General features: G+C 30.7%; 4 protein-coding genes across 4 annotated transcripts; 2 read left to right on the top strand and 2 right to left on the bottom strand.

Annotated features, from left to right (window-relative positions):
* Window positions 1-1,328: 1,328 nt before the first annotated feature.
* LOC108320082 (probable mannitol dehydrogenase) lies at window positions 1,329-5,083 on the bottom strand. The gene is made up of 5 exons (XM_017551422.1): window positions 4,952-5,083; window positions 3,901-4,014; window positions 2,349-2,862; window positions 1,983-2,136; window positions 1,329-1,727 (listed from the first exon to the last, which is right to left on the bottom strand). Exons 1-5 carry the CDS (start codon window positions 5,047-5,049, stop codon window positions 1,522-1,524), a joined length of 1,086 nt encoding a protein of 361 aa, XP_017406911.1. The 5' UTR covers window positions 5,050-5,083; the 3' UTR covers window positions 1,329-1,521.
* Window positions 5,084-10,746: 5,663 nt separating this feature from the next.
* On the top strand, window positions 10,747-12,574 carry LOC108320083 (probable mannitol dehydrogenase). Its single transcript, XM_017551423.2, has 5 exons — window positions 10,747-10,920; window positions 11,014-11,127; window positions 11,259-11,772; window positions 11,887-12,040; window positions 12,136-12,574. The coding sequence occupies exons 1-5, from the start codon at window positions 10,817-10,819 to the stop codon at window positions 12,327-12,329; spliced, it is 1,080 nt and encodes a 359-aa protein (XP_017406912.1). The 5' UTR covers window positions 10,747-10,816; the 3' UTR covers window positions 12,330-12,574.
* Window positions 12,575-32,056: 19,482 nt separating this feature from the next.
* LOC108320064 (probable mannitol dehydrogenase) lies at window positions 32,057-33,420 on the bottom strand. The gene is made up of 3 exons (XM_017551403.2): window positions 33,262-33,420; window positions 33,054-33,167; window positions 32,057-32,919 (listed from the first exon to the last, which is right to left on the bottom strand). The coding sequence occupies exons 1-3, from the start codon at window positions 33,357-33,359 to the stop codon at window positions 32,487-32,489; spliced, it is 645 nt and encodes a 214-aa protein (XP_017406892.1). The 5' UTR covers window positions 33,360-33,420; the 3' UTR covers window positions 32,057-32,486.
* Window positions 33,421-51,400: 17,980 nt separating this feature from the next.
* On the top strand, window positions 51,401-54,391 carry LOC108320068 (dof zinc finger protein DOF5.7). Its single transcript, XM_017551408.2, has 2 exons — window positions 51,401-52,829; window positions 53,800-54,391. Exon 1 carries the CDS (start codon window positions 51,759-51,761, stop codon window positions 52,782-52,784), a length of 1,026 nt encoding a protein of 341 aa, XP_017406897.1. The 5' UTR covers window positions 51,401-51,758; the 3' UTR covers window positions 52,785-52,829; window positions 53,800-54,391.
* The last annotated feature ends 6,557 nt before the right edge of the window (window positions 54,392-60,948 follow it).

The following is a 60,948-nucleotide window of genomic DNA, read 5'->3' as shown; positions in this document are numbered from 1 at the left end:
CCAATGTAGAGACGTGCGCCTTGTAGTCCCTGGGTACTACACACTATTGAGGACATCTAGAGTTTACTGGAATTGTTTTTTCAAGTGAAACCAACTGTTCGAATACATTGTCATGTAATTTTTAAAATTTGTTATTTCCTAAAAAAATAAGAAATCATAAAGTAATAAACAAAATATTTTTGAAATTTTTATTTGAATCTGATAATTGACTTCACTCCTACGTTATTTTCGTTCTTGAAAAAATTATTTTAATTTAGTTGATTTTTTCTATACACATACTCAGCTTCCAATTTATAAATAAACTAAAGTATATAATTGTTGGACACACACTTTATATATAATGTAATGAGTTAATTGAATTGAACCACCTATCTGGTCTTTGGCCTCCACAATTGAATGAACTAAGGTATCTTTTGATGCATTAAACACCACCAAAATGAGGAAACTGACTAATCCAAGGAAAAGAAATTGAAAATATCACTCAAAAACAATGTCCAGGCATGGGAATCTACGCTCCCTAGGGTTGTCTGGATTGTGCTTTTAGGTGATTTATTCCATTTTTTGATTTGGATGAGTGACTTTTGTAGTCTTTGGTAGTCCTTAGTACGTGAAAAACATCTTATTGCTTTAAATTATTGATGTGATCGATTACAAGGGCTCGTAATTGATTACTAGTGTGTTGAATTACATCTATTGTAACAACATTACAACAAAAATACGATTATGGACCAAAATTGCAATTTTTTTAAGATCATATCCAATGAATACATTTAATCCAACATTTAAAATCATAAAATTGTGTATATAAAATCTAATGAATAACTTATGTACAACATAAATGTCAACCCCAAAATTCAGGTACAAGTCTATTACAATTTGTATAACAAGACAATCGTGCAATCATAATATATATAAACTTGAACAATAATATATACACATTGAAATTGAGACAAGAGCATCACAATGACATCCATTTATACAAACTTCAACCATAATATATACAAACTTGAACAATAATATATGTTCTCTTGAACCATCATCTCCTTTCTTCAACCCATATTATTTACAAAATTCCTTCCATCATTTTCCAAGATGAATTACCGGAAAGCAACACTTTACACTTAACCCATCTTTATGTCTAAGTATTTGAACCTAAATTGTTCACAATTTTGCTCTCTAAGTCAATTTCTTTTAAAAAAAAATTCAAACAAACCAACAACACCTGACACGTGACATTGTAAAAATTTTGTCAAAAATTATTTTGTTAACCTATCACGATCCATATCTAAACGTGTTTTCTTGCAAATTAAAATAAAAACAACTCCACGTTCACGCAAAATGTTTTCCCTTTAAAATGTAATGCAATGCGAACACAGATATAGATAAATTCTCAAACTAAAACTTCACTACTACAAACACACATGACGCTTAAGAACAAAAACATAAAAGATCCACGCTCAGTCTTTGTCTGGTACCCTACCTTCAGTCTCTGAAATCTAAAAAACTCATCATATTCTTTATTCAGGAACTTGGCTTCAACGTGTTTCCAATATCAATAACAAATCGATACTTCACATCTGCTTTAAGGAGGCGTTCCATCGCAGTGTTCACATAATCCATTTCAATAACTTCGATATCAGGTTTCACATCATGCTTCGCAGCAAAATCTATCATTTCTTGCGTCTCTTTCATCCCTCCAATTGCACTGCCACCAACCAGCTTCCTCCCTGCCAATTGTGTACAGTTATACTGAGTTTCAAAATTCAATTAAGTACTTTTTCATTCTAATACAGACTAGATCCAAGGTTGGAAAAATTGTTTATTATTACTATACTTTTAACTTAAATGTGAAGAGTTCTATATTCATCGTGGCCAGTGATATTTTCCTGCATTTTTTTCTCAATACTAAGAATAACAAACATGATCACGATTCAAAACCCGCGAGTGTGTAATTGGTAGCATTATTTTTCATGGAAGCTTACCCGTAAGTAAGGCAAATGCTGGAACCTCAAGAGGTTTCTCTGGAGCACCAACCATGATCAATTTACCATGAGCCTTCAACAGGCCAATCAAAGGCACGAGAGAATGGTTAGCAGAAACTGTGTCAATGATTCCATCAAAGGTTCCCATGACAGCCTACACACATATTTAGTGAGGAACATTAGAAGTTGGTGAATGCTTTCACTTGCAACAAAGAAGCAACTTTAAGGCACACACAACATGTAACTGGTGATAAAAACAATTTGCATGTAATTTCTTAAAAATGTCACCAAAACTTTCGTAACCCTAGCATTTCGAAGAAAAAAAACTAATTTTCGTTACTAAATTTTGTGAGTAATGATAATTACCATCATCTCATCTTGTTCACGGCTAACAACAAATGCATCAGCTCCCATGTGTTCAATGGCTTCCTTCTTTTTGTTGGGAGAGGTACTAATTACTGTGACCTTAAGTCCAAGAGCTTTGGCAAACTTGACAGCCATGTGACCAAGTCCACCAAGACCAACCACACCAATATGAAGTCCAGGCTTATCAAGTCCATAATATTTCAAAGGGCTATACACTGTGATTCCAGCACAAAGGAGAGGAGCAGCAACATCAAGAGGTATGTTATCTGGAATACGAACCACAAAGTGTTCATCTGCAACCATTGAATCGGAGTAGCCTCCGTATGTTATGGTGCCATCAACATACTTGGCACTGTATGTGAGAATCATTTTGGGGCAGTAATTCTCATGATCTTCACTACAGTTCTGACAGGAGCTACAGGATCCAACCATGCACCCCACACCAACTCTGTCTCCAACTTTTAACTTTTGCACCTTGCTTCCCACCTCTGTCACCACACCAGCAATCTCGTGTCTACACAAATTCCAATCAAATTTCACATGTTATATCATGAACTGACCTTCAGTTACATTTAGAACATCTTAGAATAATTAAAAAAAAAATTGTTTAGTGTTGTAAGACTCAATTTCAGGTGAAGAAAAGGATCTGCAAGGCGTTGGAAATTATCTTACTATTTTCAATCAGAGTAAACTTTTAAATCAGTCCTTCACATACTAAAGACACAAACTTATTATACAAGAAGAAAGAAAAAAAAATGAAAAACAGAAAGAACGTTCAAACATTTTTGAGAAAGATTTGTCTTACGTGTAACTTTTAAAATTGAAGATTTTGAGTGGAAGTCTGTATAAAATTAATTATATGCTCAATATAATTGATTATATTTTTAACTTTTTTATTAATATTTACATTTTTATTTATTATAATAAAATATATAATGAATATAATTTTTTTAAAAAGAAAGTAAGATTGTTTTTAAGTTACATTAATTATACTTATTATAAACTTTTCAATTTAAATTTATTTGTTTTATCTTAATTCAAACAACTTGTTTGGTTGAGTGAAAAAAGATAGATTAAAGTAAAAGGCTTAATATTATTAATATATGTAATTGATTTAGTTGAATTATAGATGATTGATAAGTTATCCTATTAATTTAATGTCTAAGTTATTGTTGGGTGTATTAAACCATAAATTTTTTGCTAAAAAAATTAAAATAATTTATTTCTTAAAAACATTAATCATTTAAAAATGTTATTTATGGATTTCAAATAATAATCATCAAAAAAGTAAAAAGGGTCATACAAATAGAGTTATTTTAAAAAGGTTAAATATTAATAATAAATTAATATTTTAACACAAAATTCCTAAAAATTCATTATTTTCTTCTGGATTCAGACTTTATACACTCTTTAAAAAAAATCTTACAAATAATGACAAATCACTCTAACCCAATACACAGCAGCATTTTCAAAAATTATCTAAAATGAATCCCTACAAATATCTAGGAAAAATAAAAGTCAGCAAAAGGAAAAGAAAAGGACATATACGTACCCAGGAACAATAGGATAGATTGAACAGCTCCACTCATTCTTTAACATATGTAAGTCTGAGTGACATATTCCACAGTACATTACTTTAATTGCAACATCTTTCTCTCCTGTTGCCCTGCAAAAATCATACATCTCATCATTTCTTCAAAACTCAATTAAAAATTAAATTATCACTCAAGATGCTTATTTATTTTCACACTCAAGAAATACAAAATTATTAAATATTTTTTTCCATTATCAAATTTAACTTATATTATATATTGGGTTAGACTTCCAAAAAGTCCAATCTTAAAAAAATCATATCCCTGATACCATGTTATATTTGTTATATTCCTGAAGAGAGTAGAAAAATTCATTACACATTTTCAAGGTGCAATCTAATAAAATCATGATTCCAATTTCGTTTATAACGATTAGACTAAAAATTGGACACCGGGTTTATGGTATATTGTTCTTCTTTTGTTACCGTGGGATCGTGGAATAGAACTTTAAAAATATGTGGTTAGATAAATTAGTTTTACAACATTGCTCTATTTTAGGGTTTTTTTGTTTTTTAAATTTGAAAACTTTATAACACTTCTTTATATGATTCTTTATATTTATATATGATATTAGTAAAGCTTAATTGATTTATGTCATTGTGTTTTTACTTTTCACATTGAAAAGAAATTCTAAATTAAAATTAATGGTGTCTCTTATTATTAGGATTTTTTTTTTCTTGTTGTTGTTTCTAATAAATTGTTAGAAGTTTGGGAAATCCTTTACTTTAATACTTTTGATTTGTGTTCTTATTTCCTTTATCATTATATTTAAATCCTAATTATTTTATTTTAATTTCTGGAAGAAAAAACTACTATATATATGTAAACCATTTGCATTTTAGTCCTTATTGAATATTTTGGAAAAAAAACAAATTGAAGATGAATAAAATGTAATGAGAATTAGAACAGTACAAAAACTAAAAGGAAAAAAAATAACAATAGTCAATTGATGAATTGTGGTTGAAAACAAAAGAAAAATGAATGAACAAAAGTAATTTGAGAAGATAATACCTTCTGGAGAAATTGAAAGGGGAGAGAATGCCAGAAGTGTCTCTTGCTGCCCATCCAAATGCTTTGATGGGATGCTCTGTCTCTGCTTCTGAAACCATTTCAATTGCAGAATAGAGAGAGTAATAAGAGAGTTAAAAGAGTGGCTCTGAGAGAAAAAATGAGGACAACAGCAATAGCAGAAGCCATATTTAACGAGTTATTCCAATTCTCAACATGTGGATATTCTTTCTAACTCATATTAGACTTTGTCAATCATCTCAGAAATAACTTTAATAATTAATATACAATTAATATTTCTATTTAATGTGTTTAATAATCAAGTATCTGTTTCGTTTTTTTTTTAATTTTTTAAACATATATTTAAATATAATGATACAGGAAATAAAACCACATATCAAAAGTATTAAAGTAAAGAATTTCCCATAACAATTTATTAGAAACAACAATCAAATGGAGCAGTTTTTAATTTTCTTTAGAACAGAAAGAAAGTTTAAAAAACGAAAGCTTAAAAAATTAGATATTGGGTATCTGATGTTATTTCTGTTGAGCACCTTAGTTTTATTTATTTATTTTTTTTATGACATAAAAAAACAGAAATGATAAACGATAAATGTGTTTACACATATATAAATCATTATTTATTTATATAATTTATGTCACTTACTTTTTTAAGTTTTAATATTTTAATTTGGTTTCTTAATAAATTAAAATATTAATTGTTATAACATATAGGTCTTTAATCATAATTAATTAATTAAATCCTTTTATAAAATTAATTAATAAAATATAATTATTCTAACGCATTCAATAATTTATTATATATATATATGGGTTTATTTATATACGTCACTTTTTTTAGTTGGTACATTTTAGCAGAGTGTATCATTTAGTTGGTATATTTTAGTAAAGTTTATCCGATTTTAGTAGACAAAAATATCTCATATAGTATGGATTCTCAGTTTTAAGGTCAAAGTTATTTGAATAATTTTCATTCTCAAAATTTAAAAAGAAAAACAAGAAATCTCGAATCCTTAGTCACTGCTCTCATCCCTCATTCTTCTCAACTCTTTCTCTCTCATCTCTCTCACTCTAACATTCCCTCTGTCATCCCTATAGTAGTTCCAACCGAAAAAAATCATAAACATTCACCTAATCCTAATCCATCTTGCTCACTTATCAAATTTGTTTCTCTCTCATCTCCATCCTCTCTCTCTAACTCACACAAAGTAACTCGCGACACCGCAATTGGTTACTCTTGCTCTGTTCGGTCATTTGTTTTCCACTTTAATAAAAAAAATAATTGATGATATTGATATTGATTTTTGATTGGAGGGTTGTGTTATATTTTTTCCCTTCTGATTGTTATTAAATTTCGTTTATCTCTATGGAGATTTGATACTTGAACTATTAAGTTATCTGGAAATATTTTTCAGAAGAGAAAAACCCTTATGTGGAAAGGGGATTTTGGAAGGGATAAGTGATTGTCTAGAAAATGGATTTCTAAAGTGAGCTCTTAAAAATAATTCTAAAAACACATTTTTTGTTGGAATATACTTTTCACCTTTCTTTATAGAACCAACCTTAAAACACAGCAAAAAAATGAAGCTCCTGCACATGGTACTAAATGATTTAACATGAAGAAATTATTGAAGAAAGTTTATGAACAGAGAAAACTATTGTTATTGGCTTGTCCCCTTATTCAAAAAAGAGACCACTGCTCGATCCCTTTCGAATGTTTCATATTGATAAGCATGTTTTCATTTCATTTTTGTAAAGAGAATAAAAATATTCTAACAAATTACACATCTTCTATATTTGAACAGATTAGAGAATATTGAGTAGTTTTGAAGAAGAACTACATTAATATACCAATTAACTAAAAATCAACCAGAAATTAGTAAACTAGTCATAATGAACATGTTAGCTCTCAGTTGGACCAAAAAATTACTTTTCAAAGTAAATGACATCATGTAAGTTTATTTTAAACAATTCACATCTCTAACTTGTTTATTCAATATTAACATGATGTTGTCATTCTCCTTTATCATTTGCCATAGAAGTGAAATTAAGAAAAACAAACTAATTTCAAATTGGAATTTAAACTTAATAAATTTGTTACCATCACGCTCATCGTTTAATTTCTACTCCTTTCATTTATATGATTTTATCAAAATTATAAACATGATGTTGTCATTATGATTTATCATTTGCCGCATAAGCGAGTGAAATTAAGAAAAACAAAAGGTAATGACTTTCAAATTAGAATTTAAACTTAATAATTTGTTACCATCACGTTCATAGTTTAACTTCTACTCCTTTCATTTCTATGATTTTATTATTTAAAAACTAAATTCTTTGCAACTATTATGGGTTGATGCTATCGTCTTTTCGTGGGAGATTTCTTTTTTTTTCGTTTTGAAATTGTTGTAAACTTTAGTTTTTAACAAATTTAATAACAATCAGAAGGGAAAAATATAACACAGCCCTCCAATCAAAAATCAACATCATCAATTATTTTGTTATTAAAGTGGAAAACAAATGAATTAACAGAGTAACAGTAACAAATTGCGGTGTCGCGAGTTGATGTGTGTAGTAGATATGAGATGAGAGAGAAACAAATTGGATAAGTGGGAAAAGTGAATTAATATTAGGTGACTGTTTTTGATTCTTTTAGTTGGAGCTACTATAGGGATGACAGAGAGAATGTTGAAGTGGGAGAGATGAAAGAGAAATGGTGGAGAGGTATGAGGGATGAGAGAAAGATGATAAGGGTTTGGAAGTTTCTTGTTTTTTTTTTAGTTTTAAAAATGAAAATTATTCAAATATCCTTTACCTTAAAACTTAAAATCCATATGAGAGTATTTTTGTCTACTAAAACCCGATACACTTTACTAAAATGTACCAACTAAAAAAATATCTTACTTGTTACCAAACCCATATATATATATATATATATATATATATATATATATATATATATATATATATATATATATATATATATATATATATATATATATATATATATATATATATATGATCAAGATTTTGAGTTACGTTTCGATCAAGACGTTTTACTCTTTTAAAATTAAATATTATTTTTTAAAATGTAATTAACTTTCAATTTCTTTGTAAATTTTGGTATATTTAGTTTATTTTTTAATAAAAATTTTAATATATTGAGTATTCAAAATCTTTGTACTTTTTTAATTCAATTTTTGTTGTCTAATTTCTAAGTTAACTAGATGATGAGGTTTTTGAACTGTCATTTCACTTTTTTTTAACACGTTAAAAATTATGAGATGTTATAATTAATATAAAATATAATACACTTAATATAAAATATGATAAGTTATTTTTATTATTTTAATTAAAATTATGTTAGACCAAACTATCATATTTTGATTATTCTACGTCTTTACCAACCGTGATCAAAATACTGTTATCAATCTTAATCAAAAGCGTATTGTCGTCTCTAACCATTAGAAGATGAAGTAAGATAACAATTACATTATTTAATTAATGAAAAAAATTAAACCGTAAGAATTTAATTGAGAAATATAAAATTTTAAAAATAATTAAAATATTTATTAAAATTTTAGTTAAAAATATTTAAATTTATAAGAAACTCAAAACTTAATTAATTTATTATTATTATATATAGAAATAACTATATTGAATAATAAGTTATGAATCATTTTAAATGATACGTTATGATATAATATTTATATTGATACTTAAAAAGAACTTTTAAAATTGATAAAATGAATATTATTAATTGTATACTATTTAGAAAAATATTAAATGCATATGATATTAGTAAATATATAACAATTAAAATTATTAATGGTACCTTAAATGCATTAACTGAATAAAAGGTTTAGTGATTATTACAAAAAACGTAAATATTTACTGTTATGATATGAAATCATTTATGTAATATTTTAAAAATGAAATTATAAAACTCCTAGAATGTTAGGTAGATATGTTATTGTATTCAGATGTCTGCGTCTACCTTTTAGTTAGATATGTTGTTTATTTAAAAGAATTTATCCAATAAGTATTAATTGAGTTTCATTTTTTTTAGAAATTGATTTTTATTTAATTTTTAATCTAAGTTATTATTCAATTTATTTTTTTATAAGTTTTTTAATTTAAAGTTTTTTTTTAAATTTGAATTGTATAAGAGATTTTAAAAAATTAAAAATAATATAATAATATATAAAAATAAATTAAAGATAATAAAAGCATGTATTAAATATAAGTATAATAATGGAAAAAGGGAGTAGAAATTATAAGTTAAAACTAAAATAAAACACTTTCATATTCTTCTGAAAGGCCCCTGTAAAGGTCAAATTAACTTATAAATTAGTCAAATAAATACTTCCTGACTACTTTTGTTTTTTAAACAATAAGTCTAAGTATTCTTTTAAAACAATATACACAAGTGTTATTATACAATATCAGTAAAAAGAGTTTTTGAACTATCTAAAATAAATATTGTTTATTTATCTTAAAATTAATATTAAGGAATGAACATAGTTATCAAAATTTTAAACAGATGATAATTTTATAGTGTAGAAATTTCTTGAATAGAATGAATATATTCAGATTTTGTATATTAAATTATATATATGATTGAGTTTATTAGGACTTTAGTAAGGATTTAATTTTTATTAGGTATGAAATTATCTTATATATTTTTGAGTAAAATTAATATATCGTTTGAATATAAAAAATAAATGGAGTAAGAAATGAAAAAAAAAAAGTTTTAATAGTGTACTTTTTTTTAACAATTTTTTTTTGGAGAGAAAATATTTGTAGAATATAGAATAAATTTAATATTTTAATTATTATGGGCAGACTTTTTTCATATACAATAAATTATTTATATTGTATTTTGAATTGAAAAATTAATTATTGCGGAATTTAAGAAAAAATAATTAATCATATTTTGTATTTGATTTTTTATTTGTTTTAAAAAATAAAATTATATTTAAAAAAAATATTTACTGTTTATTGTATTTAAATTTTGTTGTTGATGCTAATGTGAAATTATTGGTATATATAATGTGAAATTATTTTTTTAAACTTCCTTTCTCACCAGGAAATAAAAAGTAAATACCCGAGTTACCCTTTAATTTAAATTTAAAAAATGATTCTAGAAGATCTAGTTTTTATAAGACAATAAGATTTTAATTACAATTATAAGAAGGACGATGTCTAAATCATTACACCATTAGAGTTGGAAAATTACTATGACTAAAGAAGCCCGGCATGTCCCACCAAGATATTATAGGTATTATGATCAAAGAGAAAGTTGAATGCAGCAAATAAATTAAGAACGGCAATGATGTTTACGGAAGAATTGTGAAGTGTGATCTCACCACTCCTTATTTTTCCCATTACTGTAGCAGCAGCCGGTTGATGAGTAACCAAGTGCCTGACTGAGCGAGAAAGTTGAATTTTCTCAATGAGCGACGGCAGCCTCGTCTACCCTTCCAGGAGACCGTTTCGTCCAATAACAAAACACCAGCTTCACTAAAACATTTCTGTCACTTTCCACCTTTGAATTAGCATTTCCTAAGATATTAATTCTAGTCACCATTTTCAAAACTTGTTGCTCAGGGAATTGAAAAAAATAAATAAATTTCACGTCCGTCCTCCGCTATAGTCTACTCGGTGACTTCACTGCGTGGGTCAGTTATGGTTTCACGTTTCGGCCTAATAAATTTATATATATTCATGCGTTAAAAACCTTATTATATATATCCTCAGCTCCTCAGTTAGTTCTTCACAAAAAGTTGCCATTCTTTTCCAGTTTCATTAATTCTATCAGTCCCTTTTCTCTTGCAAAATTTGAACATGTCGAACGTGTTAGCAGGCAGTGAAAAGGGAGAAGTTTCTGCATATGGGTGGGCAGCTAGAGACGATTCGGGAATTCTCTCCCCATTCCACTTTACAAGAAGGTATAATATGTCTTAATTGAAATTGCATGCTCTTCAAAGAAAAACCCATTTGCAAAAGGACTGATTTTTTGTTTTCTTGAACAAAATTAACAGGGCAAACGGTGATAATGATATCACACTCGAAATACTCTACTGTGGGATTTGCCACACGGACCTCCACTTCGCGAGGAACGACTTTGGGATGTCGATCTATCCAATGGTTCCTGGGTATACTATTTTCTCCAGAAAGATCTCCTTTTAATCGTTAAAAACTGCGACTTTTTGCTTAGTTACTCATAAAACTTTTGTCTTACTATGTGGAATAAAGTATATACTGAAACGAGCATACGTTGTTTTAGGCATGAGATTGTGGGTAAAGTGACAAAGGTGGGTGGCAAAGTCACAAAATTCAGTGTTGGAGACATAGCTGGTGTGGGTGGCTCTGTGGGTTCGTGTGGCTCATGTTCGGAGTGCAGCGAGGGATTCTATGTGTATTGTCCAAAGATGATTTTAACCTACAGTGCACGCTGCCATGATGGAACAGTAACCCAAGGTGGATACTCTGATAATCTGGTGGTTGATCAGAACTTTGCGGTGCTAATCCCGAAGTCCATGCCACTGGCTAGTACAGCCCCCTTGTTGTGTGCTGGAATCACAGTCTACAGCCCGTTGAAGTATCACGGGCTTACTGAGCCCGGGTTGCACTTGGGTGTGGTGGGCCTGGGAGGCCTAGGTCACGTGGCTGTGAAGTTTGCTAAGGCTTTTGGCATGCGTGTCACTGTGATAAGTACATCTCCCAGCAAGAAAAAGGAAGCATTGGAGAGGTTTGGTGCAGATGCATTCTTGGTTAGTCGAGACCAACAACAGTTGCAGGTAACTCACACACACCAATTTGCTTGCTTTAATCTACTGATATAATGCCTATGCATGCATGCATGACATGATCAAAATCTGAATAATGAATTTCTGTGGTGGGGGTGATTTTAGGATGCCGTGGGAACCATGGACGCCATTATTGACACTGTTTCAGCTAATCACTCCATCCAACCACTGATTGGTTTATTGAAAACAAGAGGAAAGTTGATTTTGTTGGGTGGACCAGCCAAACCTCTTGAGGTTTTAGCTATGCCTTTGCTTTTGGGTGAGTTTTGTTATAACACTTCCACAATTGTTTTATATATGTATCATGTAGAGGAAAATGAGTAACAGTATGAAAATGTGTTGAATTATATATAGGGAGAAAGATGATTGCTGGAAGTGCAGGAGGTGGGAGAGAAGAGATTCAAGAGATGATTAATTTTGCAGCAAAACACAATATTACAGCAGATGTGGAAGTCATTTCAATGGAGTACGTGAACACTGCTATGGAGAGACTAGAAAAGAATGATGTTAAATATCGCTTTGTCATTGATGTGGCAAACACCATATAAGCTGCATGTTCAAAGAACCACAGAAGAAGCAAGCCATAGCAATATACTTCATACTGTTATAATCTCACGCGTTACTAAAATTGTAGGGAATTATTGAATGATATTTTCCAAACACAGTTCAAAATTTGATCTTGTTAATCAAACTTATTTAATGATCTAGTTTAGATGATACGATTTGATATATTCAAATATAAAATTACTTTATAATTGTACTCTTTTAGTTGAAAAATAAAATAATGTACCTGCTCACAACTCATTGTCATACGTTTTTATCATTAAAATTTTTCTCTTTTATATTAATTGTCAAGTGTTAAGGTATAATTTTTGTAATATAAACACTCTTTAGGAATCGGTTGAAAACAGGAAAAATTCATACAACCTCCTCCTGCAACTACTTTTTAATGAGAAAATCATTATTTTGATACCTAACAAATTTTTACACATATTTAATATTTGTTATTTTATCCTTTAATGTTTCTTTTTCTGTAATAATATAAAAGTCTTTTCAATGACCAAAACATTCTTAAAAAGTAAGTTGTCTAGTGCAAGTAGTTTCAAAAAAACCATTTTCCTTTTACTAATTATATATATACATATATTCTTTGTGAACAAGTACTTTTTAAGATATTAAAGAAATTTAAATAAATTATTTTCCTTTTTAATCCAAAACCAGCAAAGAAATCCTCATACTCAATTTATTACTATTAAATATAATAACTATCTGTATATTAATTACTACTAAAATAACATTATACGGATTAAAATAATTTTACTGTGTTTAGAATTGAAAGCCTCAAATACTTTACTCTTTTTTATATTTTTATGTAAATTTTAATAATAAAATGAATAATATTTTATTAACTAGCTAGTTCTTCTTTAAAACATTTAAATTCATATACTCTTCCACGTGTCCTCGATCGTGTCACACGTCTCTCTCTCTCTCTCTCTCTCTCTCTCTCTATATATATATATATATATATATATATATATATATATATATATATATATATCTATATATATAATATCTGTATCATATATGAAATATTTATTTTTAACTGAAAACATCTGGTGACTGAGATTGCTTGCACTTTCTTCTATAGATATATTAAAGAATTTTGTCGTCCATCAACCTAATAAAAGGCATAAGCTCTAAGAGATTTGATAAAGATATGAGAAATAAAAGTGGAGGCTTGTTGGATGAATAAGATTTGTATTTGTATTGTGAAAATTGTTGAAAATTATTTTTAAACGTTTTAAAATTTGATGTCCCCAATTTCAAGATGATCCAAAAGTTTAGGGTGAAAAGTTGCACTTGAATTGTTTTCTTAGCAGTAGAAGAAAAAGAAGTATACCGACACCATTGATGATAATAAATTTCTTGTTGTAATATGAGAGACATTGTCAATGCACATGGGATACTTTTGAAAAAATGGAAGGCTGAAAGCTAATATAACATTTTCCCTTTATCTTGACGAAAATGTCAAAGGTGGGAGAATTCAAAAGCTTGATATTATTATTAGTACTATGTTTCCATTATCTCTCAAATCTATATTTTACAACTCTTTGGTGGAGATATCCATATGCAATATTGACATAATCAATAGCAACAAAGTCAACTCTATTGGTTTCCTTCATGATGATTGTAAATCCATAATTGCTTTTCAACGTTGGACAAATAACGACGATTTTGTTAAAAAAAATTATCCATACTATGATAATAGTCTTATTTTCATTCAACCTTAACACAAAAAAAAAATGTAAATTCAACCTTGAACCAAATACAAATAATAAAAATTAAAAACAAAATATCAACTAACTTAAAATAAAATTTATTTAATTTATCTCTATATTATATCAATAAAAAAAATAATATTGTACTTAAATAAATAGAAAATCAAAACTACTTATCTTTGTTTTATCTCTATCAAAATCAAACTAAATATTACTAAACTCAAAACTAATAAAATAAGATTTAAACAAAATTATTAATAAATCCCGTAAAATTTAAGTTTATCCCAACAAAACTACTCCATAAACTTAAATTTATCATCCTTTATTTGGCTTTCCATGTGTATCATCTTTCTCTTTTCTGTTTTCATCTAGTTCAAGAACATTATATTCTTCCTCATTCTTGTCAACCATCGCCTTCTTCAGCTCCTCGAGTTTAACCTTCTATTTATTCATCATCTCTAGAAGTCTCTCTACTTGTTGAATCTCTTCATCTTTTTGTCTTAGTTTCTTCTTCAGGTTTTCCATCTCCACGTTTTCTGCTTCATCATTGTTGGAACCGAGCTCTCCAACTCCATACTCTCTACATTTGAGCTCTTTGCTATCAACAAAATTCCACACTCTTCTTCCACATCTTTAGTAAGGAGTTTTGTCTACCTCTTTGTCTCAGTTTGACAATACTTTGCAATGTGGTTAGCCTAACACTTCCTCAATCTACAGTCGTTTGCATAATGGTCATGCTTGCCACAGTTAAAACACTTCAATCTTGACCGATCTCCTCGACCTTTTCCTTATCCTTGGTCACGCCAACTCTGTTGACTGGTTTGTTCTTCACCATCAACCTCAAAATTACCTCGGCTATGTCCACCTCGTCCTCGACCTTCAAGACCTCGGCTCTGAGTATTTCGAGTTTCATTTGAGTCCAAATGTGCTTGTAGTGCTTGATCATTGGGTTCCCTCTTTTTCTTCTTCTTCCTCAGTTCGTGGGCCTTTAATACCCAACTAATTCCTTCACAGTGAGAGTTGACAGATCCTTTATCTCTTCAAAATCATCCGTCAAAATTTTCAAGATCTTTTTCGCGGTCGGTTAGGAGGAACATCTTCACCGTTCATTTCAATTTGGTTAGCCATCTTCTACACTCAAGCTATAAACTCAACAACTTCCTCATTTTCATCCATCTCCATATGTTCAAACTCTCTTTTGAGAACTTGTACTTGAACTTGCCTCACACAAATATCTTCTTTGTAAGCCACCTCTAGAACTTCCCAGACTTCTTTTGTTGACTTTGCATTAGGTATTTTCTCGAACTCTGATTCATCCACTACATTGTACAGAAAGTATAAAGTTGATTTGTCTTTCACCCGTGTCCTTTTCAATGCAGCAATCTGGGTCATTGTCGGATGCTTATCCTTTGTGCGTTCATTGTACCTGTCCTCCACTATATCCCATACATCTTAGGATCCAAGAAGAACTTTAATCTACAAATACCAATTGTCGTAATTGATCTTTTCTGATAATTGTGACACTCTTTTTCTGTTGACTACCTTTGTCATCTTTCTCACAGAAAACCCAAGCACTCAATTTTTCTCTCACAATGTATGATTCTTCTCTCTCTCCTTTTTTTCTCTCAGTGCTCAGAACATAAAGCTCTTATACCACTTTGTTAAAATGAGTGACCCACAATATGATAATACTCTTCAATTCACTACGGTTATTTTCATTGAACCTTAACACCCTTTAAGTAGGTGAAAATTGGACCTTGGACCAAGTACAAATAATAAAAACTAAAAATAAAATATTAATTGACTCAAAATAAAATCTACTTAATATATCTCTATCTTATATCAGCAAAATAAAATAATATTGCACCTAAATAAATGGAAATCAAAAACTATCTTTCCTTATTCTATCTCTATCAAAATCAAACTAAATATTACTAAATCCAAAACTAATAAAATAAGATTTAAACAAAGTTATTAATAAACTCCTAAAATTTAAGTTTATCCCAACATATTTGGGGTAACAATTCATCGTCTTTGGAAATAACGATGGTCTAAAATCGTCATCATATGACCATTTAATTTTCATTTTTATAAGACATTCATATTTCGTGTCCTAATTTTTCACTACTTCCTTGTAGTTGTCTGTCACTTACCCTTGTCGCTGCTCAATTTGAAGACTTCTTTTTTTGTTGTTATCGTCATTCGCAAGCCATTGTAGGTCACTTCCACCGTTAAAACAATTGTTCAAGAGTATGCTTTGTGCCTATTTTCTGTACGCCTTTTTCCTTTGTCGTTGTTTGCGACCACCTTCCTGGCCTCCAGTGCCAACGTTCGTGATCACCCTATTTATCATTATGGTTATGTTGACCAACATTATCCTCATTTCCCTCTTGTTTGTTACTCTTCTTTTTCAAATTCAATATACATTATTAATATCTTACAAAATGTGTTAGTGTAAAATTATATTGAATAAGTTTATTGTTAGGAGTTATTATAAATGTTTTTTTAATATTTTGGTAATAAGTATGAATTGTTAGATAGCTTTTCTTTAATTTAAGTACTATGGGAATTAATGAGTATGAATTGTTATTTGAAATATATGTTAAACGTGTTGGGATTAAGTCCGGATGTGCATGACCTTTAACAAACATTGAGAAAAATGTGAAATGCTATCGAAATGTGTTATTCAATTATAAGTGAATCTTCTCGAATTGGATAGGGTCATACCTTTTTATGAAAAAATGTGAGATTTGAATGCATTGATAGAAAACTAATTTCGATCATGTATTTATAGAACATATATATGAATTGGGATTGGATTAATTTGTCACGTATAAGTGATGATTACAAAAGAAGGGTTGGTGAGTTTTTACGGTTCTCTTAACGCAATGTTGGTAGTATAGAAAATAGAGTAAGGATGAAATTTCCTTGTGTGAATTGTTTAAAAGGGAGAACATCTTTTATAATATACAACATGGATGTGACATGGCGAATTAGTAGACATTCCAAGTGTGATTGAAACACATGAATCTGTTGATTGGACAATGGACGGTAAATTGAAGATCACGATCTGTGATGTTGGAGTACAAACCTTTGTTGAAGCGGTGTGTGAAAATATGACTATTAATGTAGAGAACCCATTATATCCTAGTTCAACTAACTTGACATGATTATCAATAGTATTAAGGTTAATGAATTTAAAGGCATTAAATGGGTAGACTAATGAAAGCTTCATAAAATTGATTTAGTTGTTGAAGGAAATGTTTCTTAAAAGTAATATATTACTTGATTGAATGTATGAGGTAATGAAGATCCTTTTTCTAATGGGTATGGAACACCAAAATATTCATTCATGTTCTAGTGATTGTATTTTGTATAGAAAAAAGTTTGCAGAGTCGAGAATTTGTCTCAAGTGTGGTTTGTCACATTATATAAGGTCAAAGATGGTGATAAGGAGAATAGTAATGAGATCACAAAGCACAACCCTCCTTTGAATGCAATTTGATATCCATCAATAATTCTAAGGTTTAAATGTATGTTTTTGAATCCAAGTGATGCTAGAAACCTTACATGGCATGTTGATGAGCGGAAATGTGTGGACTACTTCGTTATACTACAGATTTTATGCAATCAAAGAACATTGATAAATAATTTCCTGCACTCAAAAATGAATCAAGGAATTTTAGAGTTGGACTAGTTATAGATGGAATGAATCCTAATGAAAATTTTAGTATTAATCATAGTTCATGGCTTGTTTTGTTAGTATGGTGCAAGAAAATGTGAAAGTCCATGTACCAAGTAGAGTTGCATTCATGAAGAAACTTCACAACAATTTGTACAAACTCGAGAAAGTGAGAAATGTGAGATTAGTAACATCACATATATTCTTTTTATTACTATTTCGTTACATATAATACTAAGTAAATTTTATTTAAATGTTTATAGGGTATTCGGAAAAAAGCACAGGAGATCCAAGCATATAATGAGACTCCTCATTTTCTCGTGGTGGTTATCATAAGTAGAGTAGAAGATGATCAGAGAAAAGCTTAAAGTATTTTATGTATCTAGCAATGACGATGGTAGTGCATATTCAAATTAACCTCCATCTCACCATCTTGCCATGACAAATGAAAGTAGGTTCATCTTAAAAAGTCAGGAACATGGACTTATGAAGAATCACAACTACTAGTTGAGCGGATTGTAAGTATACATGTTTCAATAGTTTAATTTAAAACTTATTATTCAATTTAAAGTCTTCTAATTATGTATGATTCCTTCTTGTAGGATTCTTTAGTTGAGTAGTAGACCCATGGTGTTTTCAATCCCATTGGTCGAGAGGTAATGTTGTTCTTGAATGACCTTAACAATGTTCGTACTATTGGACACAGTGTGAGGATTCGAGGTTACTTTGGAGCCTCATTACAATTCTAATCTCATTCATCCTTTAGTGTTCATACGGAGGAGTACTTGTAATAAATGAAAGTTAACTTGGTAGAACAACTATGAGAGGAGATGAGAGAAGAACGAGAGCATATAAGAAAAATATTTGAAGAAATATGACAAGAGCAGCAAGCGATGATGGAAGAATTTAAAAAGTGGCTAGAAAGCTTACTACTTTCGTAAAAGCACCCCATTGTAGTACAACTTGACCTTTCTCTTAGTGTAAGAGTCAACACTAAAAGGAGTTACTCAATTGCAGCTGAAATGAGGATTGAAATTAGCTTAAGTTGTCGATGGTGAGTTTTAAACGTTGGATAATTATGTATCTCCCCCCCTCCCCCAATTGGTGGTCCGCAAGGATTGCAAACATCGATCAGTTGGCCTAAACATCTCATTAGGATTAAACCACACAATGAATCGACTTGTATCACCACTAATATTGTTACACATATTGTATATATTATCCTAACTAATGCCATGTTTGCTTTGTGTGTAGCAACATGAAACAGAGTTGCACGTGGCTAAAAGAAATTGTCTCTTGAGGATCCACTAGTCACATTGACGGAGGTTGCTGCAACCATAGGGATAAAGTCAATGGAGATTCATTGGGATGCTACTGTTTTTGGCAAGGATAACGAGCTTCCATTGTACATATACAAATATGATTCAATTGAGATCTTAGTAGGCAATGAGGAGTTCAATATACTTGTTTTATATTTATGGATGATGTACGTAAACTTTTAAAATCATTTTTATTTGTTACTGATGAACACCTCATATCAAATTTAGGACGTTAGGGCTTGCTTGAATAGAAAATAGGTAAATCCAGTAGCTAAATTGATCGAATAGGGTGAAATGAAGGTAGTCAAATTGATAGAAATGCGGAAACAGAATAAGCCACACCACTTGGAGGAGGTTTCTAGATAAGTGAGGAAGATTTGTCACTTTGAATAGTGAAATTCAAAGATAAGGATTAAACTTCCGAAGAAGAACTGGAGATTTTAGAGAAAACCTTAGGTTTGAATTAACTCAAATATGTCTTTACAAATAATACAACCCCCTATTTATAGCTTAAGGTAAGTTGTCCCAAAATTAGATCAAACTAAACATGGATTAACTCTTAATTACAACCCTTAATAAAATAAAACACAAAATAACATGTGTGGGGCTGTGACTCAAGGTTGGCCTTTGACCTTCTTCGAAAACTTCCAGTTAACTGAAAGATCGGTAGAAAAGCAGCTCGACACCCCAGCATGGCTATAAGGCAGCACAGAAGCTCGACACCATGAAAGCTTGGCAAAATATAGCTCGATAACATGGACCTTGCTAGCATGAAGCTTCAGGAGCAGGGAGTTTATCACCATAGAGCTTGGCAACATGGAGCTTGGCAACATGGAGCTTGGGAGCAGAAAGCTCGATAGCAAAGCTAGATAGCATGGAAGCTCGACAACATAGAGCTTGGTAGAATGGAGCTCGGTAGCATGGCAACTTAGAGACGGAGCAAGGTCGCCTCTCATGGAAGGGCATGTTAACTGATTTGAATTCTACCATTTTCATGCCTCTTCCCTCGGTTGAGCTCTCATTTTGAAGGTCCTAACCATGCTTTCATCACTTACCTTAGTGATAACGGTTGAAAATACTGTTACCAATAAGGAGTATTGGTAAATCTTGAAGAAATTTGTTTTGATGATGCTACAAGAAGTTTTAGTTGAAGAAGATATTAGAATTAGTTAAAAGCAATTTGTAGAAATTAAATGTAGTAGGAAATTCTTGTAAACCTTGTAAACTTGCATTTTTAACTGCAATAATCGATTATGGAATGGCAATAATCGATTATCACAAAGTCATACAGGAATAATCGATTATCTCTTCATATAATCGATTATCACATTTTGAAAACCCTGTAACGGACTTGAATAATCGATTATCACTTACAATAATCGATTATTCATGGCAGTTGGGAGCTGATCTTTGGCACTCAGTGTACTTGGCTATATATTTTGTTTTGGAGAAATTAGAATAAAACGTTGTTGAACAGAAGCTCTAGCAGAATACTGTTTGTCAGAGGAAGTTCTCAGAAGCTATAGTTCAAGTTCCCTTGCTTGGTCTCGTGAACAGGAGAGGCTCGCGTTTCGTGTGTCGATTGTCGGAGCAAGCTCTCTTCGAGTTAGCAAGGTGCTCTGCCTGGTCTCGTGAATAGGAGAAGCTCGCGTTTCGTTTGTCGATAGTCGGAGCGGTTCTCTTCGAGTTGGCAGAGTGTTCTTCTTCCGGTTCGCTCGTCGAAGGAAGGTTTATTTATCTGCTTTATTAACTATTTGTTGTAATCTGTTAAACCATTTTTAGTGAAAAAGGTTAATCACTATTTATAGTGATTAACGACTAGACGTAGAATCTTTTGATTCGAACCAGGATAAAAATTCTGTGTTGTTCTTCTTATTCCCTGCACTCATTTTATTTTACGTATATCAACTGTTTGATAAATTTTCTCAAAGAAAATTATTTTTACTAAAAGGACCAAATTAATTTTAATTGTGATCGAACACGCTTTCCACTCTCTTTCAAGTTTTTAATTCCGCTGCGCGACTCTATAACGGTACCGATTGTTCCAACAATTGGTATCAGAGCTTGCTTTGATATTCTTTCAAACTTTTGCGAAAATGGCCGGTCATCAAAATCAAGTATATGCTGAGGGTGCATCCATCAACAGACCACCTCTTTTTACTGGTGATAACTATGCATTCTGGAAAGTCAGAATGGAAATTTTTATGGGGTCTGTTGATAGAGGCATCTGGGAAGCTGTGCTAAATGGTCCCTATATTCCTAAAAGAACTGTTGATGGTGTAGAAGAAGAAAAACCATACTTTAACTGGACTCCTGAGGAAAATAGAAGAGCCCAATTTGACATTAAGGCTCGTAATATTATTTCATCTACTGTTGTGCTTGATGAATTTTATAGAATTTCTGTGTGTAAGACAGCACAGGAAATGTGGGAAGTTCTGAGAGTCACACATGAAGGAACAGAGGATGTGAAACGTGCAAGGAAGAACACTCTCATTCAGGAGTATGAGATGTTCAGAATGCAACCTGGAGAAACAATTTCTGATGTCCAAAAGCGTTTCACTCACATAGTGAACCACTTGACAGGGTTGGGTAAGACTTTTGATACTGATGAATTGAATGTAAAAATTTTGAAATCATTGGACAGGTCGTGGCAACCAAAGGTAACTGCCATCTCTGAGTCTCAAAATCTCACTCAAATGTCAATGCCAATTTTGTTTGGGAAACTCCGTGAGCATGAGCTTGAGTTGAGAAGATTGACGGCTGAAGAAGATCAAGGCAAAAGAAAGACACTAGCCTCAAGTCCGAAATCTCCAAAGTAAAGAAATCTAATAGGATTGAAGATGATGATTCTGATGATGAGGAGAACATGAGCCTCATGATAAAGAAATTTGCCAAGTTTATGAAGGCAAAAGGTAAGGACAAATTTCATAAAGAAAGGAGAGAAAATCAAGAATCTTCTTCAAGTGTTAAATGCTATGGATGTGGAGAAAAAGGACACATGAAAACTGAATGTCCAAAGAACAAGAAAAGTGAAGAAAAGAAAGAAAGGAAATTCCCAAAGAAGAAGAAAGCTTACATAGCTTGGGAAGACAATGCATCTAGCTCAACAAGCTCAAGTGATTCAGATGAAGAAGCCAATATTTGTCTAATGGCTGAATCAGAAGATACTGGAAGCCAAGTAAGTGATTCCAGCTTTGAATCTAGTGAATTTGATGTACAAAAGGCTTTTCTTGAATTGCTTGATGAATCTGAAAAATTGAATGTTGCTCATAAAAATTTGAAAAAGGAATTTAAACAATTGCAAATTAAGTATGATAATGCATTAGATGAGGAAGTCATATTAAGAAACAAAGTTAGTAATCTTGAAACAAAATTGTCTGAATCTAATTCAAATGAAAAACCTGTTGAGTGTTTATCTTGTAAAAGTCACATGTTTGACATTGACATATTAGAAAATTTACTTTCTAAAGAAATCAAGTCTATCTCACATGTTCAAAATGTTTTTAGGAAGAGCAATCTTAGAAATATAAACATGCATCTTCATAAAAAGTCTAAAGTTAAGAGAACTCGTAGAGTTTGGGTTGAGAAAGGGACTTTTGTGAAAAACAAGGTGCATGATGTTTGTTGTTTTTATTGTATGAAAAAGGGACATACTTCTAACAAATGTAAAATTAAACATTTTGATGTTCCAAATGGAAAATATGCTTGGATTCCTGTTATAAAGTAAATTGTCTCTAACCTCAAAGGACCCAAATGAGATTATGGGGACCAAAACTCTATTGTTTTTACTTTGCAGGTTAAGTTTTCAAAAGGATAAGAGAGCTCTATGGTATTATGCTCTTTGAAGTGATGCTACAAACCAGGATGTAACTCCATCAAGTGGTATCCAAAAGCCTTCATTCAAGCACCAAGTAATTGAGCTAAGTGTTGTTTAAACTGTGGTGTTGCATCCTGTATTTACTTGATCTTCCATTATTTAGTTACTGTTATATTCATGCCTGGTTGAGAAAATGATATGTTGATCACTGTTTCATTCATCCTGTGGTATGTTCGTGTCTGTTTACACATTTTGATCAAGTGAATTCATTTATTTAAAATATTCAGGTGTTGAATTTCATTCATGTCATGTAAAGCCATGTGCATTGTTATTTCAGTGCTTTGTTGATAATTATCTATTGAATTTGTGTTTAACTGGCTTAGTATTCAATTTCATGAGTACTTTGAAGTTACTTTGGTGTAATCTCTGTCAAGCATAAAAAACTATGAAAAAGTCATTTAAATGAGTTGGCCGACAGATTTTCATTAGAAATTTTTAATGATTAAGATATGTGAAAATTAAATTGTCATTTCTATTTCAAAGTTGGTTCTGTGGAGATTTATTTTTAAGTTCAAATGCATAACGAATGAGCTATGATAATATACATTGAGAGCCTGGATGCAGAAAATGAACTTATCAAATTTGCATAATTTTGATGTAAATTATTTTGTTTAAAAAATGTTGAAAGATAGCACCTGAATCAGCTCTTGTGATTGAATTTTTTTTTTCATATGTTGTTTTGATATGCATAGTTGAATATATGAAGTTGAACAAATTGGGATATGAGAGTGCATGAATCATAGTTGGTGTTTGGGAAGTTGAAATTTGTGTTGTCAAAATTAGTTTCTGAACTGATTGTGCTAGTTGAAATGCTTTCTTGTTAAACCTGGAGATAGATTTTTTGAGCTTAGAAGAGAGTTAGGAGTGTTAGACATATCTTAGAATCAAAATCTATGCAAATTTTTGCATTTTTCGTAAACTTAACGCTTCATAATCGATTATCACTAAGTTATAATCGATTATTCATGCATTAAAATCAATTCTGGAAAATCTTGAGCAGATAATCGATTATCATTATGCATAATCGATTATCATGCAATTCTGGGCAGTAATTATTGAACTGATAATCGATTATCACAAGCCATAATCGATTATCACGCTGACAGGTTCAAAAATAGAGCCGTTGGAGCATCCCATAACGGCCATAAACGACCATAAACGGCTAGTTTGTCCATTCTTCTTATAATGTAATATTTATTTTCATAAATAAAATGATCTCTTGATTATATGCATCCTTTGATTAATTGAGGGGGAGATCATATTTAGGGGGAGCCTTCAACATCCGATCTTTTTGCTTCTGATCAAAAAGGGGGAGAAGAATAATACAAGGGGAGAAGTATAAATTATTACAGGTATTGCTAACCTTGTTGTTGTTTGTTAGCTTGTATGTTTTGCAGGTAAGCCAAACTTGCTTTTAAAATTGAATTTTTGATCATCATCAAAAAGGGGGAGATTGTTACCAATAAGGAGTATTGGTAAATCTTGAAGAAATTTGTTTTGATGATACTACAAGAAGTTTTAGTTGAAGAAGATATTAGAATTAGTTAAAAGCAATTTGTAGAAATTAAATGTAGTAGGAAATTCTTGTAAACCTTGTAAACTTGCATTTTTAACTGCAATAATCGATTATGGAATGGCAATAATCGATTATCACAAAGTCATACAGGAATAATCGATTATCTCTTCATATAATCGATTATCACATTTTGAAAACCCTGTAACGGACTTGAATAATCGATTATCACTTACAATAATCGATTATTCATGGCAGTTGGGAGCTGATCTTTGGCACTCAGTGTACTTGGCTATATATTTTGTTTTGGAGAAATTAGAATAAAACGTTGTTGAACAGAAGCTCTAGCAGAATACTGTTTGTCAGAGGAAGTTCTCAGAAGCTATAGTTCAAGTTCCCTTGCTTGGTCTCGTGAACAGGAGAGGCTCGCGTTTCGTGTGTCGATTGTCGGAGCAAGCTCTCTTCGAGTTAGCAAGGTGCTCTGCCTGGTCTCGTGAATAGGAGAAGCTCGTGTTTCGTTTGTCGATAGTCGGAGCGGTTCTCTTCGAGTTGGCAGAGTGTTCTTCTTCCGGTTCGTTCGTCGAAGGAAGGTTTATTTATCTGCTTTATTAACTATTTGTTGTAATCTGTTAAACCATTTTTAGTGAAAAAGGTTAATCACTATTTATAGTGATTAACGACTGGACGTAGAATCTTTTGATTCGAACCAGGATAAAAATTCTGTGTTGTTCTTCTTATTCCCTGCACTCATTTTATTTTACGTATATCAACTGTTTGATAAATTTTCTCAAAGAAAATTATTTTTACTAAAAGGACCAAATTAATTTTAATTGTGATCGAACACGCTTTCCACTCTCTTTCAAGTTTTTAATTCCGCTGCGCGACTCTATAACGGTACCGATTGTTCCAACAAATACCGTTATCTGTTATGCAATTTTGATATTAAATCAACCCTTTTTGGACTTAGAAGCTTACTTGAACTCATGTTTTTAGTTTAGTTTTGTGAATAAGTGAGTAAAGGGTATACTTAATGATATTATCACTGAATTCCTTTGATTTTGTAGGGTTATTGGTATGATTTGGAAGAAGAGCAAAAGTATCAAGGAGTTGAAATTCAAGAGGGACAGTAAAAGCATCAAAGAAGGAGCACAAGAGGTCACGCAGGGCGTCTGGCGCCCCATTAAGGGCGCTGAGCACCAACTTTTGTGTCATATACCGCTTGGGCACCCTCTAAGGGGCGTTGAGCGCCAGTTTTCTGTAGTTTCACTCGGTTGCCCCCACTTAGGGCGCTGAGTGTTGTCGACATTGGCCCATGATCCAATTCAACTGTATATAAGGACTTGGACATCCTAGAGGGAGTATCTTTTGACATAATGGACACAAATTCAGATTTTTCCAACTCTCTGGAGGCAGAAGTGGATGCGGAAGCTCTCCTCTTTGGTTTTTAGGGTTTATCTTTCATTCTCATTTCATTGTTCATCTAGTTTCTCCATGACAAGGGGAAACTAAATTGAAATTGTTGGGGGATGATGTAACCTTGCGACTCTCATGTATTTGAATTTGTTTCAATTGATATATGCTTCTTTCATTAATTGTTAGGGTTATTCTTCTTTGCTTTATGCTTGTTATGTTTAACTCATTCATGACATGATTATTGGTTTTCGTGATATGGACACATATGGGGAAATCTAGGTCTAGAGAATTTCTACCAAAAGCAGTATTGCTCAGGGATGGGGATATGAGTTTTGGTCATCTTAAGCTTCTAACCGTAATGCAGAATTAATTATTAGGGATGCAAGGGATTGTGGTCTAGTAATTAAGGATAGACTTTCTTCGTCGAGGGATCGGGTTTTAAGTAATTTAGAAAGTGATGTTAACAATTGAATGAAGAAGATGAATTCTTATATGCATGAGAGTAAACTAGGTGAAATCTAAACCCCAACAACATACTCATTTCATATTTTCAATATCATTCATTCACCTTTGTGTTTCTCTTCAATTGATCAAAAGTGCATTCTTATTTACTTTCTTATTTTTGCATTCAAAACCTTAAAATTGTTTTTCAAAGTCTTAATTAGTTAAGTAATTGCATGACTGTTTAGTGTCGTGAGTCTCTTGGGAAACGATACTTGGTCTTACCAATTATTATTACTTGATACAATTCGATAGTGGAGATTTTTAAGGGATGTGAGACTTGGAATGCTTCCTAAGTTTTCCAACAACGTCCCTAGTGTATCTTAATCCCACGTCTCTTAAATCTTCCATTCCTAAAGGGTTTATAAGCTTCCTATCAAGTCTAGAATTCAAAAGCTACAAACTATGCATGATTACTTGCTCTACAAGCAACAAAAGGAGAAAGCTTATTTATTCTACTCTTTTTGTGCCTTTTTTGTTACTCATAAACTCTTCATTGTTACCCCATCTATGATCATATCAGATAACGAGCTTCCATTGTACATATAAAAATATGATTTAATCGAGATCTCGGTAGCTAAATCTATCGAATAGGGTGAAATGAACAATGTCAAATTGATGGAAATGCGGAAACAAAATAAGCCACACCACTTGAGGAGGTTTCTAGATAAGTAAGGAAGATTTGTCACTTTGAATAGTGAAATTCAAATATAAGGATTAAACTTCTGAAATATGTCTTTACAAACCAATACAACTCCCTATTTATAGCTTAAGGGTAAGTTGTCGCAAAATTAGGTCAAACAAAACATGGATTAACTCTTAATTACAACCCTTAATCAAAGAAAACACAAAAGCTAGATAACATGAAAGCTCAGTAGAAAAGCAACCCAACAACATAGAAGCTCAAGCATGGTTATAAAGCAACACAAAAGCTTGGCAACACGAAAGCTCGACAAAATATAGCTCGATAGCATGAAGCTCGATAACATGGACCTTGGTAGCATGGAGCTTCGAGAGCAGGGATTTTAGCACCATAGAGCTTGGCAACATGGAGCTTGGTAGCAGAAAGCTCGATATCAAAGCTATATAGCATGAAAGCTCGACAACATAGAGCTTGGTAGAATGGAGCAAGGCCACCTCTCAAGTCAGAGACAGATCAAGGTCGCCTCTCAAGTGAGAGACAGAGCAAGGCCGCCTCTCATGGAAGGGTATGTTGATTGATTTGAATTCTACCCTTTTCATGCCTCTTCTCTTGGTTGAGATCTCATTTTGAAGGTCCTAGTCGTGCTTTCATCACTTACCTTAATAAATTTGGGTATCAAATTTAGGTATCTTCTCATTTTGTATCAAATTTAGGTACTTGCATTCTTTCTGTTTGGAAGCAGGAAAGGATGACACATAAGGGTTTATAGACCCTCATTTCATGATCCCAAACGAGTAACAAGAGGCCAAAGACAAAATAGTACATCATTAATTCTATAATGCAATGAAAGAAACAAGTTTACCTTGTTTCATATATAGATAAGTAAATATATCCTTATTTTTAATTTCATAACTTATAGTTTTTGCATTTTAATGTTTGAACTAACTTTCAATGAAATCATTATTGGCACATGCTTGTTCTATTAGTATCAAAGTGTACCGTGTGACACCCGGGCACTGACGAGGGCGGGGAGTGATCGGTGCAAGAGGCACGAAGTGCAAGGGGCACAAACAAGGAGCGACTCCTGGTAGGCTTCTAGTGGAAGGGACACATGGATGAATCGAACATACACCGGAATGAGAGGGATCTGGAGACTGTATAGGTATGGGACTATACAGTTGAAGGATAGCTTAAAGGGATTGATTTGGCTACTCATACCACCAAAATCCATTTGTTTTTCGGTAGCCTAACCCATAAGAACTCTATGGTTAAGCGTGCTTAGCCTAGAGTAATTTAGGGATGAGTAATCTTCTGGGAAGTTTTCCCGAAAAGTTTGCGAGTGAGGACAAAGCACATTGGAAAACCTAGTGGTGATGTGTGGGGGTAGTTAATATTCCCTGTAAGTTGTTGGGACGTTACAAGTGGTATCAGAGCCTAGCCTCTTCTAGTACGGTGTGGTTCGAGGACGAACCATGCGAAAGTTGGTGGGCATGTGACACCCGGGCACTGACGAGGGCAGAGAGTGATCGTCGATGCAAGGGGCACAAACAAGGAGCGGAGTTGAAGGATAACTTAAAGGGATTGATTTGGCTACTCATATCACCAAAATGCATTTGTTTTTCGGTAGCTTAACCCATAAGAACTCTATGGTTAAGCGTGCTTAGTCTGGAGTAATTTAGGGATGGGTGACCTTTTGGGAAGTTTTTCCGAAAAGTGTGCGAGTGAGGACAGAACACGTTGGAAAGCCTAATGGTGATGTGTGGGGACTGTAAATAGTTTTGCTCTTTGTATAAAAGGTCTTCCCCTTGCTTGAAACGTATCATAAAGACATATGTCTATTTTAAGAAATGCTTACATTGACCTTGAATACAATGTCATGTTTTCTAACATTGAATGTTTTTATTTTAGTGCTTTTAGTAGATATTATATATTCAGTGGTGGATCAACGGTCACAACTCAAAATGTCACATGGATTTCCTTACAAGTATTTATAAGATATTATTCATTTACTTTTTGTATTATTTAATTTATCTAAATATTTCTACTATGGGTGTACTGCAATTAACAAACTAGGAGCTATGAGTGATAATCATTGTGCAACCCGGTTATCAAAGTGATTGGCATGAGATAATATGTTATATATAACTCATTATTAACTTTCATATGCATTAATTTTAACTTCTAGTCACTTTTACAAAAGAGTGTTGTTCCCTCCACCACCACCAATTGCTCCTTACACCACCCCATATCCAATTTACCCTTGATATAAAACGGATATCAACATCCGTTTCACCATTCCATACCCAATTTTATTCAACGAATGTGGCAACATCCGTCGACGGATGTGGCAACATCCGTTAAAGTATTTTATTTTTTTGTTTTTTAAAAATTATATTTTAATTAATTTATAAATTACTTTAATTTTTTATTTTTTTATAATATATTATGAAAATTAATTTTATTTAATTAAATAATTATTATTAAATTAATGAAATAATATTTATATATTAATTTAAAATATATAAATTAATAAACTAAAAAAACTACGGATGGCACATCCGTTTCATTTATAATATTTATATTATAATAATTAATTAATTAAATAATAACATATAAATTAAATTAATAATAATTATTTTATTAAATAAAATAAAATTAATTTATATATAATTATATAATAAATTTAAAATAAAACTAAATAATATTTATATATTAATTTAAAATATGTAAATTAATAAATTAAAAAAAATTACGGATGTGACACGTTGGTTTAACTAATAATAATATAAAAAATATTATAATAATTAATTAAATAATAATATATAAATGAAATTAATGATAATTATTTTATTAAATAAAATAAAATTAATTTATATATAATTATATAATAAATTTAAGATAATTAAATGGTTAATTTAAAATATATAAATTAATAAACTAAAAAAAAAACTGCCGATGTGGTACATCCGTTTAACTAATAATAACATTAAAAATAATATAATAACTAATTAAATAATAATATATAAATTAAATTAATAATTATTATTTTATTAAATAAAATAAAATTAATTTATATATATTTATATAATAAATTTAAAATAAAATTAAATATTAATTTAAAATATATAAATTAATAAACAAAGAAGAAGAAAACTACGGATGTGGTCACATCCGTTTATTTAATAATATAAAAAATGTTAAATTAATAAACGAAAAATTAAAAAAAAAACTTGAACGAATGTAGCATATCCGGTAACGGATGTGACATATCCGTTGAAGTATTTTTTATTCAACGGATGTCGAGATCCGTTGAAGAAAAAATGTGGGGTGTAGGATATTTTAAAATATAATTCAAAAAATGTGGTGGTGTAGGGAGTAATGTGGGGTGGTGTAGGGAGTAACCCTCTTTACAAAATTTCAAAATACCCAAGTCCATTGGATTCAAAAGCATTATCTTATATTCAACAAGCATGGACAATATTTTCTTGGTTTAATCATTCCAACAAGCCATATTTTTGGGTCAAAGTCACAAATCGATCCCTCAATTTTCTTTTGTGTTAATTGACTCTCTATTTTTTAAAAATTGATGCAATCATGTCCTTTCCGTTAGTACAACACTAACATGTTAAAGAGGATATCACGTGTCAGATTGTAGTTTTTTTATTCTTTTAAATATTTTTTAATTAATTTTATTTTTTATATATTTTTTTAAATTGTCACCTGTCAAATGTGTCATGTGACAATGACAATATGATGTGATAATGATAGTGTCACATATCATTATCATGTTACGTGTCATTACACTAGTCACAATTTAGTCCGTGCATTTTTATTTTTATCTTAATTCAATCCTTTTTTTAAAAATTAAATAATTTTGTCTCTCTACATATTAAAACAAAATTTAATTTCTATATAATGTTATAGAAATATGTTTATTAAAAATTATATTTTATTAAATATTTTTATTAAGTTTAAGTTTATTTATATTTTATATTAATTTAATTATATAAATGTTAATTATATTCTTTAAATATATAAGTTAAAAAAACCATGCTGTGTATATTTGAAATTTTTCACCCAAAACAATATACAAAATAGTTGCTATTTTTTCAAAAAAATTATACAAGAAAATTTGTAATCTTCGTCAAAAAAATTATATAGATATTTGCATTTTTGTAAGAAAAATTATATACTGAACAATAATGTTTTGTTAATTATTCGTATATATATAGGTCATGTTAAATTTATTGTACGTTTGTATTTTTACTCTTATTTGTGATTGTATTTTGGCTTGAAAATGTTATTTTCTATTACATGATCCCAATATAAAAAATAAAAACATAAATGAATTTTCATAGTACTCTATGAAAAACAGGGGAAATGGTGGTATTGATATCACCCTTGACATACTCTATTATGAGATTTGTCACTCGAGCCTCCACACGAGCTTGGAATGTCGGTCTATCTGGGTATTATTTATAATCTAATACATAAATAGCATCTAACTAGTTAATTTAGAAGCTTTGTGATTAGGAAGCCATAAGCACAATGAATGCAATTATTGACACAATTTCAGCTATTATTTATTTTATCCAATTACTAATTAGTTGACTAAGAATACATATTAAAAGATTTAAAAAATAATTCTAATATATTATTTCAGATATTAATATAATATATATATATATATATATATTATAGATATTATATATTATTTCAAAAAATAATTCAAATAATACTTAAATTATAATTAATAAAATATTTGATATATTTTAACAACACCGTCTAGATGGTATTACCTTTGATGTGATTGTAATTTAAAAATTAATTGGATAGAGAAACAAGTATATCTATTTACCTACTTTCTAGATTTTGAACTTTTCATAACCTTACTAAAGAAAATATTATAATGTCATAGATTATTATTGGATGGGCCGAGTCAAAACTTTTTAAAGTCAAACTTTTTTAAACGATTTAACACTCTAATTATATGATAACGTAAACTAAAATATTAAATCAATACTAATCAGTTATTGCCTAGGAATGGAATATCTCTCTACCTTTTAGTAGAATAAGTTTCATGTTCTGTGGTGAGTTGTCTATATTGAAGTGTCCTCCTCTGTTTTTGATAGCACATAATTTTATTACGGAGTTGTTGTATATTTTTTGTTTTATTTTTAGGTTTTAACTCTCTTTTTTTATTAGTAATCAATTTCATTCATTAGTAATAAATATTTAATTATAATTTTATATTTTAAAAACATTTTATCTTTATTTACTATTTTGATCATAAACTTTTAATAGACATTTTTTTTATTCCACTCGTATTATATAGATACTACATTTTCAATTACTTCAAATAATTTTGTACTCCACTAATATATTTTTTTTTTAATTTTTAGAAATTGAGGCATGTTGAAAATTTATTAAAAATAAAAAATATGAATTTGAGTTTTGTAATTTGACTTCTAAATATGATTAGAGTTCATAATAGACCAATAATTTTTTCAGAGTTTGCAAAATTACAGCCATATGGCCTAGTCCACCGAGACCAACCACACCCACATGCAGACCAGGTTTGTCTCGGGCAAAATATCTGAGAGGGCTATAAACTGTGATGCCAGCACAAAGGAGAGGTGCAGCAGCATCAAGTGGTAGGCCATCAGGAATTCGAACCACAAAGTGTTCATCTGCAACCATTGAATCAGAGTAACCTCCATATGTGATGCTACCATCTTTATATTTGGCACCATACGTGAGAGTATATTGTGGACAATAATTCTCAAGATTGTCAGAACAGTTCTGGCAGCTGCGGCAGGAATCAACCAAGCATCCCACACCCACCTTGTCCCCAACTTTGAACTTTTCTACTTTGCTTCCCACTTCTGTCACTACACCAGTCACCTCATGACTGCACCATTTTACATTATTAGAACAAAAATCTGTTATACCTAATATAACAAAAGCCTTAATATATCAATGACTGAAATCAAGAGTCTCACTAAATAAATTATAGAGTCCTTGAGCATGTCTTAAAGTATATACCCTGGGACTAGTGGATAGGTGGAAGTGCCCCATTCGTTCTTTGCGTTGTGGAGATCAGAGTGACATATCCCACAATACAACACTTTGAATGCAACGTCTTTTTCACCAGCTTCCCTGAAAAATAAATTGCAAAACAAAAACTGAATCTGTTAGTTAAGTGGGTGGCAATTAACTTTGTTCTTAAAATTTTATGTATTTATTACAGAACCTTCTGGAGAAATTGAAAGGTGAGAAAAAACCAGAAGGGTCCCTAACTGCCCATCCGAATGCTTTTCTGGGATGCTCAAGTTCAGCTTGTGCAGCCATTTCAATCTGTTACAGTATTTGGATCAGAAAATAAATGCAATGAATGGAGCAGTGAGGGCGCAGTAGCAAGAAAGAGGTATTTATATAAGTGCATTCATGATGAAGGTTGTGACATTGACGTATTTGGTACGTAATGTATGTCTAACGTATCTGGTGACGTTGTTTCTTGATCTATAAGCTTGACATGTAGTGAAGGCGGCGTTGTGGTCATTGTGTTCAAAGTGAAAAGGCATAAAGAAATGGATCCTCGTTTACTAAAAAGGTCTTTACGAAACTTTGATCACTTTTGAAAATGAATGCGAGAAATTGAGAGTATTTGAGAATAAATATGTATTGTTTTTTTTTAAATTTGAAAATGAAAAAGAATAAATTTAAAAATAAAGTGTGTGAAAAATTTGATTAATATGATAAATTTAAAAAAGATTAATACATAGAAAATGAAGATTATCAAATCCTTCTAATGTTATAAGTAATTTAAATTTATATTTATGAGTTACATATGAATCCATCACACAAACTCAACTTCACATTTGTGGTTCATCTTCAATCAAAAATTGTGGTTTATCTCCATTTTTATCATTATGGAGATTGTAAATAATAGAATATTAAGAGCTCGACAATACACCTACATTTGACAACACACTTCCTATCAATGAACACAAAATTATGGATCCATGAATCACCCATACAGATAACTTACCTCAAACAACTCAAAACACTTATCTCTCCACCACATCCAAAGAAAATGAACTCAACTTCTCAACGTCTAAAAATTTATACATTATATGGGAATCTCTGTCTAATCGCGTAACCAACTATGCACGTAAACAAACCAAGCTGAAGATAAAAATGTATTTTCATAAATAATACCTAAAATTAGCATAATTAAAGAAAAATTCAAAAATCATTCCATTTTACAAAAACTTCAAATTTTCTCACTTCCAAATACGTAAATATAATTTCATTCTCAAATTCTTCTTTCCCAATATTTATAAATAAATAGTTTTTCACCCGAAAATAACACCATAAAACCACATGGTTTTTCTACTCTACGTTATAACTCATTTTATTAATTTCTTATTTGACTAAATTTATATTGTAATTAAATAACTTAATTTAATATATTATCGTTATTAAAAAACGTTATCTCCTTGTAAATGGTGAACCGTGTCAAACCATCTTTTCTCTAAAGAAATATTGTTCTATTATATTCTTTTACAAGATAAACAGTATACCATTAGCTATTCTCTGCAGTATAATTAATATATGTTTTTCATCTTTAAATTATTTTAAATCAATAAATTAATATATAATTAATACAATAAATTTAATAAGTAAGTATTTAAATCAATAAATTTAACAACTATATAAATTAATGTAATTATTTTTAGGTTGAACTGTACTTATATCTTTCAAATTCAATTTTTAACGAAAATAATTATTTCTAACAGTAATTATTATATGAATTAAAAATATATAAAAACTATTTAAAATCTTAAAACATCATCTAAATAAAAAGTTATTATTAATTATATTATAATTTAAATATATAATTCATACATATTTTTAACCAAAATTTAATTTTAAAATAAAATCATTTAAAATAAAATTTAGAAAAAAAAGATAAAAAAACAAGTCATTGAAAAGTTAAAGTGAAAAAAGCCAACTTTTCAAGTATTAAAGTGTTCGACTTTTCTCATCTAAGGTATCACATACAATTCAATCATCAAATTTAAGTTCTCATAGTTATATATTTTTAAGAAATTCACCAATCCAATCAAGTACCCCTTGACCTAGCCAATTGGACGTCGTGCTTCCAATTTATCTACCACACATTCTGCACCAAACACCATCTTTGAATTTTATTACAATTTACAATTTACTATAACTAGGGTTAGGTAAAAATAACTTATATGTACTGTACTGTAACTATATTATGCTTAAAAAAACTGATCCACTTTTACTAAAAATTTAGTATATTATTTTATGGTTTAGTTTTTAAAAATTGAACTTATAAGAGTTTCGGTTCAGTTAACTGTGAGAATTGTATCTACTCTTTTCTCTTCTCTATTTCCCGTTCAATTGTTCAGTCTTGCTAAGAAAACCTTATTTAATAATAAAATATTAATAAAAGAAACCGTTCAAATAAAAAATTAATAATGAATTTTTTAAGACAAAATTTTTTTATCACAAATTTTTATATTTTTTTATCAATAAACATATATTACTTTTTAAATAATATTATTTTAAGTAATAAAAGTAAAATATATTTTTTTAAATTTAATTTTATTAAATGATTAAGTAATATAAATCATAAAAAAAGACTATATAAACAAAATAATACTTTAAATATATTATATTCTTTAACATATTATTAAATATGTAAAAATATGTTAAAAAGACTTTTAATGATATTAAAATGTGTGTAAGCGCACACACTAAAATAACTATTTATTTTAAAAATCAACTTACTTTAAAATAAATATCAATATTATTATTTTTAAATGATAGTATTTTACATACTAAAACTAAAATATATTTTTTAACGTTAAATTTTATTAAATGACTATATAAAGAAATATCATAAAAAAGTAGTAATGTAGCAAAAATAATTAATATTATAGAAATATCAAATGACAAAAAAATTAACAAACGTTTATTAAGAGTAACTTTTCTAGTATCATCTTTTATTATATTATAATAATTAATAAATATTAGTTTAATTTTTACATAATGAAATATAAATAATAAATAATTGATTAATAAAACAATTTTACGAGGGAACAAAATAAATATAAATAAAAAATTATTTTAAAATAAAATAAGTAGATAAAAAGATAAAATAAATTATATACACATATAAAAAAAAATATATAAATAAATAATTAAAAAAATAAATATAAAAGTAAAATAATATTCATGACAAAATAAGTATAAATAAAAAAATAAAAAATAAGTATAAATAAAATAAATAAATAAATAATAAAATAGTTTTCATACACATATAATAATAAAAGAAATATAAATAAAATAGAAAATAATAATATCAAATAATTAAAAAGTTAATTTGTAAGACACTTATGAATAAAATAAAATAAAATAAATATTAAAATAAATTTCAATTAAAAAGAACATGTATTGTTATACTATTCAGTTTAAAAACTAGTACAATTCAATTTAAAAACTAGTACAATTTAGTTTAAAAACTAGTACAATTCAGTTTAAAATTAGTATAATTCAGTTTAAAATTAATATAGTTACTAGTTCAGTTTAGTTTATATTGTAGTTTAGTACAATTTAATATAGTTCAGTTCAGTCCAGTTTGATAAAACAAAAAATAGTTCAGTTCAGTTTGTCTGAACTGTTTTATAGCTCAGTTCAATTTAGACAAATTAGTTTTTAGTTCAGTACAGATTTTAGTAATTTCAGTTCTATTTGCTCATTTCTAACTATAACATACTTTCATATAATAAAATAATTCTATATTTATATAAGTATATTGCCCAAAAAAAAATCACCCATTTACTTTTTATAATTAAAATTTCATAGTGACCAAACTCATTCCCACTTCAACCTTGCATTTATTTATTTCTATGGTTAAGAATGATATCTTGCTTTTTAATTTTAATTATAAATTTTTCTACACTTTATGAGCTCTAGATGCAAGAAGCATTTTCGTGTCTAAATGGATTATCTGTAACGTTCTTGTCCATTTAAAAGGTGCTCTTGGACCTAACCAGTATTTCTTTTAGCACCTCCATCTTTTCTCCCGTCACCTCAATAAACGTGGAAAAGTCTAAATTCTCTTTAACTTTGAAATCTATTTCTCGTTATGCAATTTAAAACTTAAAAATATATTAAAATTTTATCATGTGTACTGTATTTCCATATATGTATTATTAATTATACAATTTAAAATGAATTACATACTACACAATTTAAAATATGATTATGAATTGCATAAAAAAAATGTATTTTAGACCACCCTAAGAATATGATTATAGATTGTTAATTCTAGAATGTATATTTTAAATTATACAATCATGTTAAAAGAGTTTGGAATGAATCATATGTTAGTGGCTAATATTCACTAAAAGTCTTTCAAAAAAAAATATGTCGAGTTGTATTAATACTATGTTTTGAAGTTAAGCATAATGTGACCAAAATGTATAGAATAAGTGAAATGTAATTTAATAGATGATATGTATTATTTCTAATTTGAGAATGTGTAATGATGTTAATGATATAAAAGTAATGTTAGGGTAACACACATTTATATTAATGTAAAATGTTATATGGGTAAAATGATTATAAAAAATAAATTTATATACTTTTAAGAAAAAATAAGTAAAAAATAAAGAAAAATAGTCAAATGAATCTAAAAAGTCTGTAGAAGTCAAAATATCATTTCTCAGTTATATAAATTTAGAATGAGAAATGATAGTTTCACACATATTTTTTATATTTCTTTCGACATTATCTTTTTTTTATTTCTTTTTTTAAAATATAAAAGTTCACTTTTTTATAACTATTTTATTTTTGTAACGTGTGTCAAATAAATATATATCACTCGTCCATTACTCATTTAGAATATATGTTAATGTGCAGTATAGACCACTCTTTGATTTTGTTTGTCGACTCTCTCAAATTTTATTTACCCTTATAGACATGTTTTTCATGTTTTTTTTTAACATATAAAGATGATGGATGAGCTAGTTTTATAAATTGTATTTGATTTTTTTTTATTTCTTTTGAAAACAGTGGTGTGAAAAATTTAGGAAAACAGATATAAAATAAGTAAATGTAAGGGAAATCGTGGTTAGGATCTTAAATTTTTTTGTCTTTTTCTTAATAAAATTTTTGAAATGTATATTTGTTAATTGAAAATGATTTATTATATGTTTAAATTTATTTATTTCTTATTATTTAACATATTGTTTTTCTTTCTCTGTCGTACTTGAAACATGAATTAAAAATATTAGATATGTGATTATTTTATTATTATTGTACTTTATTTTGTTAAATATATTTATGTTTACTGCTAATATTAGTGGTGATACTAAATAGTCCTTTACTATTCACACCTCAAAGAATTTCATGTAAAATGCTTATTATTAAAACATATATATTATAAAAATTGAAAGCATATAAAATACCAAGTAAACAATAGTAATAATAATCAGTGAGCACAAACTCTGTTATTAATCACTAGGTTCTAAATTAAAATTAAAATTTATAACTGTATTACTTATTAAAATTCTGTTTAATCAATAATTTAAATTTAAAATCTTGAATATGTTCTAAGAAATACATTCACGTAAAAGACATCTAAACTAAAAACAAACAACTCTGATAATCTTTAAACAAGATAAAAAAGAAATTAGAGAAATGAAGTGATTAATATTGAATTAATTATACATAGAAGAAGAATGCAGAAGTTCACGAGTCCAAATGTATGTATGAATGCATCATAAATAATGAAGAGATGTAGCAGGGAGGGTAGAAGCTTGGCATGCATGAGCATATGAAAGGTGAAGAAGGTAAGAGAAGTATTCAGTAATAGGGACATAGTAGCACTGAGAGCTACCATGCTGCTGGATCATCGGTTTTCACAGAAATTAATTAATTATTTTCATTTATTATTGTTAAGATCTACGAATCAAAGACGGCTTCGTATTCAGCCACTTGCAGCAGCAGCAGCAGCATGCAGAATCGTCAGTTTGCAGTGCAGATAGATAGGTAGATAATATTGCTCATCATACTGCATTACCAGGAGCTGTATACGTAGCTGTCTACAACAACCATACATTGAAGAGGGTATTTTACCTTTTTCTATATATATATTATTATTATTATAATATAACAATATTAATGTTTTCTTTTATGACATTCAGATTCAGTCAACCCCGTGTTTCGTATCAGAAGTGATAGCGATTGTTCATTTGACGAACCTTAATACTTGGCGTAGGGAAACTATGCTTCTGAATTTTGTCGTTAACATTAACTTCCATCGATATGATAAATGAAAAAGTACCGAACGAATCAATGGTATTGTGTTGGTACTACTTCCTCTTTATTATTTACTACTACTACCACTGCTGCTTCTTCTTTTCCTTTCTGCATTTATTTGGATTCTACATCTAAATAGATAAATCTTAATACACATCACTTCTCACTCATAAATTAAAACCACAGAATTTTTCCCTCTTTATGCAACACATCCATTCCAATTACTTTTTTTAACTAAACTCTAATCTTCTGATGTCACACACTGACTATTGCATAGTGCAATATACCATGAAGTTCCCAAAGATATATTTAGTATACATTCAAATGGTTTTGTATCAAAGGATAATGGTTTGGGTTTGGTTAACTCAAGAAAAAAAATTGGCTGGAATTAATAGATTCAATCTGGTTTAAAATAACATTCAATTTAGACTAATTTCAATCATGTTATAGTTCATATATCATCATCACTTTATATATCAAGTTTAGAATATATTAACACTAATTTGAGGTTTTTATTTAAGACAATCCTCTTTTGTTAGACCATATAGGACCACTGTGACATGTCATTTATAATCCACAAATTAACCTTTTTTTTTTATATTGTCCGAATTCATCTTTATCGTGATTGAGGATTTTTGTAGTCACCATGGATACGAGTACAGATAATATCATATTTTTTCAATTAGATACAGGAATCGGATAAATATATATGAATGCATCCGATTTCATATCCATCCCAATATATATTTTGTTCATGTTTAAATTATTAAAGTATCAATATATATATATATATATATACTATTCTCTTCATTCTCTCTTTTAATTGTTTGTCTTATTTGTTAGAATAAACAAAACATTTGTTAAGGGTGGTTTATGTGTTTGTAAATCATACTTTTATTTTTTAATAAAAATATTGAGAAGTAATACAGTACCGGTAAAGTCTCTATAAGTGCCTTGTTGTTGATATCTGTGGTTTTGCTCCAGCGTATGGTGGTTCTGGTCATCTATGGTGGAGGTGGGAACCCTAGCAGAGCTCTATACTCTGCCTTCTCTCTAGAAACGTTCATCTCTCGCTTCCTCTCTCTTGATTACGTGGTACACTCCTTTTTAAAGTCAGCTTTTGCCCTTAAGTGTAATATGGTATCAGAGCTTAGGTTGTTTCCTTGTGTGTGTGTGTGATAAGTGTGAAAAAGAGTTATTTTTATACTTATAAATGAGCTCAATCTTGTAATTATTCATGTTGTTCCTCGTTGAAAAGTTGTAATAGGTAGTAGATTGTTATGTAAAATATTGTACAGGAAATGGTGTATTATTTAGACTATGTCAGCCAATTTTCGCAAAGCGAAAGCCAAAATTTGCACTGCCAGAAGAAGAAAATTCGCATAGCGCACCAGTACCTGTGCGCTGAGCGAATAACATTAGTTAAAGTGCAGCAGTTAAGAAAATTCGCATAGCGCACCAGTACATGTACGCTTAGCAAATTAATGAATTTAGGTGGCTTTAAAAGACGTGACAGAGCGACAGAAACATTCTCTTCGGACAGAAGTTCCGGACAAAAGAAAGAAACAAAAACATCTCAGGAACTTCCGGAGCATCAAGACACCACTTTTGCAAGGGATTGCTTCAAATGTGTACGTTTAGATGACTAGGAGTAGTTTTTCTTTCGTTGGAATTGGATGTAATGAACTTACTCTGATGTAATTTTCCTGTTCAATATATCGTTGTTCGTTCATATGCTCTTTCTTGAATTTACTATCATTGTATGGAAATATAATGTTATTTGAATGTTTATGATTATTGGAAAGTAACTTTGAACATGGACATAGATAGAGCACCTAACTGATTTGGGATCTAGAGATAGACTCAATAACTTGGTCATTCTTAACATCAGACTTAATGCAAATTGTATGTTAAATTGACTAAGGGATTAACATTTTGATATATTAATTTAGAACTAGTTGCTAAGGGATTAGGACTAGTATGCCTTGATGTGAATGTTTGAATGAAATAATGATATATTGTGTAGAGTTTTATCTTCATATGATTCATGAACCCAATTCCAACAAAGTTTCTTTTAAATATAATTCCTTGCACACCAACTGTTTGATAAAAATACCAAAAAGAGTTCTTGTATTTTTTTGTACACTTTGATGTCTAATTGAGTTATAAAAGAAAGAATTGTTATGTGTTGCACAAGTCCCTTGGGAGAACGATACTTTGAACTTACTCTATATTACTTGGAACGATTTGGTATACTTGTCAAAAAGTTATCAGTGTGTGTGCGCGCGTGTGTGTGTGCATGTGTGTGTGTGCGTGTGTGTGTGTGCGTGTGTGTGTGCGTGTGTGTGTGTATGTGTGTGTGTGTGTGTCTGTGTGTGTGTCTGTGTCTGAGAAGTGGGTGTGTGATATTTATCTAGGAGTGTGTGTATCCAGAAGAGAAAAAGTAGGTGCCTTTGGCTGTGTAGAAATCAAAGAACCTGCAAGAATTGGAGGAATACAGGGACCATTACCAGTATTTGATGGGAAGCAGTTTGATGACTAGCGCATCAAGATGCAAGCAATCTTTGGTTTCCAGGATGTTTCAGAGGTGATAAAAGACGGATTGCCTGAGTTGAGTGACAGGGCGTCTGAAGAAGAGAAGAAGAATTACAAGACACAAGTGAAACTGGACAGCAAGGCAAGATTCCTATTGTACCAGTGTGTCAACCCAAAGATCTTTAACAAGATCTAAGGCTGCTACTGCTAAGGAGATATGGGGCATCCTTGTGAAGACCTATGGTGATGGAGATAAAAACAAGAAGGTAAAATTGCAGGAACTAAGGAGACAGGTTGAGATTCTAGTCATGGATGAGAGTGAAACCGTGGCATAATACTTTGACAAGGTACAAGAATTAGTGAATAAAATGAGGGCGTGTAAAGACGGAATATCTGATGAGTATATTGTTGACAAAATCCTGAGAACTCTAACATCCAGTTTTGACAATGTTGTGGTGGCTATTGAGGAGACTCGAAAAATGGAGATCCTGGAGATTGAGGAGTTGTTGCACTCATTAGAAGCTCATGAGTATCGCATCAATGAGCGTAAACCGTGCCAAGAACAGGCCCTAAAGGCCAGATCTCAGTTTAAAGGGAAAAAGGTGTTCAAGAAATAGGGTAAAGTTAGCAACAAAAGTAAAGGTTCACAGGAACAACATGGGAAAGATTCCAGTGAATCTGAGAAAGGAAAAAATCATAAATCTGGAGGAGAATGGAAGTTTGACAAGAAAAAAGTCAAATGTTATAACTGCCAGAAATTTGGTCACTATGCTAAGGAATGCTGGAAGGGAGAAGGGGCGAAGAATAAGCCTAAGGAGAGGGCTAATCTGGCCCAAGAGGAAGATTCAGACACTGAAGCAGTGATATCGATGACCCATGATGATGAAAAACAATCAGAAAGCATTGTATGGTACCTAAACTCTAGGTGTTCCACTCACATGACCGAGAGAAAGGATTGGTTTGTGAGAATGCAGGGGTTGAACATGGGAAGATTAAATTTGTTGACAACATCAGTTTAGAGGCAGAGGGTTCTGACAGAGTGGTGTTGAGAGGTAAAGATGGCAGAGAAGTGATAATAGAAGAGGTATTGTATGTACCTGGTTTAAAGACTAATATGCTTAGTCTGGGACAGCTTTTGCAGAAGGGTTACATGATGAAGATGGAGAAAAATTGCCTCAGCATCTTCAATCAGAATGGGAAAGTTATTGTGCAGGCCCAGCTGTCACAGAATAGAACATTCAAACTGGTGATGGAGACAATAAATCATAAATCTTTTACTGCAACAGAAAGTAAGGAGGAATGGCTGTAGCACCTCAGATTTGGGCATCTAAACTTTCAGGATCTATCCTTTTTAAGCCAAAAGAATATGGTGATTGGCTTACCTAAGGTTGACATTCCAGGAACTTTTTGCAAGGAATGTGTCCAATGCAAACAGACAAGGAGAAGTTTTCAAAGGATCTTACCCCAGAAATCTGCAGAGAAGCTTGGGGTGGTGTATTCAGATGTGTGTGGCCCTATGCAAGTAGAAACACCTGGGACCAGGAAGTGTTGGGTCTACTTGTTGAGAAGAAAAGGGGAGGTGCTGCAACAGTTTCAGAAGTTTAAGAATGTTGTTAAAAGACAAAGTGAGAAGAAGTTGAAAATTCTGAGAATAGATGGAGGAGGAGAGTATACCTCCACTGATTTCAGAATTTACTATGAAAGAGAGGGAATAGTTCATGAAGTTACCCCTCCTTGCCTCAACACAATGGGGCGGTAGAGAGGAAGAACAAAACCATTTTGAACATGGTTAGGTGCATGCTGAAGAGTAAGGGGTTGTCTAGTTTCCTATGGGGTGAGACTGTGATGACAACCACCTATATCTTGAATTTGTCTCCAACAAAGAGACTAAATGGTGTTACACCAGAGGAGGCATGGACAGGGATAAAACCAGATGTCAAGCATCTGAAGATTTTTGGTTCCCTATGTTATAAACATGTACTAGATCATTTGAGGAAGAAATTGGATGATAGAGGAGTCTCATTGATTTTGGTGGGTTATCATGTTACAAGTGGATACAAGCTTTATGATCCTACAACAGGGGCAGCTTCTATCAGCAGAGATGTGGTAATTGATGAAGCTGGGACATGGCAGTGGGAGTCAAAGGAGAATGAAGGACCAACCATTGAGGTTGAAGATGAACCTACAATAGAGTTAGAGGTATGCAGGAGGGAGGAAAGTGTTAGGAGGTCATCTAAAATCACTCAGCTGCCAACACACCTGAGAGATTATGACCTAGCCTATGATGCAACCATTTCGTCAGAGGGAAATTTTGTTCACTATGCCTTGATAACAGAAGCTGAACCAGTGGAATTTGAACAAGCAGTGAAAGATGAAAGGTGGTACAAGGCTATGCAAGAAGAACTAGGTTCAATTGAGAAGAACCAGACCTAGGAATTAACAGAGTTACCTCCCAATAAGAAGTCAATAGCACTGAAGTGGATTTATAAGTCCAAGATAAATCTGCAAGGTGTGGTGACTAGGTACAAGGCCAGATTAGTGGCCAAAGGGTTCTTGCACCAGGCAGGGATCAACTATGGAGAAGTATTTGCACCTATGGCCAGAATGGAGACAATTAGACTGGTGGTCTCTTTGGCAACACAACTCAACTGGACCTTGCATCAATTAGATGTAAAGTCTGCGTTTCTGAATGGTAACCTGGAGGAAGAAGTGTATGTTGTCCAGCCTCGGGGATTCGAAGTCAAGAGGCATCTTGACAAAGTGTACGGGTTAAAGAAGGCTTTATATGGGCTCAAGCAGACTCAAAGGGCCTCGAACTAGAGAATAGACGGGTTCATGAGTAGCATCGAATTTGAGAAGTGTGTTTCTGAACATGGAGTGTATATTCAGTGTTATCAGCAAAATGAGAGAGAAGAGATGTTGATAGTGTGTTTGTATGTGGATGATCTGCTAATCACTGGAAGCAGTGTGGAGAAAATTACTAATTTCAAAGTCCAAAAGTTACAGGAATTTGAAATGAGTGATTTGGGGCAGTTAAACTACTGTCTTGGGATTGAATTCACCAAAACTGATGAGGGAATGTTGATGCATCAGTCTAGATACGCATTGGACATGTTAACTAAGTTTAACATGCTTCATTGCAACTCTACTAATACTCCAGCAGAGGTGAGTTTGAAGCTTGAGAAGGATCCTGAAGAAGAAGCTGTTGACCCTACCGAATACAGGAAGATGGTTGGGAGCCTAAGGTATCTGTGTAATACTAGGCCAAACATCAGTTACAGTGTGGGTTTGATTAGCAGATTTATGCAGAATCCTAGAGTCTCTCATTTAAATGCTATTAAACAAATTCTGAGATACCTGAAAAGTACATATACATTTGGAATTTTGATGCCAAGAGGTGAATCAGGAGGAGAGGTACGAATCAATGCTTACCCAAACTCAGATTGGTGTGGAGACAAGGGTGATAGAAAGAGTACCGCTGGGTACGTGTTTTTCCTGAATGGAGCACCAATTTCATGGGGCTCTACAAAAGAACCAGTAGTGGCTCTTTCATCATGTGAGGCAGAATACATTGCTGCCTGTGAAGCCACATGTCAGGTGGCTTGGTTGTGTTCATTGATGAGGGAATTGAAGATGGAAGTAGAGGGGAAGGTCAGACTGCTTGTGGACAACAAGTCAGCCATAGACCTGGCCAAGCATCCTACATCTCATGGTAGGAGCAAACATATTGAGACTTGGTTCCACTACATCAGGGAACAAGTCAACAAAGGGAAGCTCGAAGTGGTATAGTGCAGATCCGAAGACCAGATTGTATATATACTCACAAAGGCATTGAAAGGTCAACGCTTTCTAACACTTAGAAAGCAGATCGGAGTGAGAAAGGTGGAGATCGGTGTAGATCGACAGAAAAGAGCTACGAAAACCTAGGGTTTTCATCTCAGGGAGGAGATCAGCTCGAAGGAAGGTGTTTTCACGTTTTAATCGGTGAAAAATGTTTTCAAGTTCAAAGGGAGCATTTTTATCGATTATTAATCGATGAAAAACACTTAGAATCGGCGGAAGCGGAATTTTTTACCGATTCAATCGGTGAAAAAGTGGAGTTTCTTTGAAAAAACCATGTTTTACTGTGTTTTGTTTAAGAGGAGTGTTAGAATAAACAAAACATTTTAAGGTTTATGTTACAGGCAGTTTATGTGTATAAAATGTTGTAGATCATACTTTTATTTTTTAATAAAAATACCGAGAAGTAATACAGTACTTCTGAAGTCTCTATAAGTGCCTTATTGTTGATCTCTGTGGTTTTGCTCCGACGTACGGTGGTTCTGGTCATCTGTGGTGGAGGTGGGAACCCTAGTAAAGCTCTATACTCTGCTTTCTCTCTAGAAACGTTCATATATCGCTTCCTCTCTCTTGATTACGTGGTACACTCCTTTTTAAAGTCAGAAGATATTTACTTTGGGATTTTTCCGCTTTTGTCCTTAAGTCTGATATTATTTTATATTTACAAAATCTATACATATCTCCAAGATACTCTCCTATTTAACTTTGATTATATTTGTTTTCTTTTGGATTATGTTTAAATAGTATATTATCAATTTCACTAAAAAAAAATTTAGATTTCACTATTAATTAATTTTACTCTTTCTTAATATTTTTATTTATTATTTGTTTTTTCAAATAAAAAAAATTGATGTTCAATAATATAACTCATTTATTTACTTAATACTATAAAATCTTATCTTCTTTTATACTATTTGATCTTTAAATTTTTGTTTTACTTGAGAATGTTTTGTTTTCTAAAAATCTACGCATACTTATGAGTTTTAAAAAAAAAATCCAAAAATACCTTTTAAACAAATATCCGATTAGTATTTAAAAAAGTGTAAGACAGACAATATTATAATTTAGTGAGGTTGTTGAATTAAAGCTTGCGGTGAAACAGTATGTTTTGGAGATTTTTGGTCTTAATTCTTCCTAACAATTTAAGTGACTTTGTATGTTTTTTTTTTTTGTTAGACATACTAGTTAGGAAACGAATGAAAAAAATATTAGAAATTATAAAATTATTAAAATATGATGATGGATTGTTTTGTGGGATTTATAAAAAACTACAACACAAATAAGGCATAACATAAAGAATTGAGAATACATTTATGAGTACAATTTCTTATATATTGTTTGACTTTAAACTTCTCAACTTTCTAATCTATATACCCCTAAATGAACTCTTTTCTAATAATAATTTATTAATTTTGAACCTGACCCATTTCACAGTACTACTCCAGAGAATCAAAATCAGCTTATCCACCTGTAACAGTGACAGCTAACACAGTAAGGTTTTTTCGTGATTAGGAAAATACTTTTAGAAGTATATTAATGTCACTAATTAAACATGTCGTTAAAAATAATCTCTCAAATCTTTCATTACAGTACCCATGTGTCCTCCCTAGGACAGCATCTACAGAAATTCGTCCAATTAGTAAGAAATTATGAATTTGAATTTTCTGTTTAATTTTTGAAGCTGTTTCTCCACTTTCAAAATATACTTATTTAATATTTTAAAATATATTTAAAACTTCTTTATCGATATATCAAAATTAATATATTTTAAAGATATAATATAGGAATACTCTAAAAAATTCAGGAGAGTCTATATTATCGTGAAAGATGTCTCCTTTTCACCCAATTTAAACTTCTTTTTGCCATTACATTACAGATAGATACAGAGGTGATGAGTACTTCGCTTATCCAATCAACCACGTGAGTATTCATTCATTCATCTTATCGTTATCTAATCTAAAAATAAAGCTATGCAAAACATAACTTTTGTTTTTCTAGTTACTACTCATCAAATTAACCCAATAAATCTCTTGAAAAGATGAAAACTATTTAAAAATAAATAAATAGACTACCACATAGTGGCTGGTTTTTCTACTATAGCTCTTGTAAAACTCATAATCATGGGAGGGAGACTAAAAAAATGTAAACATTATAAAATTTATAAACAAATTATATATATATATATATATATATATATATATATATATATATATATATATATATATATATATATGTTCGTATATTCTTCAAGCAAACTATAAGAATCTATTTTTTATAAGACGAAAGATTTAGTATTTAGACTTTAATTTTGATATATAGTGAGTACAAATTCTTTAATTTAAAGGAGTCAAATCTAAATTAATTTTTATTTATTTATTTATTTTCTTAATTTTTGTTTAGATTTCAAATCTTTGTAGATGGTAATAAATTAGAAATATATATTTTTATTTTAAGATAAATTGAGTTTTTATATTATTGTAGTCACAATTAGTCTCAACTCACTTTCTTTTTAGTTTAATACATAGATAAATATGAGATGTCTTGATTTCATCATAAAAAGTTATCTTGATTTTTAAAGAAGACTTCTGTAAATTATTTTCCAGATTTACCAATTTATATCTTTAGGAACAATAGAACTGAGTTAGTAGTAAAAAAATAAAATAAAGAATGTAAGAGACAGGATTCAACTTTCCCACTAATATTTAAGAGTTATAAGATTAGTTTAACAGGTTGAGAGAATGTGAATTGATTTTTTCATTGACAAAACATTAACCACTAACATTTGTGGATAAAAAAATTAATATATTTAATTTATTATTTAGTTTATTTCAACTTAAAACACATACATAATATATGGAAATTTGCAAACTTAATACCTAATTAATTTAAAATAAATTACTTTATTCCCCTTTTTCTTCTATGGGTGAAAAATCTCACAAGCACGCAAATATAAAAAAAATAGGCTTATTCTTTTAAAGAAAAAACGTATTTTAGATAATAATGCACCACGTAATCGTTAATTAAAAAATTAAGAATAAAAATTATTTTCTAATTAATAGTGATTTTATTTTTCTTCTTATGTGCACCCTCCCTAATTTAGAGGAGTCCAAATCCACTGAAACAAAAATCAAAGTAAAATCCTTGAAACAAATAATAGTATATAATATATAAATTTAATTTATTTTCTGAGAGAAATAGAAATAAACAATAGTGTGTCCTTTTATTTTCTTTAGATATTGAAATGAAGGAAAAATGTGAATTAATGTTGAAGGAGCAGAGAATATCAGAATTAGTTAGTAGAAGGTAGATTATAAAAGGAATAGGTGGTGAGACTTAATAAGGTTTTGGTAGAAACCTTGTTTGTATGCTATTCTTATGATATGGTTATGGTTATTGGTTTGGTCGTACTCACGGGAATCCAGCCACTCCTCTCACGTGTTCCTTTCTCCCTCACGGTTGTTTTTTTGCGTGCGTAGAACCAAACTAGTAATCCTACGGCGCTGCACGTTTCTTCACAACCATACAACACATGAATTGGTCGGTGGTTTGGTTTCTGCCAAGCTATAGCAGTGATCAAACTCCACACTAGCATAGCTTGTTACAACACAGAAATGACAAGAGATTATTTATAAAGCCAAAACTCAAAACTACGCATAAGGTCAAGGCAATGTTAATAAATATTGAAGTTTTATTAATATGCAAAAGGGTAATTGGGTTCCGGGAATAGCCGTCAATGAGAGACGTGTCGTGGGTTGTGCTGCATAGTGATCTGGAAGTAAATCTTCTTTTTCTATTGCACGTTATGCTTTAGATCTCCTGGTTCCCAGAAAGAACTAAGCTACAACAAGACAAGCAGGGAAATGGTTGATCACGACCGTTAAAGTCCTGTTATAGATTGGTATCTTTGCAGTTATAAGGGTTTTCACATACGTACTTCCTTCCACATGTCAGGCTCAAATATAGAAACAGACGTCAAGCAGACTGGATTGAATTGAAATCAGCTCTTCATCTATCTCTTGCTTTTTTTCCTTACTTTCTTTTTCAATACTTGTGGAGCAAAAGAAACTAAGGTGTCTGTGTTAGTGTGTGGTCTATTCTGTTGGTACTTGGATCATTCTATGATTTTCTACTTTTAAATTTTAAAGCAAAAATAACATAATCTATCAGTTCAATAAATTAATCAACTTTCCACTTGTAACTGAACAAGACTTTTCAAGGGCTTGTACCACTTTTACTCAATCTGTTGTTCAATTAAGTGGCATAAAAGGGTTGTGGTAGAGGCGGGCCAGATGCTCATATATAATTCATAATGGAGCAGTACTATGCTGGCCACAATAGACCACAACTTCACTGCAATTAACTAAAGCTAATGATGTTACTTAGACAACCTAGGTTAGAGTTAGAGGGATAGCTAGGAATATTATATATATATATATATATATATATATATATATATATATATATATATATGTCTATGTGTATGCATATATATATATATATAGATTACACGTGTGAGCTTTTATTGTGGATTCTTCATGGAAAAGTAACAGAGGTGCAGTTAATCTTTGGTTCAAAAGGGACGTTTCAAAGAAAGAAATGGACAAGCTGTTGGCAGTGTACAGAGCAACCAGTGCTGGAGTACTGCTGTTGTTATGTTTCCTTTACTGACTCAGCTCTCTCTTCCTCTTCCTACGTACCATCCTCTCTACTCCTATTGCCCCTATCATTTGTTGATCTAGCTGCTTCCGTTGTAGCTTTTATATGTACATATATATATTCTTATATAATTCTATAGGTCATGTACCATTTTATTAATTATTATATCCCTTACTTTTCATTCTTCATTCATGGGGAGCCTCATTTTATATGTATTGTTTGCCTCCATTATTTTTATCACTTAACTGCTGTAATCAAAGAGCAAGTAACACTTGGTTGCAGGCTCTACGGCTGGCTAATGCTATGTTGAAAGACGATAAACAGAGGGTTTAATAACAGCTTAAGAAATATTGCTTATTTACACTTAACTGTTATGAGAAATATTTGTGTGTGCCTCAAACTTACTGATTCCTATGGAAATGTATTCATGTACCTGCCTTTTTGGTACACTTATACGTGCTGCTTACGAAATCAGTTGCAAGAACATTTAATTTTCAAGAGTAAAAGTCAACATAATTTTGGTCCACTTAAAATGTTTGTGGCTAGGAATTTTACAATAGTAGACAAGCACAAGTGTCAAAATCCACGTATATATAACTTAAAAGAGAAAGAAAAGACCTGCAAGTATGACGAAAAAGTTTGTTAAACATGTCCCAGCTCAGAAGGGAAAGTTATGTTTTCTTATTACGCAATACAATGTCATTATACTGGCGCTAATATTTGGACATTAATTAGCAGTATCACATGATTAAACTTGATTACCCTTAATGTCATTCCTCAAACCCCAATACACGTCTTCCATTATTATTTAATAACACCATATTAAAGGACATTTTCTCAGTCTAATAGTTTTGTCGTAGTATATAGTGGATCACTTATACTGACAACTGTTTTGGATCATCTTCCTCCCCTTCCCCTTTTCTCTCTCTCTCTATATATATATCTCTAGTATATATATATATATATATATATATATATATATTACCTTACCGACTGTTTATTCTGGTGACATCTGTGGTCTTCTCTCTCTTCCATGCAATTATGTGTATAGAGACACAGCTTGCTTTATTCCATTAGATCTGAAAAAGACCAGTTACCCAACCTCATACATCATTTTACTAATTCCCAATCACTCTCTTTGATGAGGATCACAGGTGCCCATCAAACACACAAGAACCTCCCTTCCTTCTACTTCTCTTCCTTATGCATGAAATCATTCAATTGCTGAGGATGTTTGCCTCTGCAAAAGGAAACTGAAAACTGAAACTAACTAGCTTTCCCACCCCCCACAAGGCCAAAAACCAAACCTCCTTTATTTTCTCTCGACTTTTCCTCCCTCTTTCTCTCCCCACTTTTACCATGTCACCCGATGACATACCACCTTCAAAGCCCGCCACAGCAACAACAACGGACCAAGAGACCCAAAGTTCAGGCGGCAGAAAAGGCTCCTCCACTAGGCCCCAAGAGCAAGGCCTCAAGTGTCCACGATGCGACTCACCCAACACCAAATTCTGCTACTACAACAACTACAGCCTCACACAGCCAAGGCATTTCTGCAAGACATGTAGAAGATACTGGACAAAAGGTGGGGCTTTGCGTAACGTCCCTATTGGCGGTGGATGCAGGAAGAACAAGAAGGTGAGGTCATCGAGGCTTTCATGTGACTCCAAGGACTCTGGTTCCTCCTCTTCAGACCTTGGTGGCCTCAAGTTCCTTCATACTCTTCCTCCTTCCATGGACTTTCACCTTGGAGGGTTACCCTTCCCTAGGCTTCACCATCACCCTCCAGCAACTTATAACCAATTTTCCTCTTTTGGGGACACTTCCAGTCCTTCATGTTTCAACCTTGACCCTTCTCCTGGCACCACCTCAAGTTCTTTCGCTGCTCTTAATTACCCATTTTCTTACAATGGTGCAATCCAAGGTATGAGCGCTATGAATGTTCACAGTGGTCACGCCTCTTCCATTGAGTCTTTGAGTTCTATAAACCAGGACTTGCACTGGAAGTTGCAGCAGCAGCGATTGGCAATGCTGTTTGGTGGAGATAACGGCCAGAAAGATCACGGTGGTAATGGTGGGGTGTCACCAACGATTAACCACCTCGAGAACCAGACACAGAAACCACAACCCATTTTGTTTCAAAATCTTGAGGTTTCAAAGCATGGGATTTTCCCCGTTGAGAACTCTAGAAAAGAAAATGGTCCATGTGGGGACACACACACACCCTCCACTGAGTGGTTCTTTGGGAATTCTTATGCCTCGGTGACTCCTCCTACAGCTACTACTACCAGTAGTGGTGGCCCAGGGAATGATAATGCAAGCAATTGGAGTAGCGGTGTGAATGCTTGGGGTGATGTGCCGCAGCAATATACTGCTTTGCCCTAGCTAGCTAGATGTGAAAGCACGAGGGAGGATAAAGAGGAGTAAGAGGTAGATCTTTTCTTTATAACTTTTGCAAGAATTTAATAGGCCAACTCTGATAATTAATTGTCTTAAACTCCTTTAGGTATATGGTAGTTCATTGTGTCAGTCACTCTTTGTTCTTTAAGTTCGCTTCAAAGGAACATATATGTAACAGATGGGAAAATTAAGACCATAATGTGTTCATACACTCTCCAATCTCAGCTAGATCTTCATCAATTCTCTAAATTCTTACTTTCTTAATCACTATGGAAGCTACCTTATGCCCTTCATTATTGTTGCAGATTGGATCTTATAGTCGTTTGTTTTCCTCTTTCCTTTTTTTTAATTCAAAATCAATTCTCATTTAGTTATTAGATATTTTTGTGATGTGTTAATTTCTACTTGAAGCACAAGAAATGAAACATGTAATTACGCAGTTAAAGAACACGAAATGAGACATTGGTTGATGTTTCCCATGTTGAACTTTGATTCCGTTTGGATTCAAACTTTTAATAGATATTAGAGAATGAGTTGCTCTAATCAGTTAAAATGTTCTACCTTTAATTTTTATTTTTCAAAAATTAATTTCACAAAAATATTGTGAAATAAGTCTAACTCATTTTATTTTCTTTCCTTTTCATGAGCATCTATGGAATAAATTATCGAAACAAAACATTTATATGGACAACTTTTTCCTTAAAAATTTGTAGAATAGAAATTATGAAGAAAAAAATTGACCTGTCACAAATTAATTAAAGTAGTTTGTTTAAAAATTATAAAAAATGAAAAGAAGATATTTAAATATGTTAGCTTTTTCGTAAACCAATTTAAATCTATAGATAAACAAATTTTGTTTATTTTATTCTAAATGGGAGAATCTCTCCAACCATGTTTAATTATATGAAATGAATTTGAATAATTGAGTTAAAGTAAGTTGAATTGTATTTAGTTTTGTTTTTGGTCCATAAATATGGCGTTCTAAATCAAGCATATGCAGGATGGAAAAGCTTGTTAATGTTACCGTTTCCCTGAAGACGTCATTGGGATCTGTGATGGAATTATTTTGGCCTGTTAGGGTTTAAAAATGGGGTAGAATTGAATGTGATATCTTTGATTTGTTTTATGTTCAGTGGTTGATATCCAAAACAAAACTTATACAGCATCAGCGTGTCCCTCTCTGTGTGTATCAGAGAATTGAGTCTCAGGCTCTTGAGCCACTGATCAACGCTACACAAAACACGCAGTGGCTGGCCGTAGCTTTCGCTGCTTGGCCTCATCTTAGCCTGCACTGTACTATCAGCCCTTCTACCCTTCTTCTCTTCTCTCTCTCTCTTCCAAAATATCATACATGCTGCTGCTGCTGCTAAGACTATTCGTAATTATTGTGGCAGTGTGGTGTGATTTGGTGGTGTCTGAAAAAGTGGTGATTTGAAAGTGAATTGAATGAAACACTGTCAACGTTTGAATAATAAGAGACATAAAAATATGGTATCTAAAGCTTAGGTTCGATATTTTTTTGGAGCATTGGATAAAAATATAAAAGTTATGTTGTTTAGCTTTTTAGCGTGTTGGAGAGTGAGCCCTTTCATCCGTGCTATTTGCCACTGAGCATCAACTCTCATTGTAATACTGTATCATGTACAGAGAGTAAGAGAGAGAGAAGTGTCATGAGCATTGCTTTTCTTGCTTCTTTCTCATCTTTATTCCTCACTTTCACTGTTTGCGCGAAAAATCTCAGACCCCACAATTGCAGAAAAGATTACCATTATATGCTATTCCCCACCTTTATCCCACTCATCGGAACTAAACAAATATATCAAATACTTGTGCATGCAAACTGCACTATCTTCCCTGCTCATTATATATCATAAACTCAGTCAAATCTGCAAACTGCAACAAATAATTGTGTCCTTCAATTCTTCTAAGCTAATTGCAACATTCCTTTTGCTTTTAGTAAAATTAGAAAACTCCACTTCAACTCATTCATTTTTAGACAGATTTCTACGCAAATATTAACTTTATTGATGATTTTCAACCAAGATTCTTTTTCATTTGAAAATTTGGATTAGGGTGACTTTTGTACAAACGAATTTCACATTAGATACATTCTCCTTAATTTCAAATGAATCCATTACGTGCATGAATCAGGGAAGTATGTGTCATTTTTGCAAATAGTATAACTGATGAGTCACGGCAAGAGAAGTATAGAGAATAGTGATGACTTCGAAAATGAAGAACACGAAGGTGCGTGATTAACGTGATAAAGTTGAAGACACTTTTTTTTTGGATGTGTGAGGCAAACTGTCATTTTACAAACTTACAAGTGCAAGAAGCTCATGACAAATATATATATATATATAAAAGAATAAAAAATATTTTTTTAACAATTTTTTTTGATAATTTTTTTACAACTATCTATGTGGTGGCTTTTGTGATTGGTTGGTTTGAAATATACATATTAATAAAATAACGATGTTAAAAAAAATTATTAACATTGTAAACAAAAAATAACTATTATATGTTTTTCATCATTCTCTTCCTTATCTACATCGAAACGTTTGACCCCACCACACCATCATTCGTCCTTTAAAACCAACTCATCATGCTATTATATGCAAGACCACAAACATAGAGATACCATATTTACAAAAGAGCAAAAAGTTTGCAACTAGGTATTCTCATTTGCATATCGATCCTTAACTTAAATGACTTTTATGTAACACATTCATACAGTTTTTTTACAATAATTTACATCCCAAGGAATACTACTATTGGGTAATTTTTAAATGGGAATGTGGAATTATGTAAAGAAATAATCACTTTTATGAAGACTTTTGTTGAGATAAAGTTAATTATCACATATATGTTATTGTATGATGATAAAAGTCTTGTCACGATTTTGTTTTTAAAATATGTTTCAAGTTCTTACTAAATCATGTATGACTACTGGATGTATTGGACTACTCGTATAAAAGGATTGAATATATCCTTTAATCTTATATGAAATAAAATTTGTTTGTCTAATAAAAAATAAATTATAAACTATCTCATTCCTTATTTTTCTTTGTTGTTTGACAAAAGAAAAAGTATCATTCTACAATTTCTTTATTTTGAATGATTTTTGTTTCTGTATGAATTTACGTTGGGAGATGTACCTTTTTAACGTGATTTTCTTGATTTCTGATATTTGGATCACCTATTCTGCTCACTTTAATTTCATACTGGGGAGATGTACCTGCAAAAGACACTCCGACGCTCAAGTTAGGCATTGTTCAATGAGCTTTTTCTCACAATTGAGTATTTAGGATTTTGTAAAACGTACCTCTCTTTGTGGTCCACCCTTGTATTTATAAATTACTCTATGGACCTAACACTATCGCAGGTTCAATAAAACAAACTTACCTTTAAATTCAGTATGTTACTTATTTACAGATTCCTTATCAGTTATTAATATTTTAACTGTTCTATTATTTGTTCTCAAATATTATTTGTCCAAATTACTATAGACAAGTTTGTGGAATGTCTCTCGTGATCCAAGTTAAATAGTTGATGTTAACTAGCTAACAGTAGACTTTATTTCTAATTGTTTATAGTAATAATTAGGTAGTTTCAAGCTTCTGCTTGTTTTTGTTTGAAACTTTTGGTGTTTAAAAAAATACTTTGAATTACATTAATAATGGGTTAATCAATCAAATAGACTAAGTGATTCTACTTTAAAAGAGTTTATTAATATTTTTTCTCTTCGACCAAAAATAGTAATTATTAGTTGTATGTACATATTATAATTCTTAGAATTACAACAACATATACGGATGCGAGTAATTAAAAGGAACCAGAGGAATGTTAAACACAATAAAATTAGAGAATAAAAAAATTGTTAGGATTTTGGTTAGGGTTAATTTCAAGTTGTCTAAATTCAATGATTTCTGTACAATTATTTTAGTAATAAATCGTACTGTTTGTTCGAATTAATACGTTTTGCATAACTTATTAATATTGCAAATGATATAAGAACCTTCCTTCTGAATGACTTTTTATTATGATTATTGATTTAATTGCTGTTGTATATGTAATTTAGAAAAAAAATCTAACTCCAATATAAGGTTTTACCATATATCTACCTTATTTTATAATTTCAAGATCATAATTGGCAAACCAATATATATAACAAAACCTTAACCCTGTTTATTATTTAAATTTATCTCATTTGTTAAAAATAAAATCAATCCATTGTACCTAGTACCTATTAATTCATATAGACAGAGTCCAAATCACATAAAATTAACTCTGTCAAAATATCAATAGACTTTAAGTAAGGTTTAATAAGTTATGTAGTTTTCAACAACGTACCTTTACTCCGAACAAAATTGGGAGAATAAGAAAACCAAAGGAAGCGTTTGTTTCATATAATCTATTTGCATTTAAGGAATATAAAGGTGAGAATGCTTCTTCGTCGGTTCAGTAAAGGCTATAAAAAGTATTTTTGAGTTAGTGAATTAATTCTTTATATGTACAATTTGCATTCCTACGTTAAAACAGGCAGGTATTAGGTTATATTCTTACCAGAATGAGAGAAAAACATTTTGTAACATCCATCATATATTTTATATTTTAATTAAATTATAATTAAAAATAGTGTAAGATCGTTTTGAAGTCCAAGTTCTCTTGCTACACTCTTATTGTACAATTAAAATAATTTAATTTTTAATGTATAATTTTCGTTGAGGTAAGTTCGTGATTGTAATATTTTTCTTAAAATAATATTATATGAAACGTTGAGCATCAAGAAATTTAAAGAGATTTGTTCTTTCAAGTTTTTGTTCTTCATTTTGTCATAAGTCATTTGAATTGCAATGACTCATTCTCACGCTCTTCTTTTATTATATCAAGATAAATTCCTTTATCATTAACTTTCTAAATCAATTTGCGTTAGATTTTATTGAAAACTTAATTATAAACTTAAAAATATTAATATTTTTGTTCTGAACCTCAAAATCACTTTCAATGTAATATATATTTAGTAGTATTTAAAAACACAAACAAACACAACTTTTGCGTAGATGCAAATTTAAAATCTATTATAATATAATAAAAGAATATATTAGGAATTTTACCTTCTTACCCATGTTTACTTTGCTCACAAATATCTCTATTGTTGGTTTTTTAGTCATTTTATATTGCTAATTTACTCTTTTACCCATTTTGTTATCACATATCCCTCAATAATCAATTTATTTTTTTTATTTTTTTTCTATACCATTTTTATTCTTTTATGATTTCTAATTACTTTCTGAACTTGTAAATAATTATTCAAGTTAGTTCTATTCAAAATTTAATTAAGAACTTTAAAATATTATTATTTATTTGCTCCACCTCTAAGTTTCTTTTAATATAATATATATTTATATATAAAAAAGAAAACACATAAACAAACATTAACCGTGCATAGTCACAGGTTTAATAAAACAAGCAAATTTTTAAAAAACAATAAAAGAGTTTGTTAAAATCATTTTAAAAAATAATATTTAGAGAGGGTTAAGCCCTCGCTAAGCCAATTTTAAAAAATAATATAAAGAGAGTTCAAAGTCTTCACTAATTAAGAAAAAATTAATTTCTAAAGTAGAAAATCATTTTAAGAAATAATAATAAATAGAGAGGGCTAGACCCTTGTTAAGCTAAAATTAATTTTTAAAGTTAATATAAAGAGAGGTCCTCGCTAAATTAAAGTTAATTTTAAAAACTAGAGAGTGAGAGTGATAAGTAGTGGTTGATGTTATCAAAATATCACTATGTAATTTTAATATTTGGCAGTAGCAGTTAACAACTAGATAAGATTAAGTTAACATTGAATCATATCCCAATAAGTACGGAAAATTGATTTTCTAACTTATAAAATCTTATAAGTTTAATAAAACACAAAACAAATAATGAAAGATAAAAGTAAAAATTTAACCTAATAAAATTAATATTTAAGATTGATTGAAAAATATATATATAAATGTGATTTTGATAACAACAAACAAATTAATAAAATAATTTAAAACAATTTAAGTAAAATAGATTTTTTTTTCAAAATAGATTCAACATATGATTGGTTCAATTGATTACTTTTTTTATTTCAAATTAATTAAAGTAAATTTTTAATTAATTCTTTACCGTTTTCATTATTACTCAAAGTAGATTATCAATTAAAAAAATAATAACCTTTTAGATTATTGATCATAATAAATTCAACCGAAATATATTTTGAATTAAATTCTATTATAATTAATCATGTCTATTCTTTTAGCTTGTTTTAAGAACTACAAAGTTAATTAATCATAATACATTATTAATTAGTTCTTGTTAAAGTTTTTATAATTAATCAAAGTACATCCTGAATTGGTAGCAAAAACTCGTTTAATCATATAAACTTCTAGTTTTAATCAAAAGTATATTTTCAATTAAAATTAAAAATCAACATACTCATACGATCAACATGCATAAAATGAAAATACCTCGCTAATTAGATGTGATTTAAAAATTGTTATTTTTTACGTCATTCAAGAGATAAAAGCATAGATAAATGAAAATCAAAATAACAATAAGAAAATAAAGACGTTATTTTAGTATAATCTCACAATACATAATGAAATTATAGTAAAACTACCAAAAAAGCTTATAATTCTCCATGGATGGGGTGAAATGCATAATAAATGAAAGAAAAAATAAGAAAGCTACAAAAAAAAGTAAGAGATGCAGTGGATGACAATTGAAAAGAAAAATTAGAATTGTTAATGCTTTATTTATTCTTCTCATAAGTCTTTTTGTATAGAATTTGATTAGGCTTAGATTCTAAATTTTCTTTTGATGAAATCTCTTACAGTAACGTAATATCTTCTAAATAATTAACATATTTAATCAATTTTTAAAAACATTTGGGAGTATATTCTATTAATGATTTCATATATAATTAAATTAATTATTTTATAAAATATCAAATAAATTATCAACATTTAAATTTTTCCTAATTTCCAATTCAGTCCTTGCATTCACACGATCCAAAATTACAAAAAAAATCCAATAAATATGAATATTTATACTTTAGCCCCTCTTGTTTGATTAGTTTTCAGTATTTTCAGTTGACTGTTTGACTCTTTGAGTAGTTTTCAGTATTTTCAGTTGACTGTTTGACTCTTTGATTGTCCAATGAGGGGTTACCGTGTGGAATTTTATCTTCCTACAATAGGGTTTCGATTGTTGGGTGGTTGTGCATTGTGTTCAGCGTGGCTACATGGACTGCTCGCGGTGGTTAACGGTGGTCGCTTCGCTTCTATGGTGGTGCAATGGCTTCTTGCATTTGGGGTTTTGTTGGAATGGAGGTCGCTTTGCATTCGTTTCATTTCTCATTGCAGGTTCGTAGATTTGGTTTGTGGTGGTGGGTTGCGTTCTGATGAGGCTCACGATGTTGATGCATGGAGGTTGGCTTGTTGCATCGCTGTCCGGCAAGGTTGCTAAAGGTGAAACTGGTTCTGTTGGATGGTGAAAGGAGATGCTAGGTTGAAGATAATGACATGGCAGCATTTGATTGATTTGGTTTTTGTGTGATAGGATGTTGTCACATGCATGTGTTTGAATAGATGTTTAAAATGAAGACTGCCACATGGCATGATTTGGTTAAACTAATTTTAAGAGTGAAAAGAAGGGACAAAAATAGAAAAATTAAAGTGTGTAGATTATGTGATTCATTTGAAAAATGTCAGTGTATAAGTAATATAAGGGTTGTAAGACAATTTTTTTCAAAAATTATTGATTTCGACTTTATTCTGAAAGTGTTTTGTAACTTTTATTAATTTATTTTCAAACCTTAAACGATTTTAACTTAATTTCAATTATATAAACAAACGCTAAAGTATCTAAAAATAATTTATACAACTAAAAATATTTTTTAAAACATTTTTATTTTACAAAACTCTATTATAAATTATATTTAAATTAATCTTTTAAACACAAAAATTTAGTTTAAAATTTAATATTAAAACTAAAATAAGGACATAAATATGTACTTAAATGATTATATTTTGGTAATGGATGATTTGTTTTTTAAAGAATAATATATAGAGGTAAAACTAACCCAAAAAATAATATAAAAGGGGTCAAAACCCAT

Source organism: Vigna angularis, chromosome 10, assembly GCF_016808095.1.
Source record: "Vigna angularis cultivar LongXiaoDou No.4 chromosome 10, ASM1680809v1, whole genome shotgun sequence".
Taxonomy (NCBI): Eukaryota; Viridiplantae; Streptophyta; class Magnoliopsida; order Fabales; family Fabaceae; genus Vigna; species Vigna angularis.
This window is presented reverse-complemented; position numbering and strand designations above follow the sequence as displayed.

Excerpts from the sequence above, each read along its gene's own strand:
- LOC108320082 (XM_017551422.1), bottom strand. The coding sequence starts at position 5,049 with ATGGTTTCAGAAGCAGAGACAGAGCATCCCATCAAAGCATTTGGATGG. Across the intron at positions 4,015-4,951 it reads CCTTTCAATTTCTCCAGAAG|GGCAACAGGAGAGAAAGATG; the intron begins GTATTATCTTCT and ends TGATTTTTGCAG. Across the intron at positions 1,728-1,982 it reads AGCATTTGCCTTACTTACGG|GGAGGAAGCTGGTTGGTGGC; the intron begins GTAAGCTTCCAT and ends CACAATTGGCAG.
- LOC108320064 (XM_017551403.2), bottom strand. The coding sequence starts at position 33,359 with ATGGCTGCACAAGCTGAACTTGAGCATCCCAGAAAAGCATTCGGATGG. Across the intron at positions 33,168-33,261 it reads CCTTTCAATTTCTCCAGAAG|GGAAGCTGGTGAAAAAGACG; the intron begins GTTCTGTAATAA and ends TTTATTTTTCAG. Across the intron at positions 32,920-33,053 it reads ACCTATCCACTAGTCCCAGG|TCATGAGGTGACTGGTGTAG; the intron begins GTATATACTTTA and ends AAAATGGTGCAG.
- LOC108320083 (XM_017551423.2), top strand. The coding sequence starts at position 10,817 with ATGTCGAACGTGTTAGCAGGCAGTGAAAAGGGAGAAGTTTCTGCATAT. Across the intron at positions 11,128-11,258 it reads ATCTATCCAATGGTTCCTGG|GCATGAGATTGTGGGTAAAG; the intron begins GTATACTATTTT and ends ACGTTGTTTTAG. Across the intron at positions 11,773-11,886 it reads GAGACCAACAACAGTTGCAG|GATGCCGTGGGAACCATGGA; the intron begins GTAACTCACACA and ends GGGTGATTTTAG.
- LOC108320068 (XM_017551408.2), top strand. The coding sequence starts at position 51,759 with ATGTCACCCGATGACATACCACCTTCAAAGCCCGCCACAGCAACAACA.